Source organism: Abramis brama (assembly GCF_963993115.1).
Source record: "Abramis brama genome assembly, chromosome: 20".
Classification (NCBI taxonomy): Eukaryota; Metazoa; Chordata; class Actinopteri; order Cypriniformes; family Leuciscidae; genus Abramis; species Abramis brama.
The window spans coordinates 2,245,461-2,317,549 of NC_139982.1; the positions used below are offsets into that span (position 1 = coordinate 2,245,461).

At 37.8% G+C, this 72,089-nt stretch overlaps 1 protein-coding gene and 3 long non-coding RNA genes across 4 annotated transcripts in view; 1 reads left to right on the forward strand and 3 right to left on the reverse strand.

The window, feature by feature from the left end:
- Window positions 1-10,889: 10,889 nt before the first annotated feature.
- On the reverse strand, window positions 10,890-12,914 carry LOC311071109 (uncharacterized protein). Its single transcript, XM_084095342.1, has 5 exons — window positions 12,762-12,914; window positions 12,262-12,379; window positions 11,878-11,970; window positions 11,536-11,746; window positions 10,890-11,218 (listed from the first exon to the last, which is right to left on the reverse strand). The coding sequence occupies exons 1-5, from the start codon at window positions 12,861-12,863 to the stop codon at window positions 11,110-11,112; spliced, it is 633 nt and encodes a 210-aa protein (XP_083951468.1). The 5' UTR covers window positions 12,864-12,914; the 3' UTR covers window positions 10,890-11,109.
- A 2,773-nt stretch (window positions 12,915-15,687) lies between these two features.
- LOC311071201 lies at window positions 15,688-17,406 on the reverse strand. The gene is made up of 4 exons (XR_014603787.1): window positions 17,148-17,406; window positions 16,904-17,007; window positions 16,512-16,590; window positions 15,688-16,022 (listed from the first exon to the last, which is right to left on the reverse strand). It is a non-coding gene; the product is annotated as an uncharacterized lncRNA (long non-coding RNA).
- A 39,937-nt stretch (window positions 17,407-57,343) lies between these two features.
- On the forward strand, window positions 57,344-58,233 carry LOC311071449. Its single transcript, XR_014603846.1, has 2 exons — window positions 57,344-57,437; window positions 57,556-58,233. It is a non-coding gene; the product is annotated as an uncharacterized lncRNA (long non-coding RNA).
- Window positions 58,234-70,794: 12,561 nt separating this feature from the next.
- LOC311070520 overlaps window positions 70,795-72,089 on the reverse strand; it is a 1,326-nt gene continuing 31 nt past the window's right edge. Inside the window, exons 1-2 of the long non-coding RNA XR_014603680.1 lie at window positions 71,718-72,089; window positions 70,795-71,598 (exon numbers count right to left, since the gene is read on the reverse strand). The exon at window positions 71,718-72,089 is cut by the window's right edge and continues 31 nt beyond it. This is a non-coding gene — a long non-coding RNA (uncharacterized lncRNA). The remainder of the gene's footprint in view (window positions 71,599-71,717) is intronic.

The window sequence follows — 72,089 nt, forward strand, 5'->3', positions numbered from 1 at the left end:
TCATCTGTTAGTTGAATGATGTTGTCAGACACAAAGTGAACTTGTTGAGAAGCTTTATTGAATGTTGCAGCAAACACAGCAGATTGAAAGATCACACACACACACACACACACACACTCTTTCAGTATTGAGTTGTAAATCACTACAGCTGCAGCACTAGACTCATGTGAATCCTGCCTGACACAGGACACTCAGATACGGCTCATCTTCAGGAGAGAAACATCAGCACTCAGAGCTCTTGTGGAACGAGACCTCATGAGGAGCTCCATCATGTGTTACTCTGCAGACGTACAGCTCTCCCTCTTCCCAGCGTGCTTTGCTGAGGGTCAGGACGCTACTGCGGCTGTAGCGGCCGTCCTGCTGGCTCTCTGCGCTGGTCAGAACCCCCTCGGTGACCTCTGACCCGTCCAGTGTCCAGCTCACCAGCGCCCCCTGTGGAGAGTAAGAGCTGAGCAGGCAGAGCAGTGCGGCTGAGTCTCCAGAGATCTGCAGAGAAGAGGGCGGCAGCAGAGACACTGAGGGCTTCACTGTGGGACCAGCTGCAGGAGACAAACACAACACATTCACACACACACACACACACACACACTGCACTGAAAAACAATACCAGTAACACTTTATTTAAAGCTTTCATACATATTGCATTAAAATGCATGTCTGATCTAATCAATAACAGCAGTTATAACACATATTATCAATTATCTATTCATTGATCCACTTTTATGAAGAACCATTGAGATGAAACAATGAAATAGCAAATATTATAATGCATTTTAGATTTGGTTACAGTTATTTATGATAAGATATAAGGCATTGTAACACATTATGAAACACTTTATAATGCATTAAAGGCTTTAAGTAAAGTTTCACCACAATATGTAATAATAATTATCATTAATAAATGTTGTTCTTGTTTCAACTTGTTTTAAATTGTATGTTTAGGAATATTATAAGAATAAAATAGACAGACTTACTGAGCACTAATTATAACTGCAGTTATAACACATTATAATATTATATATTCATTGTTACACTTTCAAAAAATTATAATACACTAAAACTCATGACAAACAACCAATTTTAGACGTAACAAGGAATTTGTAAATATTATTAAAGATTTTAACTTTGGTTACAGTTATAAGTAAAGTTTGCCACAATATCTAATAATCATTATTATTAATAAATGTTGTTCTTGTTTCAACTGTAAAACACTTTCTGAAATATAAATTGTATTTTTTTTTTGATATGTAATTAAATTTGATCACCAGTTTAGTTCCTCCACCGAAAGTCCACCACAGTGATACAATCTAATGAAACGCTCGTACAAAAACCTCTATTCCACTCGAGTGAACACACACTCCAGCAGAGAGAGAGAAACAACACTTCAACACACTGATATTAGAAGATCCTCAGCTCTTCTCAACACTCACTCATTCAGATTTGACTAAATGCTTTCTGATATAACACTGTTTAAAGAAATATATTTGATGAGCTGTGACCTCTGAGGTGACCTTTGACCTCTTTGATCATGGATGATGTTGTGGAGTTTCTCATAATGATGCTTCTGTTCTTCATATGCAGATCAATCATCATGATTCACAGAAAAACCTGCAGCTTCAGACTTCAATCTTCAGTGAAAATCTCTTCAAATAATGAGTTTATTGAATATTTGAGCCAAAGTCAATAGAAAGTGTCAACAATGAAAATATAAAAGGTATTTTGCATGTTCTACACAGTCAAGCATGTTTTCATATTCAAGGTCTGTTCTAAAAGTATCTGGACTGGTTATGAATCTCCACACAAGATCATGAAACGTGAACAAGCTCTAATATGTCTCCATCTTTAACAGCCTGTTTCTTCTCCATTTGATGATTTCAGACACACATGAGGCTTCATGATAGATGGAGTGACACCATGAACTCTGATTAGAGATTCACAATCAGTCCTGATACTTTCTGAACAGACTCATGATTCATGATCTTACTTTAGTGATGGCGGTTCATCTAGTGGAAGTGTAGCATTGATGATGGTCACATGACTGAATATGGACACAGAGATGGACGTTCATCTGCACATCCTCAGTGTCTCAGGAGTCACAATAAAAATACTAAATAAAGTCATGATTCTGTAACTCTAGTGTATATTAGTTTGTTATCAGCACAAGCTGTTGTAAATCCTGCCCACTTCTTTGCATTGTCAGCACATGCTTCAGTGCTCTGAGAGTGTTTATAGTGCTGTGAGTTTAACACTTCATGACTGAGAGCAGAGCAGAACACACTCTTCATCATCACACAAGACTAAACTACAGCAATGAACACAATCAACATCTTCATCTGGACCATTGCACTGTTTATTCAAGGTTTGTGTAATACAGCTTTTACAATGATTATTAATTATCTTAAAATGTGAAATATATATAATCATTTGTGTTTTCTTTCAGAGTGTAGAGGACAGATCACTGTAACTCAGAGTCCATCAATATCAGCAGTTCAACCAGGAGAAGAAGTCAGAATAAACTGTAAAATCAGCAGTGATGTGAACGCTTTTCACTGGTACTCACAGAAACCTGGAGAAGCTCCTAAACTCCTCATATATCATGCAACAATCCTCCAGTCTGGAACTTCATCTAGATTCAGTGGCAGTGGATCCAGAACTGATTTTACTCTGACCATCAGTGGAGTCCAGACTGAAGATACAGGAGATTATTACTGTCAGAGTTTACACTATATCAACAGTAAAGATGTGTTCACACAGTGATAAAGAGTCGTACAAAAACCTCTGTCAGTCAGACGTCACAGTGACTGCACTGATACAGCTGAGAGAAACTGCAGCTGCTGATGGAGGATCACAAACTACACAATATCAATGTTTAGTTCAAAGTTTCTAAAGACCTTAAAGGTAAATATGATATAAGATTTTCTTTATGCTAAAATAAATTAACCCAGTTTATTGTTCATTGACTAATATTAGTTTGTCACTCATGTGTGTCTCTCCCTCAAATGCAGGGCCGGCTCAGGCTCCGCTGGTTCCCTAGGAGAGATTTTAGATAGATCATTCATATCAATTACAACTTACTATAATATAACATGAATACTGATAAATGTTAACATAAATATTAAATAAATAAAAGTTGAAATAAATAATTTCTAAGAATTAAACTATAAATCAACAAAAGGTGCAAAAACTCTATTATTTGATATAGTCCAGCACACTAGAGTAAAATCATCAAGGAAGATTTCCAAGATTGGTAAGGACTGGTATTCCCTCAGTGATGATTCCTACTGCATCTGGCTCACGGCTAGCCTGGGTTTCCCCATACTGCCTTGCTCGCAGCGCGATTTTATTCACGCTGCTAGGCAGTCTGGACACCATGGACCAGATTTTCCCCTGAAAAAGGGAACCAATCACAGAACGGGGAGGGAGCAGCAAGACGATGACGACACCGAAGCAGTTTGTTTATATCTATGTATCCAACATGGCATCAGACTCGACGTTACCTTCTACTTGCACAAACGGTAATATTCGCTAAACGCCATCGTGTACAAATAAATCTTTGTCCAAATCGTCTTTTTCCTCGTTGAATTTCTGTCACTCTACATACGTCATCTGGTATAATTGAAGCAATTGGCTATGAGCTACGTACAGGCGCATTTAATAGACATAGATAGCGCCCAATAAACGGCTCTGGGCATTCGTAAACCACGCCTCAAATACGAGAAAATGAACACGTGGTTCCCAGTTAGCCAGGCTAGCTCACGGCAGACATAGATGCTCATATTCTTCATTTCCAGGTCCTCATGAACAGTGGTCTCTGCAGCCCCCTTTGAGATAAAAGATAAAGTATTTAAGACAAACAATCTCATTTGTTGATGAAAACCAAAACCACACCAAGATATACTTTGCACATCAACTGCTGAATAGTACAGTTGGTTGGCACAGTAGGTGCAAACGAAAAGGATTGGCCTAAAGGGAGAGACCAGGACTGGTATTGGCTGCTACCAGGGACAATATAATTAGCAATGTAACAGGACAATACTGATTCGCTGTCAAGGTAGGTTACCTGTCCGGGATAAGCGTGAAGTTCACCAACCATGCTCCAAACTCTGGTGTCTACAGTCAAATGCATACACACACACACACACACACCACGCACACACATAGGCACAACTACTACAAGCAAGTGATTCAATCAATATTGTGAGGTGCAGTTTTACCACTACAATACGCGGTGCAGTGCGCGAAGACGGACCCAGGAACCTCTCCTGTGAGCAGCTGCTCTTGTACTCTGGAGAAGGGGGACAAGGACGAGGAGGTCGTTATCACTAGCAGGATGGATAGAGTATACAGCTGGGCAGAATCTTAGCAGGACTATGTAAACTACTGGAGCAGCCAATACCACATCAGTCGGACGGGGCACTAGACGGAGGCCACGGTTACATTTGGTTGCAATGTAACCAAACAAAAGAAAAGAAAATATAAAGAAAGGCAAAACTATCAATACACATAATTTAGGCAAGGCAAAGCAGCAGGAGCAATCTGACTCAATGTGAAATGAGACAGTGGAAAAACAGCCCTTGCGCCAGTCTTCACAATCCTTTTAGATGTTGCGTCTTAATTGCGGTACAGCTACCCGGCGGGTGCCTTGCCCAAGACCTTCGGTAGTACACAGCACGCGTACCCGGAAGCGTCTGGCAATCAGTCTGACACCTTGCTTGCACAGGGGAACCACATATTCAAAAAGTAACAAGACTGTAGACTTATCTGGACACCAGGGAATCTCTCTTAGCCCGACAGTAAAAACTGTTTTATAGAAACTGGACTAGCTGCCAGTGAATTGTTAGCCACTCAGCGGCCAGCTGGGCACCGTGACGTCAGGGGGCTACTGTAGCTGCAGAGGGACAAACTTCACCCAGACAGTGACTACTCTGCCGGTTACATCACTTTATTCCTGTTATTATTGAGCCAATTGGATAAATTATGCAGCAATAATTGTGTGGGTGTGTTGGTATGGATGTCAGAGTGAGGTTTATATGCGTGTAATAAAATGTGTGTGTGTGTGCTTGTAATATTTGAGAGAGAAAAACTCTACTGCAAATCACAAATCCAGGACTGCACCCAAACTAACTCTCACTGAAAGCACATCTTTTGAGATATCAACCTCAAATTTGGAAAACAACTTGTTTAGATTTATGGCTTTGGATTTCTACCAGTTTTAGAGTTCAACATGTTTCATAGAATATATATTTTATATAAATGTTACACTTTTAGGAATGATGCGATGTCACTTCCTGGGGCAACACATTTATTTCTCTGTATAAAACACAAACACGGGGGTCAAACAAGGAACACATATCACCACATATACCACTTTCACCACGCTTCATCTCGTGCTGAATACTACTTCTACGCTCTTATTGTGTGATACCTTAACATATTATCATTAGTGATCGACCGATATATCGGTCGGCCGATAAATCGGGCCGATATTTGCGGGTTTGACGTGTATCGGCATCGGCCGATACGCGGCTGCTGCGTTCGCCGATAGTTTTTTCCCGGCATTATTTACAAACAGGCGTCCGCAGGCAGATCTGTGTTGCTGGAGACGCTGCAGTTCACGTGCAGCCCATGCACTGCCCCTCCCACACTAGCAGAATGCTGGAAGCCTCTTCAAGACAGCGGTTAGTTTTAAACTTTCAAAGCATCTTTTTAACTGTTTGACTTATCTGAAAAAGTGGAAACGCGATATATGTGATACGAAACTCTATATGTGCGTGCAACTATAGCTAAGCAAGTGTGTGGGTCCAAATGGAAAACGCGAATGCCGAATGCCTCATCTATAAAACTGCTTGTCATTGTATTTAGGGAGCTGCAAATAGCTAAGTTTGAGGCTATCCATAAGCACACGGCAGCTGTTACAAACAATGGTCATAGGATTAAATAATGTCGACGTTGTTCGGTGATTCCGTGATATTTGTGGGAGTTTTATTCAGCGACCACCAGAGGTTTGGACGTGTGCTCATAAAAAAAGCGACGCGGTTGCGACACGCATGCAATGCAGCATGCTCGTTTGTCCAGGCGCTCCAGGTTTTTATTTCTCATCTCCATAAATATATGTAGCCGTAAAGGGCTAAAAATAAATTAATCCTTACTTCTCCTCATAAAAGAAGCGACGTGGTTGCGACACGCATGCGATGCAGTGCGCTCGTTTGTCCAGATCCCGAATTCATAATAAACTTAGAATCTATTTGGTTTAAAATAGTTTTTGTTTTGTTTAAAATGGAGATCACGATTACATAAATCAGACAACTACACAGAATAACATGTTCCAGTTAAATCATTTTATTTATTATGCTTAAATATTTATTTTCAGAATTTATTTTCAGAATTTGAATTATGCTTAAATATTTATTTTCAGTATTTTCAGCACTGAACTTTTTTTTTTACTTGTTCTACCTCACGTTTTTAATATTTGTCAAATATATAATTTTTTTTTTAAGTTCAATAAATGTTCCTTTCTTAATTGAGACTTGTAACAGTTGTTATCATTATATATTATATATGTGTCATTTTTATGATGTAAACTGAGTGAGCAAAAGCCGTATCGGCTCCAAATATCGGCCCAAGAAAATCGGCAGCCCGTATCGGTCATCGGCTAAGGCTGATGGAAAAAAATCGGTATCGGCACTAAAAAATCCATATCGGTCGATCCCTAATTATCATAAACAATCACATGTCTGATAGTGCAAATGTCTAAGCAGGTACATAACACTAGACACATTACTCTTTATACCATACTCTATTCTCAAGAAATACATGCTCTAAATACATAAACATAAGAACATAGATCTGAACATGTGCTGTGCCCGCTCTCAAACAGCATAAACGAAAGGTCTGACGAATAACGTCACTAAAGTATCACAAACTCTTTTTTAAAATGAATACAAGTGAGTCATTAAACATAACCATGAAAATAGCATTTGGAATTAGTAAACAGTAGATATTCAGATCTCAGTAACAGTTTAGTCTACATTCACATTACTCTAGCATTGATAACTGCACACATATTTTAATACTCTTTCATATCACTGTTTAAAATGTCTTTAATCCGTCTTTACTCTTTCATGAAATATGCTAATGAACTGACTATATCATGAACTAGGTTTCAGCCATTTAACAGTTACTGTGTTCTCACTATAAACTCACAAAATGATTAATAAAAGTATTTTACCTTTGAATCTGACTGGAGTTCTTATTTAACAGTACTGAATATGTTTTTACATGTAATGGCTGACAAAGTAATGCTAAACGAGGGTAACAGGCCTATGCGTGGACCAATAACAGACACGTGTGCCTTGTTAACTCAGTCTGCCCAGACTCATCACTACACACAACTTAATGTTCGTACACATCTATTTGGTTAATTATCCCTCGTCACGTACTCACATCTCAAGTATATATCTTTTTAGGCCTTTATTCCTCTGTTTTGCTCACATTAAAAGTTACTAATTTTCCTCTTGAGTTGTGCACTCTCGTCCGCCATTTTACGCATGACACTCGTAATCCGTCAAAACTCAACTTTTCTTAACGTCTCAGGCACAAACTACGGCTATACAAGAATACAATACTGTTATGTAGTGATGTGACATTTGAACCGAGGCGTCGGAGCGTGTGTCGAGAAAAAGTGGGCGTGCCAGATGAAGCCGCGATTCAAGGCTTGTGTTGTTTAACGTGAAAATCACGTGACTAATGACAAACGAGGCCTCGGTTTGTGTAAATACGTCATCGGTTCGGTCTGAGTGTCGCTTCCGGATAAAAGGCGGTTCGAAACTCGCGCCTCCTTGTGGGTGTTGTCAGGAGTAGTAGAAGCAGTTGTAGTGTCAGAGAGTCAGAGAGTTAGAAAACTATCATTGTCATTGTCGTTATTGTGTCATATGTGAGGGCTGTATATTATTACATTATCAGGTTAGAATAGTTATAGTACATTATTATTATAGTAGGCCTATCTATATTATAGTCTTGTTATATTAATTAGATAAGATTATTTAGATTGTGCTGGATTTTTGCATCTGGACTGGACTACTTTTTGATTTGGATTGCCCTTTTGGATTTGTTTGCTTTTTGTGACTCTTCCTTTTTCCTGGTAATGGAGCAGCAAGAAAGAGGGAGTCCTCCCCTGTCTGGGCTCAACAGAAGCATCAGTGTCCTCATTTATACAGCTGGCACTGGCATTTATATGTTCCCCTGCATCCTCTGGTCCTTGTGAAAGGAACTTTTCCAAGGCTAGAGAGATTTTGTCCAAGAAGAGGAATCGTCTAAACCCCAACACACTTGAAATAATTCTGTTTCTCAATAAAAAATCTATTGTAATCCTTCCTTCCAGACTATTCTGTTGCAGTTTACTTTAATCTGTTATCTATAATCTGCTAAATGAATAAATGTACTTTATTACACTCCCTCTAACATAAGCACTGCACTCAACACAGTGTCACTGTTGTTGTTCATACTGTCACTATCCAAACAATTTATGAATAATTAATTAACTGTGTGTGACTCTGGTGTGTGACTCAAGTAAATTCAGACAGAGAAAGATACATATTTTATATTATACACAGTAATGGACAAATGTCTGATCATGTCTTTTTATTATTGCAAATGAAAGGTTACAGACATCAACAGTGAGTACAAAATAAATAAATAAATATTTTTTATTTATAAAAATATTTTTATAAAATATACATTTAAATATAAATATACAAATAAATATAAATATTTATTTGTATATTTACATTACAAATAAATATTTTTATTTATAAAAGTATTTTTATATAAAAAAAAAAATAAATTATATAAAAAAATATTTTTTATAAAATGAGGGAGGGAGGCTAGCCTGGTTAAAACCAGACCATTCTCAGTAGTAACTGAGTTAGGGTCTGGCAAAGCTCCATTGACAAATAATTTCCAAAGGGGCGTCACCAACGGACGTCGCTCAAATCAGAGCGATTGTCATCATGTAAAGCCATATGCTGCGTCCCAATTCGCCTAAGTTACACTACGCCATAAAAGTATGTACTCTTTTTGTGAAGAAAAGGTATTTACTTTTGAATGTGTAGCAAAAAAAGTAGGCAAGCTTTAGGACATACTACTTCGTCATCTTTATCGGACAGATCTGTCGCGTGCATCCAGTCATGTAAACTGCCCTGTCAATCATTGTTTAACAGTTAAAATCCTCTATTAATTCTAATTTAATGTCCTACCGTTTCGGAGAGAAATGTAGTAGCACGTTCATCTGCCAGTGGGTCTTTCATGGAGACTGTCCTCATGTGTTTGCAATTTGAATATAATAATGCATTTAAAAGTTGATGCGCTTCACCAACGGACGTCGGAGTGGACGTCGCTCAAATGCCTCTGGGCGCAATTGGATAGGCTAGACCTAAAACCAATCAGAGCGATCGTCATGTGTAAAGCCTGCCTCAACGTTTCTGATTGGTGCCTCGATTTCTCGGCCATGGAAATGGGTTTGAATGAGCTCTTTGCCAGACTTACTTCTCGAGCAAATCTGAATTTGCCGGAAGTTGTCTGGGTTTTCCCAGGCTAGAGGGGGGCGCGACACTGGTTCAGAATGAATTAATTTGTCTGCTATTTCTTTGCACAGTAGCTAGGTGTCACTAGTGAGCAATGCTGAATGAAGCTTCGAGTAATGAACCTTTGGCTGAAGCAATGGGCTGCGAGGTCTCAGTGGTTCAGGAAGCCTCATTTTGCCATCACTACTGTTATGCATTACTATAAAGATTATTGTCGGCTTACCTGTATAAAACAAACACGGGCGTGAAACAAGGAGCACATATCTCTTCACTTTCACCACGCTTCATCTCGTGCTGAATACTACTTCTACGCTCTTATTGTGTGATACCTTAACATATTATCATTAGTGATCGACCGATATATCGGTCGGCCGATAAATCGGGCCGATATTTGCGGGTTTGACGTGTATCGGCATCGGCACAGAAAACACCAGTATATTAATAAATAATTAAATGTCTCCTTGCTTTTTAGACACATTCATAATCATTACTTTTACCGGTTCTTTGTGGCAAGCTTTATGCGTGCGTTCGTGCGCTTGAATGCGGCTATATGTAAACGCTCTATATAGCCTAAGTAATTAAATTAATATAAAGGGGCGATTTGTCCACGAATGGCTTAAATGAACAACTACTAGTCGACTAGAAAAACATTTAGTCGGAAGCAGCCCTTATTCCACATATTTTCGAGCCAGGCAGCAGGCTATTCTTCTGGGTTGAGCGAGCGACCCTGCGGAATGAGCGAGCGGAGCGGAATATTCAGAAATGCGCTCTCCGCTCACGAGCTCTGATCGGAACAAACCCGAACCTCACTGTCTGCTGAACTTGCGCAGAAACATCAAAATGGACATAACCAGATTTTTTAAATTGTTCTTAAAACTAAACATTTAGACTATTTTAGCACAAATTATGAGCTTATTGACGATTTTTTTTTTTTAAGAAAAGTTTTGGGTGGGCCTGTTGATAACCCATAACCGCGCCGCGGACAAAAAAAGACCCTAATTGGCCCATAATAAAAAAAAAAAAAACAAGCAGGTGATTGGGTAGATGTGAATTGGCCATTGAAGGAATGTAAAGGAAACACTGTAGTGTTGGCTCTCTCAATGTGTGTATGCCAGTTCACCGTAGTTGCGTGTGGACCATGTATGGCATTAAATACATTTTTAGGGGGAGCCTCACACAAAGAGCAGCCTAGGGGCCCCTGACCACCTTAATCCGCCCCTGACTGCCGAGGCTCGTGAGCGCGGAGGAGGAGCTGTCAAAGTTTACAGCCAAGTCGAGCGACTTTTTTCAAGAAGACGAGAAGGCAAGGAGTGAAGTCTGAGAGGTTTGAAACATAAGAAATGGCAGGACCAACTGAGCTGGGATTGATTTTTACCTTTCTGCTCTCAGGGAGCCTCTGTGCGACGCCGGAAAAGAAAGGAACTTACACATTGAACAGCAAAATTAAAGCTTTCGTGAGAACGTACCTTGCTCATGGGTGCAATATCCATCCTCCCCTTTAATGATGCATGTGGTCGGAGGAATGGCTTCAAAAAAAACCACGAATCACGCATTCCCTGTTGTGGAGTGGCTGTTTTTTGTGATGCAATACATCACAGTCCCCACAGAACCACTCCTCAGGAAGACACTCCCTGCACCTAAGGAGAAAATAAAACAATATTATAATACTATACATTATTTCAGGTGAATAACTCATATAAAGTACTGTACACTCTATTTAAGCTATTTCACTTTTACTAGGTTCGATTTTATTGTAGGATTGCATAGTGCCTCAGTGTTTAGCACTGTCACCTCACAGCAAGAAGGTCCTAGATTTACTTTTCTCATTAATGTGTTTTTCATCTGGGTATCTAAGTCTTCTCCCATCCCAAAAGACATGTATCTTAGCCTATAAAGCAGGGCACTCAGCAAACCCACCCTGGGTAATTGAAGTTTGGTATTAATGAAAACCAACCTAATAACAGCAGGCTCGTTGCAAAGGTAACACAGGGGATGACCAACAGCCTCTTTTGAAATAAGGCATTTTAGGTGGTATGGTCTCGCTTCTTTCCAGCGCTCTGAGGCTTTCTGCTGCCGAAAAGACCATGATGATGCAGAGCTACTCTGAGGCTGAGCAGCAGAAGGACATGACGCCAAAATATCAGAGAGCCTCTCCATATTTTTTTCTGTAAAGAAAATCCAAAAATAAAGCGGTAAGGGATAATTTAGATAAGGAACAATTAAAAGTCAACTGATCAGTATTAGAATGAACACTTTTTTTATACTGTACATGGATAAATTCATCACTGTGAATTACCAAATTCCTCTTGAGGATTTAGTTTTGTTGAGGTTGCAGTAAGTGGAACCTCCACACTGGATGACAGGGAGCACTCGACCGTGGGGTATGTGGCTGTAAAACAGCACATAGAAGAATAAGAACAAGTTAGGCTATAACACTCTATTCTTGTTCTTCTTTTCAAACTATATACTAAACAATTTATGAAATCAGACATATTTTTGTTAAGTACATGGTAGTGTCTTCTACAATAGTGTCACTGAAAGGTTTATCTACTTTTTAATGTCTTTTTAGATATTTGAATATTTTAAACTCTCAATAAACAATTACAGTGTTCTAATTTGAGTTGGTCCAACATTATCATTGTAAATTCCTCCTACAAATGTCAAATAATTCAGATATAACCTGTAGCGGAGGCATGGCGTCGCCCTCCTCGCCTCCCCCTCGGCTTACCACGTCCTACAGAGTCCCTTTTAGAGGTGTGTGGAGGGTCTCGTACACGTTTCCTCTCATCAGCTGCTCTCTGTGTATTGGAGTGAATATTTCTTATAAGACTGATGTTGATAAAAGTACGGTAACCAAAAGGCAGGTAACTTGTGAAAGGAAAACACAACATAGTGTGTTAGTAAGGTGTTGAACAGCTTAAATGAGCCTTGGAATAGATTCTCCAAGTCTCTGTAACTAAGAGGGATGGAACTGCATATACTATTATTATTATTATTATTATTATTATTATTATTATATTCCCTTATTAACACATGTCACAGAGCATGGCAGGATGCATCATGCAATATACCTGTATTAAATCTTCTGCACTCATCATTCTTACATATTCCTCATCACGTTTTACTTTAATTTGTTATGTTTGTTGTTATAAAATGATTGAGGTGTACAAAAACTCTAACCTTGGCTTCAGCTAGAATGTGTTCATGTTTCAGCTCCAGAGCCATGCGTCTCCCCTCTTGGTAGTGGGGATCCTGTGAATCAAGTTTATGCTTGGTGGCCATTGCAATGCAGTCAGATACAGACAGTCAGACAGACTGACAGTCAGATACAGACAGACAGTCAGATACAGACAGACAGACAGACAGACAGATACAGACAGATACAAACAGACAGACTGACAACGATGGGTAAGACAGACAAGTAGACAAAGACAGACAGGGAGGAAAGAAAGAGCAATAGATAAAGACTGTGAGATAGATAAAGATTGAGGATGAAAGAGAGGATGTAACAGAGAGGATGTAAGATATAGAAAATAATGAAGAGATAGAGGTTGGCTCTTAAAAGTGCCTTTGGGTTTTGAAAATCAGGTTCGGATAGGTTCGACAGGTGATATGTTTGACAGGATCTGCAGGGAGAACAACAGAAAATGTTAATTATGTAGTGTTATGTTGATATAAGATTTAAAAAGTGTACCCAAATATTGAGTGATTCCCATTTTCTTGTAAATGCTTAGGATAAATAAATACAGATTCACGTTGTTCCTATTTCCTGTGCTACTGTTAAAAGTCGCGTAACTTTTTTTTTAATGGCACGTAACATGTGTCTAGGGGTTCGCCATCCCAGATTTAAAGGCAGCGTTATGTGCAGTATAACGTTAGACCAATTGATAATATTGTTATTACTAACACATTACAGTGACGTTGTGTGTGAACCACGATGATCGAGAGAAAATCACATCATCTAAATGTCCCCAATTACTATTCCCCCAAAAAATTCTCAATAAGCAGTTACACGTCCAAAATAAAATTATGAGTATTTCCACATAAAAAAAAAAAAAACATGTGATATATATATCACAACATGTTTTTTTTTTTATGTGGAAATACTCATAATTTTATTTTGTATACATCTAGAACCTATATCTAGGCTTAGAACATGTTTTTTTTTTTATAAACTCGTAATTTTATTCATTTTGGATGTGTAAATAATGCTTATGAATTCATCTTGCTTATTAGACTGTTGTAAGCGACTTACCGTGGTGGAATCGCGCTGGGCAATGGTTTCTCCGATGGTCGCACACAGTGACGTGTTGCACAAAATTGCGCCAAAATATCAATCATAATTAAAAAGTACAGTCTTAATATTTTATATCCGTGCTCAAACTTTTAAAGGGGTCAGCATAAATGTCCAAGTGAAGGAAAAACGAGTATGTAGCCATTACATTTAAACACATATCACTTCCCAGAATGCATCAATCTCTTTGCCAAAGGATATGTCCATATAAAGTAATATAAACATTTCTGCAGTAGGCTATATAATTAATTTATTACAACTTCATAATCAGTATTGAGATGAAAGTTCTATAAAAGTAGGCTAATTCTTTTTTTCTTTTTCTTGGCGCAGAAAAAAAAGAAAAGAAAAGTAGGCTCACTATAAGCCATTGCAAATTGAAATACCATCGACAATTATAAAATATCCCACAATAAATTAAGGCATGTTTTAAGCCTACAGCAAATATGCAGTCCTGCAATTATGTCGTTTTAATGTAGTCCACAATAATATAAAAAAAGAGAGGAAAAATCGTGATATTACCGATTTAGAAAAGAGTTTCAGCAAGCTACCCTCAACGTCAGCTTATGGACGTGAGGGGGAAATTACCACAATGTGTGATCGAAAATTATAAAATATCCCACCTAAATGAAGGAATGTTTTAAGCATATAGAAAATATAAGGCTACCGTCTTGTAATTATGTAATTTTAATGTAGCCCAAAATTATATAAAAAGAGAGGAAAAAGAGTTAGGGTTAGGAAAATAATCAAAGTTCAAAATTCAAAGATGAGGGATTCGCACTCAAATCTATCGGACGACCCTCTCCGTTGTCAAGTGACGAATAGGGGGTACCCTCAACGTCGGCTTTGGACGTAAGGGGGAAATGACCAAACGGCATGTGACGAATAGGGGTGAGACCATGTTGCAACGAAAGACGTGGTGCAGGCACGGAAAATACGTCCCTTTGAAATACATTAGATTGAAAGTCGTGCTGAGTGACACGAAAAAAGAAGGAAATTCGTGCTTATGGACACGAATCAATTCGTGTTGAGTAGCCTACCGAATATAAAGCAATACAACAAGGATTAAAATCTCCTGATTAAATGTTGAGTAATGTAGCCCTTAAAGTTTGCAAAAGGAATAGTAACATTTGAGAAAAAACAATAGTGTGCTCTCGAAAGAAAGATGGGGTGCATACGCCCCATTGAAATACATTAGATTGAAAGTCGTGCTGAGTGACACGAAAAAAAGAAGGAAATTCGTGCCTACCCAGCCGGCATTTCAACGTTGATTCAACGTTGAATCAACGTCAGGGACCAAGGTTGAATCAACGTTGGATTATGATTCGATTTTGCAAAACGATTCAACGTTGAAATCGTGACGTTGTTTCACCGTTGATTTCGTGACGTTGTTTCACCGTTGATTCCGTGACGTTGTTTCACCGTCTTGCAGCAACGTTGAGGTTGAATTGATTTTGCAAAACGAAACAACGTTGAAAAATAATACCTTATATCTTATTTTTCAACATTGAATAAACTATAGATTGAGTTTCCTGTTCACTGTACTCTCTGAAGACATTACATTTGTACAGAAAATCAAAGCAACTGTAATTATGTAACTTGCTATGCATAATTTGCAATACTACCCTAGACACAGTATCTAATGGGAAAATTGTACATTCAATTACAAACTAGTTTGCAGTTGGAACATGAGTCATGACAATGCTGACTGAATTTGTGATTAACTGTCCATACTGTACAATAAAAAATGTTAACTGTTAAATGACTGGCGGCAATGGCTTAATTAAACACATTAAATAATGAGTTAACACATGCTCAAGATTGTAAAAAGTTTTATTCTGAAAAAACAAGTCTAAAAATACAAAAAAGAAAAAAAAGAAAAACATCTCAAACTTTAAATTGCAGCGTTTTCAAAGTAATGTTAAAAACCTGTAGAAGTAAACATCTAAATGGAATATTTAAAGACAGTTTTTGTTCAATTACAGTAACCCTTAAATTAAACATTTAATATTTAAAGTGTAAAAAAAAAAGTTTTTAAATTCTCAATAAAATGTGACAGCCTTGTGCAGTGCTCCGACAGAGTCCCAGCTCGAGGTCCATTCCGATGCCATCACTTCCTCTTCACTTCGTGCCCGCTGTCTGCTACTATCCTATAAATGAAAGCAAAAACACTGAATACAAAATAAATCATGTATAAGATTTTCACTTTACAGTTCAATTTGTCGGGTAGAAAACAAAGTATACAACACTATCCATTCTAAAACACTTATTTTAATGTATTCAGATGTACATTTACACAAGAAATTCTTCAGAGCCCCAAGGTGGAATTGTAAAAAAAATACTATTACTCCATGTGTCAGTTACGGTTACTATAATCATAAGGTCATGATTTCATCCTTAAACCAGATGAAGAAATCAACAAATTGTGGTGTTGAGCTGAGAGGGTTGAGGTCTGCTGTTCTTTATATCTTTCAATGCAGGTTTATATTGTTTCAACAATTATATATTTCTGATAATATTTGTGGAGAACATTACACTGTTTTAATTCAGAATCCTAACCATACATTGTACTAATTAAAAGTAATTTATTAAATCAAGTAAAATAAAAATAAAAACACAAAAGGCCAATGAATCTGTACCAGAAGTGATAGTGCAATGTAGCAGCTAAAGAATAATCCTCCACCAAATTGCCAGTAATCATCTGGATCCTTTGCGAATCTGAAGGGGGGAAAGAAGAAATTATTCAATGAAAAGTCCATAAAAAGCAGGGGTTTTTTTGTTTATGTTTTTTACCATTCCTTTAAACAATCTTAAAAAATGATTTAAATTGTAAAAACGTTTGCCATTATAACATTCACACAACATGAACTGAGTTGTCATCTTTGAGACTGTTAGTATTAGCCTACATAATTAAAAATGTAAACATACACTTAAAGCATGGCAATCCCATCAGAAATGTGTATCATAGCAAGGGAAGCACACACAAAAAAGCCAAATGGTACACCAAAATCAAACCATCAAATAATTTTACCTGCAGCTGCATTTATCCTATTTTTGAGGGTCTTTCCCTTGATGGTTTCCAGTGATTAAAGAAAGGACTGATGAAGGTGACATGAATCCACTTTCAGTAAGCCACTTCAGCAGAAGACAAAAGGACAAAAAGTTACTCAGACTTTCTATCAGTAACGTTAAATGTCTTACTTTAAAGATGAAAATCATACTTAATACTATTAATCCCAGTGTAGGTTTTCGAACAGTGGGTAAAATTGACTTACTGTAGTTGGTGAATGGATCTTTCTGTTGGGTGTTCTCTCCCGATAAATAATTTTATTCCAATGCTGCTTGATCTAAAAAAAAATGTAAACAAATATATTTTCAATATCGTTATCAGTGTTTGAAGAGGTTCTGTAAACTGAATAAATGACGGTTTTACCACTTTACTCATTCCCACACTTTTTTTTACCTCTCATGCGTTTTTAAACTAATGTTAGCTGACAATATTAAACACATAAGTTAACGTTACCAACAGCAAAACACCGCAATGTCAGATGGTACTAAAACTTACATTGAAATACATGCTAATATCGCTACGCTAATGGTGAAGCAGTACAAACACACACACACACACACACACACACACACACACACACACACAGCCATGTTTATGTGATTTGTGAGGACATTCCATAGGCGTAATGGTTTTTATACTGTACAAACTGTATATCCCCCTACACTGCCCCTATCCCTAAACCTACCCATCACAGGAGACATTCTGCATTTTTACATTTTTAAAAAAACACTGCTTAGTATGTTTTTAAAGCCATTTGAAAAGTGAGGACCCCCAAAATGTCCTCATAAGTCACGTATTTTCCAGAGTGTCCTCATTTGCAGGTGTGTTTTCATAAAAATGTCCTCAGTTGTCATGAAAACAAGTACACACACACACACACACACACACACACACACACACACACACACACACACACACACACAGAGATAACTTATTTATTTTATGAGGTTGCAGTAAACCTACGACCGTTAACTTAACCGTGTCCCTAAACGTTAGACTTGTTAAGGACTGAAAAATGTTTTCTTACCTGATATCGCCAGTATTTTTACAGACCACGTTCTTCATTGACATATCAACTCAAATTCGCTCAAAATTTAAGAATTCAACAGGCAGAAAAATAAAATAAAATAAAATAATCCAGGTCTGACCGAGTAATCAACGCAAGCAGCAGCAGCTCACCGTCACCGACCGAGAGTAATAATAACGGACGTATTTTCAAACTTAAAATAGGCGGGCAGAGCCGCGCACATTCTCATTGGACAGTTTCCTGGAAGACAGACAGATTAACCAATCATGCTCAAAGTAAAACGGCGAAACAACCAATAACAATAGTTTGCGCGAGTTAACATAGTGTTGTAGGCTATTGAGTGCAGTCTGTATTAATATTGAATTAATTGGTCAAATGACATGACAGTGTGAATACAAATGTAGTAATTCAATGTAAACTGTTAGGCAAGCAGACAAAATGGTAAATTCACACAAAATCACATAAGGCAAAAGGTTTCTGCTGCACTGCTCTCTTGAGGGTGAAACTATTGTTAATAATGATAATAATTGTATTTTAACATACATTGAAGAGCTGTTATGATAAAAAGTAATTAAATGCTAATTAATTATCATAATAATATGTTAAAAGGCAGATATTTTTGTAGTATGTTGTCGAAAACATTACGTTGTTTCAACATACAGATCTTGTAAAAATTTAAACGTTGATTTATAAGTGTTTTTGTTAACCTTTTTCAACCATTTAGCATTAAACGTTATTTCAACGTTGTTTCAACGTTGAAATAACAACTGACATTATTCAACCATATTTCAACGTTGATTTAGAAGCGTTTTGTTAACCTTTTTCAACCATTTAGCATTAAACGTTATTTCAACGTTGTTTCAACGTTAAAACAACAACTGACATTATTTCAACCATTTTTCAACGTTGAAGGTCGGTCATGTGCCGGCTGGGTATGGACACGAATCAATTCGTGTTGAGTAGCCTACCGAATATAAAGCAATACAACAAGGATTAAAATCTCCTGATTAAATGTTGAGTAATATGTAGGCCTAGCCCTTAAAGTTTGCAAAAGGAATAGCCTAACATTTGAGAAAAAAACAATAGTGTGCTCTCGAAAGAAAGATGTGGTGCAGGCACGAAAAATACGTCCCATTGAAATGCATTGAAAGTCGTGCTGAGTGACATGAAAAAAAGAAGGATATTTGTGCCCTTGGACACGAATAAATAGATTAATGTTGAGTAGTCTACCGAATATAAAGCAATAAAAACGAGGATCAAAATCTCTTGATTAAATATTGAGTAATGTAGCTCTTAAAGTTTGCAAAATGAATAACAATTGAGAAAAAACAATACTGTGCTCTCGAAAGAAAAACGTGGTGCAGGCACGAAAAATACGTCCCATTGAAATACATTAGATTGAAAGTCGTGCTGACTGACACGAAAAAATGGGGAAAATCGTGTCCACGAACACGAATCAATAGATTAAATTTCGTTACTATGTCACGAACTGCCGTGAGACTGGGTTGTTACACACACACTTACTGTACACTTAGGGCTACTACACATGATTTTAAAAACAGTACCATTGCAGTTTTTATGTTATGATTTTAAATTGGTATGTGACCTAAGAACGATCTTACATTAAAGGTACATAAAGGTGCAGAGGTCTGACTTTGTGGTGCTCTGAAATTAAGTTATTTTAATATTTACTATGGCTTTGTATGGCAGTAACGTTAGCCAACTAGTTTACGGATAGACTAGGCTAGCTATCGATAACGTTACACTGACACAACTTAAGTTAATGCTCTGAATTCGCAGCTAATATCAAATGCATCCATAACTTTTTGATCAAGTTAAAATTTCCAGGTCAACCACAAATAATCCCACTACCTTTTAATATCATCCGATAACTAATTCAATGCCGATTTGTTGCTTTGCCCACTTACCACTTCAAGACCATCTGTAAAACATTGCCAGCTCAACGTGCGAGACGAGTGAGTTGCTTGAACATACACAGCAAAGATTCTAGAGCGCTATATAGCGCTCTAGATTTGGAGCTGGTAAGTCCCGCCCCTTCCGTAAAACCCCGCTGGACCTCTAGGTTGAAAAATCGTCAATGCAAGTGAATAGGAGAAAATAATTATTTTTTGGTCCCGTTTGAATTGTGCCATGAATGTGAACATATGTTGTCTGTGAATTTTTTATATATGTCTGTTAACATTTTGAACTTGAGCTGCATGACTGACTCGTTCAGAACTCGAAGATCTAAAATGGGACGCAATCCCCCGTCCTTCTTTGGAACTATGAAGTACCGGCTGTAGTTTTGCACATGTAGCTCCAGTTGTGCTCACTGTCATTTAGCAATGGAAAAAAACTGTAAATACAAACTTAACCAACTGAACATCAGGTGCAAACGATGATTAACCAATGGTAGATAACATAAACATAGGAAACTGAACTGAACTAACAATTCACCCAAAACCAAAACACAGATAAACCCTGAAAATCAGATTATTTTAGCAATATATATTTTCATACAAAGTATTACTCACAAGAGGGTGAGTAAATGATGACAGAATTTAAATTTTGTAAACCCTGATCATCAGAATGATAGATTATCATGTAATGTAATGTCATTTTTAGAAACTTACTTAATATAATTGCCAGGATGTTATTTGTTGAACTGCTTTCATATATGATATGCTGAATGTGTCTTTTTAGAGATATGGTTGGGGGATCTTAGGAATATTGCTGGTGTTCTCCATCCTTCAGTTAATCATCTCCATCTGTATCTCAGTAACCCTGTTTCCCTGTTGGAGGGAGGTACATATTCTATGGCCCCATTCTCTAACAGAGTGTTCACTTCCTGTTCCATAACCAGAACCTGCTCGGGGCCCACCACTGTGGGCAGGACCCCCATAAACCGAGGTGGGCGTTTCTTGAATTGTATCTGATACCCTTTTTCCACGGTCTGCAGGACCCAACGAGAAACATTTGACAGTAGCTTCCACGCTGTCAAAGATTCTACTAGAGGTACCAGCCTCTCGAGCCTGGTTTCTGGATTTTGTTGTTGTTGAGTAGTCAATTCGTCGTCCTGTAACGGCGCACCAGCAGGGAACGACCGAACAGACTGCTCTAGCACCCTCCTCGGAGGGGGCGGGCATCCCGAGGCCACTACGTTTCCGGGTGGTCCTTGAGATATGTGCTCGCCGGAGACCGCTGCACCCTGTAACACCTGAGGCGGCAGGGTTGGCAGAACGGTCCCCTGAGGGTACCGAAGAGAGACGGGCACCGTAAAAAGAGGTGTTAACTGCTCTGCTTCGGGGGGGACTACCCTCATTTGTCCTGAGCCCTCGGACGTCAGGACTTTTTCCCAGCAGCCTTCTTGGCGGTAATAACGGTCCGCAGATCCGTCTTACCCCTCGAAGACTGCTGGGTTTGAGAGCGCCCTCCGTGTCCCCGTGATTTTTGTGGGGGAGCACGGGAGGACACGCTCTGTTTTTGAGTGGCACGATATTCAGCGCTCTTTTTAGAGGAGTGAGGCTGCTCCCGCTCAGCAGCCAGCGGCGGGACCCGAGCCCTGGGGAACGTGATCCTGGTTAAAATGAGCCAGGTGGGATCGGAGCGTACGCAATGGAAGCGCGTCGCAATGCACACAGTCACCACCCTCGAGTGCTGACTGGGCATGCTCCTCACCCAAACAAACAACACAAAGAGTGTGAGTATCACCTCCCGTTAAATAACGCGGGCAGGGATGGACACACACTCTAAACTGCTGCTTGCTCGCCATACTGAATATATAATATAATATAGACAGACAACACCAAATAACAAGGACAGATTCAACACATAGCGCAACTGAAGACTCAGAAAGCTTTCGTTTTCTGTTTTCGGGCAGGCTTTATAGCTTCCTGGTACGTGACGTCACCCGCCTCTGACGTTCCGCCACACCATTGGACTGATTTTACATGTGCTTCAAGACGTCATCACGCAAAGCGTTCCCCATAGCGTCAATCTCGACGCAACGCGAGTTCCCTTGAAAGGGAACTAACAATCCAATACAAAACTCAGTTTTGAAGTCACAATTCTGTACAACAGGGATGCAAAATCTAAACAATAAATATATATTTTTAGTCTATTTAGTCTTTAGTCAAAAATTGCAAATTAGATATCTCCCCCATATTGCACAGCCCTAAGTACATAACATGATTTGTTAATTACTTATCCCCACCTTTTGATTAACAATACACCTGCGTAATCAAATTAATCAGATTGAATGGATCATGACAAATATAGCTGAGCTGAGGTACAGACAAAATGAAAATGATCGGTTAAAAAAAATGGGCCGAAATATACCCATGTTAAGAGGCTCGCTGCGGAGTCAGCAGTAGCGATGTACAAACTGTTGAGGGCAAAGAAAAGAAAAAGAGAAGGTACTTTTCAAACAAGTGGCGCATTGATGACTAAGGGAAAAAGAGGGAATAGTTAGCCTACCTTCGCTTTATTTTTATTTTTAAATAAGTGTGACTTCTCCTAGGGGAAGTGAGGTATGCCGTAAAGCAGTCGAATTTTGTAGTTCTTTTTGTGCTCGGGTTACTACCCGAACCCCGAAGCTCTGTAGTGCCAGTAAAAGCGATACAGACCCCATCAGGCTATGGCAGACGTGTCATTCAACCTATTGTATGTCGATGTACCATCACAAGGGTCTTGGAAATATATTATGATGGTTGAAAAACTCCATGGTGTTGCTTTAAACATTTTAATATGGCCCAGGCAATATGTGCATTTGTACTAAACAACAGATGTTGCAGTAAACAACATTACAGTGATCATCTTCACTGTAATAAAATTAAAAATTAAAAACCTCAACCCAGTCTCTTTTTGTTAAATTTCAGTTTTATGAATATTAGCCATTATAAAGTAGAAGTAAAAGGTACAAGAAGCTGTACAATAAGAAATAAAGCAAACAATTCAGTCAAACATACAAAGTCAGCGCTCTAGTCTAACCTTACAACGGAAAGTTAAATAGCTTAAATATATAAAGTTATGAAACTTCACTCAGCCCTCAGCCAAAACGATTGGCCAGGGAACAAATTATAGATTCACGAGACCAAAAATCGCCCGTTAGATATACACAAGACGAATTATATCTCATGTTTAACCACTACAGAGACGTCAGAGTCAGCGGCAAACGTCAGAACGACTAGCCGAGGAAAGGCTGTTCCAGGCGGGGTACATGAGCGCCGAGCGCCCGGTGATCATCTGGATCTCACAACCTGGATCAAATTTTCATAAATCCTTATAAATAAATCACAGAAACAACTACATTCTCGCCTGAAAAACTCTAAAAACTACATTTCGTGACACAATAACAGTAGTATTATATTTCAACTGTATATTAAAAAATGATGCTTCTTAATGTTGTCCTTCCCCTTGTTGACGATACTCTGTCAACCAATCAACGTCCTGCAGTGAGTCTAGCTCCACCCTTTAGTACCGTACCACTGTGCTAGGAACCCCAACGGAAGGGTACCGGAAAAAAATGGTACGGTTCGGCATTTTGGTATCATTCACAACTTTTGACAGTGGAAACGGAAATAATTGCGTACCGTACCGTACCTGTAATGATGCAGCGGACGAGGAGGGATCCATTTGCAGCTTTATTAGAGTGGTCAGACAGGCAGGGTTAAACAACAGCAGACAGAACAACAGAGAGAACACAGAGCAGATCGGGGTCACAGGCAGAAGTCAGGGCAGGCAGCAAAAGGCAAAGTCCAATTAACAATCCGGGTAAAGGCAGGCAGAGAACAATCAGGAGTCGAGATACACAGTCCAAGGTCAGTAAATGAGAACAGCAAACACAGGAATAAACGCCCGGAATTGAAAGCCAGGGCAATGCAATACTTCGCAGTGAACTGAAGAGTGACAGAGGTTTATATGGGTGTATGTGAATGAGCTGCAGGTGTACGAGATGATGAGTGCTGATGAGTCCAGGCAGTGAGTTATGGGAAATGTAGTTTGTGAGGAAGTGATCATAGTCTATTGTGGAGCGCCCTCTGGTGGCTCTCAAGGGCACTCCAGCTGGTGATCGTTACAGTACCGCTCAGTGGAAATGAGCCATAACTTTAAACAGAACGTCTTTCTTGAAGTGCACATTGTAGATCATAACAGAAATTAGCACAGTCAAAACTGATGAATGATTGAAACCTCTTCCAGCAGCGTTATATAGTCATGAATGATCACGTCTGATTGCTGATCTCTGATTGGCTGAATCAGATCTGCAGTGGGCCGGTGTATTTACACATCATGATGACTGATTTTATGGACTACATGCACACTTGAGTTTTGTTTATTAATCAATTAGTCTATAAAATGTAGGTGTTTGAAAACCGCCAAACCAATTTTTACCAGCACAATCAAACTCAAAACTGCCCAAATCTGGCAGCACTGGCTTCATGTCATCACTGTTTCCAAATGTCACTGGTTCGTCACTAGGGGGCGATGATCTCTGTGAACCCATGAACCACTGTCTATTTCATTTTACCTGATCTCAGATCAGTTTTTTAAATATTAATGTTTATTGACACATTTTTATAATAAAAAGGAGTTGTAGTTAAAAGTGTCTAATTGGTCTGATTACCAAGCTCTCCATAAAACAAACAAAACAAGCCCTTCAATTTAATAAACTAACACATATTATAAAGACATTTCATATTTACTGGTATTAGATGATTTGGTAATTGCATTGAATAGATTAGACTTTAAATAAAAACATTTGCATTTGGTGTGTAAAAGGTGTTTTTATGCTGAGTTTCCGCTGTTCTGACCAGCGTGTGGCGTTTCCAGAGCTTAAATACAGTGAATCATTATGCAAATCAATCGGTTCAATGGTTTCTAAAAGCTTTGTTTCTCCATCACTAGAGCAACATGATTCTGGTTCACTCTTGAGTTGATAACAGCAGGCCAGAGAGCAAACTTTGCCTGGCCCACCTCCACTTCTGGCTGGGTCCCCGGCCCAAAACTGGCCCAACACACTGAACATGGACACACAGAGCTTCCTCTGGCCCAGATGTGGCCCACACCCTGTAAAGCGACTCTTATTGACTGATATGGCCCAGGTCTGGCCCAGGCACTGTAAGACAGATCTGGCTGAGAGTCGGCTGGGCAGAAACTGGCAGTGAAACACAAACTCAACCAAGAGTTTTTATTATAAAATTAACAAATACACTTTAATATAAACATGTATGAACAATGAACAAATACACTATGATATTAACATTTATTAACAACACACTGATTCTTCATTTGTGATCATGTATTAGTTATGATTTTCATAACATTTTCATATATATTTACACCATTGTCTATAAATGTAATGATTATGTAAAAATTAGTGACAGAACGGCTGATTCTTGATTTTTTTTATTTTTTTTTATTTTTCTATGATATTTTTATATATTAATAAATATATAGTTTATAGATTAAACTTTTAATCTCCTATAAATGATCAGTTTGTCTGCGCTGCTTCACTAAAGCAGAAGTGAAAGTGTTCCAGTCCAGATCATGTAACCAATCAGAGAGTGAGACTGAAAAGCCCATTTGCATTGTCAGGGTGGAGTGATTGTGATCCTCTCAGAATAGAGCAGCTCTGTCTCCAGAGACCATGTTCAAACCCCAAGAGCTTTATTTGACATTTACTGCTACATCAACCTTCTGAAAAGCACCTGCATCTTCATCTGTTAGTTGAATGATGTTGTCAGACACAAAGTGAACTTGTTGAGAAGCTTTATTGAATGTTGCAGCAAACACAGCAGATTGAAAGATCACACACACACACACACACACACACTCTTTCAGTATTGAGTTGTAAATCACTACAGCTGCAGCACTAGACTCATGTGAATCCTGCCTGACACAGGACACTCAGATACGGCTCATCTTCAGGAGAGAAACATCAGCACTCAGAGCTCTTGTGGAACGAGACCTCATGAGGAGCTCCATCATGTGTTACTCCCCAGCTAGCAGGGAACATTCTCAGAACTTTCGCTAACATTCCCTACAAGTTTGGTTAATGTTCTAAAGAAAACATTTGAATGTAATGTTTACCGAACATTTTAAGGATGTTTTCTCATTTTAAAAAATGTTCCTATAACGTTATATGAAAACTAAGATTTTAACATTTTAACTGCAACATTCAAAAGATGTTTTGGGAATGTTTCTGAAGTAACAAGTTGTACTATGATCTCAAAATATCATTGTCCCTATGTTTCATTATAACAAAAGAAAAACGTTCTCTCTGTCACGTTAGGAAAATGTTTTGAGGATATCATTGAGAGATGAGATGTTTAATGTTCTTTATAAAACGTTCTTCTAATGTTACGAGTTAACAAAATTATAACATTTTATTTGCAACATTTTGAGAATATTTTGGGAATGTTGTTAAAGTTAAAGTTTGTACAATGATCTCAAAATAACGTTGTCTTAATGTTTCATCATAACAAAAGAAGAACGTTCTTTCTGTCACATTAGGAAAATGTTTTGAGGATATCATTGAGAAATGAGATGTTTATTGTTCTTTATAAAACGTTCTTTTAATGTGACAAGTTAACTAAATTAAAACATTTTACTTGCAACATTTTGAGCATATTTTGGGAATGTTGTTAAAGTTAAAGTTTATACAATGATCTCAAAATAACATTGTCCCAATGTTTCATTATAACAAATGAAGAATGTTCTCTCTGTCACGTTAGGAAAATGTTTTGAGGATATCATTGAGAGATGAGATGTTTATTGTTCTTTATAAAACGTTCTTTTAATGTGACGAGTTAACAAAATTATAACTTTTTATTTGCAACATTTTGAGAATATTTTGGGAATGTTGTTAAAGTTAATGTTTGTACAATGATCTCAAAATAACATTGTCCCAATGTTTCATGATAACAAAAGAAGAACATTCTACTTGCAACATTTTGAGCATATTTTGGGAATGTTGTTAAAGTTAAAGTTTGTACAATGATCTCAATATAACATTGTCCCAATGTTTCATGATAACAAAAGAAGAACATTCTACTTGCAACATTTTGAGCATATTTTGGGAATGTTGCTAAAGTTAAAGTTTGTACAATGATCTCAATATAACATTGTCCCAATGTCTCATGATAACAAAAGAAGAACATTCTTCTTGCAACATTTTGAGCATATTTTGGGAATGTTGCTAAAGTTAAAGTTTGTACAATGATCTCAAAATAACATTGTCCCAATGTTTCGTGAAAACAAAAGAAGAACATTCTACTTGCAACATTTTGAGCATATTTTGGGAATGTTGCTAAAGTTAAAGTTTGTACAATGATCTCAAAATAACATTGTCCCAATGTTTCATGATAACAAAAGAAGAACATTCTTCTTGCAACATTTTGAGCATATTTTGGGAATGTTGCTAAAGTTAAAGTTTGTACAATGATCTCAATATAACATTGTCCCAATGTTTCGTGAAAACAAAAGAAGAACATTCTACTTGCAACATTTTGAGCATATTTTGGGAATGTTGCTAAAGTTAGAGTTTGTACAATGATCTCAAAATAACATTGTCCCAATGTTTCATAAAAACAAAAGAAGAACATTCTACTTGCAACATTTTGAGCATATTTTGGGAATGTTGCTAAAGTTAAAGTTTGTACAATGATCTCAAAATAACATTGTCCCAATGTTTCGTGAAAACAAAAGAAGAACATTCTACTTGCAACATTTTGAGCATATTTTGGGAATGTTGCTAAAGTTAAAGTTTGTACAATGATCTCAATATAACATTGTCCCAATGTTTCATGATAACAAAAGAAGAACATTCTTCTTGCAACATTTTGAGCATATTTTGGGAATGTTGCTAAAGTTAAAGTTTGTACAATGATCTCAAAATAACATTGTCCCAATGTTTCGTGAAAACAAAAGAAGAACATTCTACTTGCAACATTTTGAGCATATTTTGGGAATGTTGCTAAAGTTAAAGTTTGTACAATGATCTCAATATAACATTGTCCCAATGTTTCATGATAACAAAAGAGGAAAATTCTACTTGCAACATTTTGAGCATATTTTGGGAATGTTGCTAAAGTTAAAGTTGTACAATGATCTCAATATAACATTGTCCCAATGTTTCATGATAACAAAAGAAGAACATTCTCTCTGTCACATTAGGAAAATGTTTTGAGGATATCATTGAGAGATGAGATGTTGAATGTTCTTTATAAAACATTCTTGTAATGTTATGTGTTAACACAATTAGAACATTTTACTTGCAACATTTTGAGGATGTTTTGAGGATGTTGTTGAGATAACAGATTATATAATGTTCTCAGTAAAACATTGGCACAATGTTCCATAATAACAGGAGGAACATTATCAAAACAATGTTCGTAAAATGTTTTGAGGATATCACTGAGACCTGAGATGATGAGTGTTTTTAAAAAAACGTTCTTGTAATGTGACATGTTAACAAAACTAGAACATTTTAAATGTAACATTTAGCAATCAAACTACACAATTATTGTTAAATTGAGCTTGCTGGTCTGACAGCAGGCCAACAGGGTTCACGATGGAACATATGGTGCGTTTAAGTCCTCCTGGGAAGTTTGTATTCATGAGGTTTTACAATTTTTTTAATGTTTTAAATTAATGAAGCCACTGTAAACTTTATCATCACATATTATACTGTTACATATTAATGCTATCATATTTTGTGCAGGCATTAGCTTATTTCATTGTCACTGCTGAATACCTAAGTATAGTGGTATCCCACAATGTTTCCCACTGACACGCCCCTAACTCTTCAAGATCGGGGTTAAAGAAAATCCTGAGCTTCCTACTCATATTCTCATCATTGTGTTGGCGTTCAACTTGTAAATACGATCTTTATGACATGACTTGAATGCACCAATAGCTCTAGCTTAATTAGGGACAATCCATACAAACACTCTTTGCTAAAATACATTACAGACTGTCACAGTGAGAAGTTATTCATCCTGTATCAACGCTAAAGGCCTAACCACTGCAGTCAACACCTTGGAGTCTATCCATGCTGTTAAATAAAAGTCTGTAGACAAGGGTTAGGGTTAGAGTTATGGTTAACCTTAACCCTTAATTTCTAACCCAGACCCGGTTTCACAGAGTTTAGATTAAGCCAGGATTAGGCCTTAGTGCATTTAATTAGCTTTTAAAAATGTGCCTTAGAAAAAAGAAAAAAGAAACATTACTGGTGTGCATCTTGAGACAAAACAATGGCACTGACTTATTTTAAGATTTGTCAGTGCAAGTTGCTTTCAGGTAAAACAGCTCAAACGTGCATTTTAGTCTGGGACTACAGGCTTAAACCTTGCCTGTGAAACCCGGGGTATATGTTGCAACTTGTATAGAATTATGCCAATGTTAGCAAAGTGTTGTGTTGGACAGAGGATTAACCCTAAACCAACAGGTTGTGTAACAGTGCCACACAGGGTGAAAAGCAAGTTGACATTATTAGGCATAAGAGTGTTTCTAAAGGAAAGGTCAATATTTTGTTAAAGTGCAAAAGGATCATTATGGGTCACATGAATGTAACTCTAATGTCACCATGACACCAATCCATTAGTTTTTCATGTAGGTAGGTATACAGAATTGTATATGAATAGCCTACATATGCAATGTTTGCTCTGTTTAATATATAATATGTTTGCTCTTTTAAACTGCTGTTTGGCAGAGCAGTGGTAAATATAATTTTGTTATATATGGTATATATTATTTATGTTATTTATTATTATTATTTATATGTTATTGTAAGTTTTTTTTTTTTTTATCATGCACTGCAATGAAGACACCATTTAACCAATTGATTAAATATAACAGCCAGCTTACAAATACAACTAAATAAATATAGCTGCAAGCAGCAATACGGGGCCAAGCCCTGCAAGGCAGAGCAAGCAACAGCCGCTGTAGCGCAATGCGGAGCCAGAAGAGCAAAACATCAGAAATTTAATGTACATCAAGCACAGTAAGCACATCAATTACAGCAGCACAGCTAGCATTTAAGCACCAACAGCAGTGCAGAGCCGGAAGGAATTTAAATTATTATTTTATACACAATTTCAAAGTCGCCCCACACTGGTCTCGAACCCACGACCACAATGGTTCGGGATTCATGACGCATGGTTGAACCACTTGCGCCACCCAGAGGACATGTTTTACAAAGCTGCAGAGGAGAGGCTTCAGTGTGTGAATGAGCACACAAAATCATGTTAACGAGATTAGCATGCTAAGCTAACTTAATGCTAATATAGCTTATGATGTGGTACATCCAATGCTGGCAAAATAGATATCCTCAGATTCGACATGACGCAAGGAATCGATAGACACCAATTTTATGATTTTGTGACAAACTGTTCACAAGTTACAGCCTCTGAACCAATTATGGGTTGACCTCATTAAGTTTGCGACATCATAACTTTTTTTTTCCAGTATAGCAAAAAAATCGGGGACAGTACTTTTATGCGGCTCAGTCCGAAGATCATTTGAGTACATGTTTGGACAAAATTAGACCAATTTTGAAGGAGGAGTAGCGAAAAAACTGTTTTACATTCACTCCAATATGGCGGCCAGTCACATTGTTGATAAATAACATATGAGATATCGTTGAAATCGGCATAAGCCAAGGAATATATTGACATAAAGAAATCAAATTTCAAGCAATGTTAGCAAAAGTTATAAGCGTTTTTTCAAAAAACAATGATATCTCTGGAACACTAGGTGGCGCTGTGATCAAATTTCTCAGGTACCTTCGGGCCATGCTAATGATGATCCATACCAAATTTGGTGAAGAAATTTCAAATAGTTTAAAAGATATTGCAAATTATGACATCATTCAAAATGGCGGACACGTGGTACATCCCATCATGGCAAAATCGATATCCACGGATTTGTCATGACCCAAGGAATCGATAGACACCAAGTTTATAATTTTCTGACAAACTGTTCATAAGTTATTGGCCAAAATATGCATTTTCCATATCTCATGACCCGTAGGTGGCGCTGTTCCCAACTTTGGCATGGAACCTCAGATCATGCTTCCGATGAAGTGTACCAATTTTCGTTTCGATTGATCAAAGTTTGGCCGAGCTATAGCTTCTGAACCAATTTTGGGTCGACCTCGTTAAGTTTGCGACGTCATAACTTTTGATCAGAGAAGAATAAAAAAAATCGGGGACAGTACTTTTATGCGGCTCAGTCCGAAGATCATTTGAGTACATGTTTGGACAAAATTAGACCAATTTTGAAGGAGGAGTAGCAAAAAAACTGCATACTGTACTTTTCAAAATGGCCACTACTGTAATGGGCGGAGTCTTAATGTAAGATATTGGTTCTAATCAGCATGATGAGATGAATCAGGTGTACTAAGTTTCATTTTTCTAGATCAAAGGGTTCAAAAGTTATAACCATTTCAATGTTGAATTTTTGAACTGCTGGTGGCGCTATAGAGTTGGACCTAGAGACTCAAAAATTGCTACAATTACTTTTCATTACCATCACTACAAGTGTGCCAAATTTCATCATTTTCCTATGTATGGTTCATAGGGCTGCCATAGACTTCAAGAGGAGGAAGAAGAATAATAATAATAATAATAATAAGAAAACTAACAGATACAATAGGTGCCATAGCCCCTTCGGGGCTTGGCCCCTAAATAGCACGTGCACATTTTTTTCATATTCTTTCTTTTAAAACATGTCATCTTTTCCTGTAATTGCAATGTTACCACATTATTGGCTGTCTCTTCGAGTTGTTTTGAGCATGATTGGTTATTCAGACTGTCATCCAGGAATCTGGCCAATGGCAGCTATGCGCGCCTTTTACTGGTCAAGTTTGAATATTCGTCTGTTAGAGTGTGTGTGTGTGTGTGTGTGTGTGTGCGCGCGCTGCTGCTGCTCGGGATCTTCAGTACTAGCCTCCTTCGGTTCTGTGGCTTTTACATTGTTTAAAACATGGATTATTTTGCATCCTACTGTTACATTTTTATTTTGAGCGAGTTGCGGGATGTAAATGGACAACGAATTTTAACAACGTACGTGTAACGGACATATTGCAATCTGCGGAAGGTAAATAACTTTATTTTATATAAAAATACATTCTGCTACATCAAAATATAGTGTGTTAAATTGAGAAGCCAATTTTAAATGCGATTAGAGCAATATCGACATTATGTCAATGTTTCAGGCTAAGCATGTGTAAATATTGTCAGCTAACTTAGTTTTTGATAAAAAAAAATTAAAAAAGGAGCTTTACAATGAGTGAACTGAGAACATTGTGTCTTTATACAGAGAGGAACTCGAACCACACTATGAAAACTAGGCTTTTGAATATTGTTGATCGCAGGATATCGGCCTACCGTCAAAATGATGAGTCATCATCATATTATGTTTTTGAGCTGGTGAGTAAAATTTTGCAAGCTTTTGCAAATGTCTCTTTTAGTAAGTAAATACAAATAGCTAATAATATTGCTGTATGTGTGTGTTTCCCATTATCTAGGAATTTTGGGAATAAATATTATCCAGCCACACGATCTTGCGGTGAGTATTGTCATAGTAAAATACACGTGAAATAGAGGCAGAACATGTAAACTCTGCTCAAAGGCACACTGGTCCAAACCCTCCAGACAATATTTTACCTGTCTTCTTGATATGAGTTTACGTGCCTAGCTGACCCAAACATAAATGTCCTTTCAAAATGAAATTATTTTCAAACCTGTATGACTTACTTCTGTGAAACACAAGAATGTTGGGAATAAAACAACATTGGAACCCATTTTATGGAAAAAAAAACAAAACAGTGAAGTCATTTCTCAAGATATCTTAATTAAGGTTATACAAAATAAATTCATACAGTTTTGGAACAACATGGAGTACCGGTAAATAACGAGAGAACTTTTTAGGACATGTTCCCAGGGTCCTTTGCTAAATTAACCATGGTTTTTATTATAGTAAAGTGTAGAAACAATGTTTTTATGGTGGATTGATTACAATAATTTATTACCATTTAGTTAGTGTAGCAAAACCATGGTTAATGTTAGTAAGGGTTCTCCAGATTTATATAGCCTAACACTTAAGGAAAACATAAAAAATGGTCCTATGTCACCCAGATCAATAGTCTGTTAACACACATTAACACACTTTTTACATTTTCTTAAGATCAAGCATTGGACCAATGTTTACGGAGCAGAACAGGCACCAACAGAGAAACAAGTCCATCACTAGTAAGTATCCACTGCATTTTATAAAACCGTAGTCAATTTTAAAGGCACAATGCACTCCAAAATAAAAATGATCTCTTTTTTTCTCCCTCGTGCCTGATTTATATCTGTCCCAGATTTATATCTGACTTTCTTTACACAGAGATTTTTAGAAAAATTATCATTAAAGAGAATCATATAAAGAGAAATGTGGGAGGAGCTTGAATTTATTACCTAGCCCTGTTTGTTTGAACCGCGAGAGCCGTCAAAGCTTATGCTACTCCTACGTCATACATCGACAAGAGGCTTTTATAGTCTACACGTCGGACGCAAGCAACTTGCACTTTTGCCCCCACCAACAACGCATAGTATTGCATACAATGGTGCGTCGCGTATCAAAAACTGGGACGACACATTTTGCTACGCATAGATGCATAATGGCGGCCGAAGTGTAGCGATGCGTAGCCTTGCAGGCGCGTATGCGTATCGATGCGTTGACTCTATAACTCTTTGGGCGTAATTTGACTTGCATATGGCTGTCTGCTGGAAGCTAGTTATTTAAGTCGATAAAGTTATAAATATGGTAGGGCTGGGGGAATTAACACGTTAATCTTAGTTAAAATTAATTTGAGATGCATAACGAGTTAAAAAAAAATAACGCAATTAACGCAGCACTTTTTTTGCCTCGTTTTAATGACTTCCTGTTGCGGAAAAGGCTGCAAAATATGCCGTCCCGCCCCTCCGTGTTCGGCGATCAGGTTTTATTCTCACGCAGCTTTCATGAGCGGGTCTTTTCCGCGCCGCGCTCTCCATTCCGTGTGTGTGTGTCAGCGCACTGACACACACACACAACATTGAGCAAACATTGAGCTCTTTGCTCAATGTTCTGCTCCGTGTTTGCGCTGCGTGTTCTGCTCTGTCGTTAACGGCCCAAACGCTCCAATCATGTACCGATCATGCACTGGAAAGCAAAGTCAAATAACGTGAATTTTCTCAGTAGTAGACTTCTGTGAAATAGCCCTACTGAGCTGGTATAGTCATGCTGGCAACAATGGTAAAATTACCTGCTCTGATCACATGCTCTTGTAATAATAGCTTTGTAGGACTATGTTTTATTTTGATAATTAGTAGAAAAAAAATATATAATAATAAATTGTTAAATTGATTATGTTGATTGATTATTGAAAAATAATAATATATTGATATATTGATGTTTAATATTATTTTAATACAGGGCTATTCTCTGTTCCTTTTTTCCTGTGTTGTTTAATTAGGTTATTCTAAGTTTAAATATTGATGATTACAAGCTTGGGGGAAATGCAATTAATTGCATTTAATTACAGCAAATTGTGTAAATAATCAGTTACTTTTTTTTAATCGATTCCCAGCCCTAAAATATGGATATGTTTCTTACACGAACGCATCACTTCGCTTCACCTTTCGCCTTTATTAACCTGCCAGAGCCGTGTGGAGTACTTTTATCATGGATGGATGCATTTTTATGGACTTGTCAAAAAAATCCCACAGGGAGCTACAGAATAAGAAATCTTTGAAGTCCACTTTTTTACTGTCTGTTTCCATCAGTAAAATTACCGTTTTTTTTGTTTTTTTTTCTCTCAGAATTGTGAGGCAGGAACACACAATTGCAAGAAAATATCAGAATTGTGAGCTGTCTTTTTTACTCCCCTCAGAATTCACCCTTCGAGGGAGTTTGATTGACAGGTATTTATTTTTTACATTTCTATTTTACAAAAATTATTTTTTTTCTACAGAAATTACACAAATTAAACGTTGAGACTTTGTTTCATATCAAAAGTAACCTGCTCTGTCTTGTCTCTGCGTTTAAACGTTTCAGCGTTTTTTCTGTGATCCGCAATGTATTTTTCATTGCGTGACAACATGATGTGTGGCGTGAGAGCGCCATGGCTTGTTGGACATAGCAACAGTAACTAAAGGGGGCGGGTCTTTGCAAATTGCATTAACCATGGCTGCCTGTTAATTATCACTGGACTACTTCGCTCTCGCATCTCCCAAAAGTTTTTTTTTGTTTTGTTTTCTTGATTCCATTTTAATGGTTTAATTAAATTGCTATAACCAATTATTTAAAATGTAATGATTTAAGCAAAACTTTCTTCAAAGGTTAAACCAAACTTTTATTTGACGGATTGCCGTGTAGACCTTTGAGTCTCTCTGTGTTTTACGATGATAGTTTTTCTCAAATGAAGCTAAAATGCTGCTGAAGAGCGGCTGTATTGATGAAGTGCATTAATGTCCTCATATAGAAAAGACAGCAAAAACAAAATAAGCCAGAATTGCTTTTTTTTCTCAGGTTTTACTAATTTATCCTGTGATTCTGACTTTCAAACAGCCAATTGCGAGTTTATATATCGCACTTCTGAGAAAAAAAAGTTTGAATTGTGAGTCGCAATTACCTTTTTTAAAAATTGTATTCCATGGCGGAAACAAGCTTTCATATGCACAGACAGTAGCTCACATTTAACATGCAGATTGTGCGCACACAGAAACCTACTGGAGCACAGAAAGTTAGTGTCAACACTAGGCCTGTCACGATTCTGAAATTTGGCTGACGATTAATTGTCTAAAAAATAATTGCGGTTATGCCGATTAATTGTCAGTTTTAGGGCTTTGACGATTAATTGTCTGTGTTAGGGCTTTGGCGATTATGCCGATTAATTGTCTGTTTTAGGGCTTTGTGCTTCATTCATTAAATAATTGTGATGAATTTAATCCTTTGTAAGTTATCATTTTGCAGTGTAAGATTACAGTTAACACCTTTAAATATTAAATAAATATATTCAATAGCTATGACAATTTGTTTATTAAACTTAGTGAGTGTATAAATCAGCAGCAAAAAGTAATTTTTGAAAACATCTGCACAGTAATTTAATAAAATCTAAACATGTTAATAAAAACAAATGTGCACAAACCATGATAATATGATACGCTTCAAAACAGAGCGGAACAAAGCGTGTATGCGCATCGCGGGTGCAGAATGATGTGCTTAATGCAACATGGAGTCACAGTGCGCTGCACAAGTGCGCATTTAAAAGTTCACGGCACAAAGCGAAGAAATGTCGAGGGCACAAATCCTAGTGTATATCAGTCCAACAGTTTATTGATCATTTGTTTCTTCACAGTTTTAAACTCCAGTTATTGTGCGTCTGATGCCAATTCATAGTCCTTGTGCTGTGTAGGCACACGGTAGCGAGTCATTTAGAAACAGCAAAAAACTCCAGCAAAATAAAGTCATTTTATGCAAATCCACAGCCCTTTATCTACAGATCAAGCATTATAACGTCAATGTCACATTGGAGAAAGTTTTACCGTGTATCCTGTCGTAACCGGACGACGCGCGCTGTTTGAATGCTGAATGGAATGATTGACAGCTGCAGACGAGTTTGTGAACTTTAATTTAACAATGTAAATATACTACTGTCCCTCACATTAAGCTATGGAATGGCTTCAGATGACTTTGAATATATTGCTGGAAAACGTAATTAGTGCTTGTCTATTTATTTTGGTCCATGACTCCCCTTGTGCCGTAGGCCTATAAAAGAGTGCAATAATCGCGGTTGTCTGAAACAATCGCGGTTAGATCAAATAATCGCGATCAGACGGTTATTTAATTATCGCGACAGGCCTAGTCAACACTGTCCTGTGATTTCTCAATAAGAAACTGCGTAGAAACAGAAGTTATAGCATATTTCTTTCTGCTTTTGAAGTAACTAAAACTTACAGCTTAGCTAATAGCAAAGAGACGATACACAGGTATGATTAAATCACACTAGAAATTGTTCCATCGCCAATGCATTCAAATGCAGTTCTACTTTATCTGTATCTGATTTAAAACAAGCAGAAATCTGTAAGAAATGTAACAATCCATAGACAATATAACTGATGAAAATGAGCTGTTCGTGAGCAGAGCAGTGCAAAAGCATCGTGGGCAGTGCTGTGACATGCTGCAGCTGTGCTCAAGGTGACCTGAGTTCAAGGTTAACACTTCTCAAGCCAAGTTTGTAGTTTGTTAAAATAATTTAGCCTCTAGTTGTGTTATTAACATGTATATAATGGATTAAGTATATGTTTTAAATTACAGAAACAAAATAGATACTCATAAGGTATCATATTTATACTTTTAAATAAACTAATCTAATTAATTTCTGATTAATAATTAGGCTGGCTAATTTTGAAAGTTTTCAAAGTCAATATTGCTTGTGATCTTAATATGTAATATGTATTTGTATTATTTTTGTTTACACTGTTGCATGATCTTCTTTTATAGGCTACGAGGAAAAACTCTACCATGCACACAGAGAATGGAGCTCAATTCTGCTAACTGGGATAGCAGCTGAAAAACAAGAAGAGAAGAACAGTAGAACACCTATTAATGCAGATGACTTTATTCTTTTTCTGCAAGAACCAAGACAACCAAAGACTGATGATGAGCGCTCTGAGCAAACAGCAGTCAAGACGTGTGATTGCACATTGGACTTTACTGAGTTCTTCATGTAATGTTGGGCATCTACTGTACGCAGAACTTCTAATAATTTATGTGGATGCCATTCATAATCCTGTTAGATTTTTGTTTTATTTTAGAGATTAATAAAATTGTATGTTTTAACAATGTTATAGCTAAGCATTTTTTATGTTTAAGAGAACATTTTGGGAACAAAAATAAAAACACCCCCTGAAAACTTTCTAAGAACGTTAGAGAATAATGTTGTAAGAATGGTACACCTAAACATTTTAATAATGTTTTTAAATAATGTTATCCGAACATTTAAAAGAACATTCTGGGAACAAAAATAAAACTATCCGCTTACAACATTATAAGAACGTTAGAGAATAATGTTATAAGAATGTTATTACTAAACATTTTAATAATGTTTTAAAAAAAATGTTCTCTAAACATTTAAAAAAACATTCTGGGAACAAAAATAAAACTACCCGCTGAAAACATTATAAGAACGTTAGAGAATAATGTTATAAAAATGTTACTACTAAACATTTTAATAATGTTTTTAGAAAATGTTCTCCAAACATTTAAAGAAAAAATTCTGGGAACAAAAATAAAACTACCCGCTGAAAACGTTCTAAGAACGTTAGAGAATAATGTTAAAAGAATGTTACTACTAAACATTTTAATAATGTTTTTAAAGAATGTTCTCCAAACTTTTAAAAGAACATTCTGGGAACAAAAATAAAACTAGCCGCTGAAAACTTTCTAAGAACGTTAGAGAATAATGTTATAAGAATGTTATCGCTAAACATTTTAAAAATGTTTTTAAAGAATGTTCTCCAAACTTTTAAAAGAACATTCTAAGAACAAAAATAAAACTAGCCGCTGAAAACTTTCTAATAACGTTAGAGAATAATGTTAAAAGAATGTTACTACTAAACATTTTAATAATGTTTTTAAAGAATGTTCTCCAAACTTTTAAAAGAACATTCTGGGAACAAAAATAAAACTAGCCGCTGAAAACATTTATAGAACAATACATGCTAATGTTCTTAGAACATTTTTAGAACAAAAAATTTCTAGCTGGGTCTGCAGACGTACAGCTCTCCCTCTTCCCAGCGTGCTTTGCTGAGGGTCAGGACGCTACTGCGGCTGTAGCGGCCGTCCTGCTGGCTCTCTGCGCTGGTCAGAACCCCCTCGGTGACCTCTGACCCGTCCAGTGTCCAGCTCACCAGTGGAGAGTAAGAGCTGAGCAGGCAGAGCAGTGCGGCTGAGTCTCCAGAGATCTGCAGAGAAGAGGGCGGCAGCAGAGACACTGAGGGCTTCACTGTGGGACCAGCTGCAGGAGACAAACACAACACATTCACACACACACACACACACACACACACACACACACACACACACACACACAACACACTGCACTGCACATTCACAGCATAGGAATAATGCTGCTCTAGTTTTAGACTAAATCATTATAAAACAATATCAGTAACACTTTATTTAAAGCTTTCATACATATTGCATTATAAAATTATGTTTAATGCATTAATTATGCACTGCTATATACATTAAAATGCATGTATGATCTAATCAATAAGTGTAACAGCAGTTATAACACATATTATCTATTATCAGGCCGATCTGACTGCTTTAATTCCAGCAATTATTCACTCTGAACATAAATATCTTACATTTTGAGATATTCACCTGAACTGAAAATGTAACTCAATTTCAAACAGAGTTAAAACACAATTGAATCATACAGAATGAACAAAACACTGAATTATAAGCACAACATGAGCAAAAGAGATTCAGTATCATTGACTGAACTACAGAAAGTAGCAACATTTACATTCTGATGTCAAATCTCTTTTTTCCATGTATGATTTCTACAATAAAAGATGAACTAAATATGAACTCAGTGTAGAAATAAATGAAGGAAAAACAAACCTGTAATAAACTGAATAAACTCATAGTGAGACACAGTGTGGAAATATGTTTAGAGTTTTATTTCATTTTTCATATATTTTTGTTGAAAGGAATAATGCTATTCTTATAATAATATCATTGTTTTAAATTAAATAATTATACAAAAATATCAGTAACACTTTAATTAAAGCCTTTATACATATTGCATTATAAAAAGTATTTTTAATGCATTAATTATATATTGTTTTACACATTATGATGCATGTATGATCTCATCAATAATTGTAACCACAGTTTTAACACATTATAATATTATCTATTCATTGTTACACCTCCAAAAAATTATAATACACCAAAACTCATGACAAACAACCAATTCTAGACGTAACAAGGAATTTGCAAATATTATAAAACATTTTAACTTTGGTTACAGTTATTTATGAAAACATATATGACATTATAACATACGCTATTGATAGCTTTATAATGCATTATACATAAAGACTTTAAGTAAAGTGTCACCACAATATTTAATAATCATTATTATTAATAAATGTTGTTCTTGTTTCCACTGTAAAACACTTTCTGAAATCTAAATTGTATTTTTTTATTAGGTGATTAAATAGACAGACTTACCGATCACCAGTTTAGTTCCTCCACCGAATGTGTACACTGAAAAAAATGATTTATTGACTTAGTAGAATTTACTAAAAAAAATTATGTTAATTGGTTCCACATAATTGATTTTAGCTACATTTAAACAAATGCATTACGTTGAACTAAGTTCAGCTTAATGCATTTGTTTAAATGTAGCTAAAATCAATTGCGTGGAACCACTTACGATAAAAACATTTAGAAAATTCAATGAATTTACTGAAATCATTGAATTTACTAAAAAAAATTCATGATAGATGGAGTGACACCATGAACTCTGATTAGAGATTCACAATCAGTCCTGATACTTTCTGAACAGACTCATGATTCATGATCTTACTTTAGTGATGGCGGTTCATCTAGTGGAAGTGTAGCAGTGATGATGGTCACATGACTGAATATGGACACAGAGATGGACGTTCATCTGCACATCCTCAGTGTCTCAGGAGTCACAATAAAAATACTAAATAAAGTCATGATTCTGTAACTCTAATGTATATTAGTTTGTTATCAGCACAAGCTGTTGTAAATCCTGCCCACTTCTTTGCATTGTCAGCACATGCTTCAGTGCTCTGAGAGTGTTTATAGTGCTGTGAGTTTAACACTTCATGACTGAGAGCAGAACAGAACACAATCTTCATCATCACACAAGACTAAACTACAGCAATGAACACAATCAACATCTTCATCTGGACCATTGCACTGTATATTCAAGGTAAGATGTAAAAACTGACTCTGGTTTTGGTGTTTTTGTAAAAGTATATGATGATAATAGTTTTAAACACTAATAGTTTTTATTTTCTCTTCTTCAGAATCCAGAGGAGTGACTCTGACTCAACCTGAAGCTAAAACTGTCCAACAGTCAAACAGCAACAATAGAGTGTAATATAGATGCAGGAATAGACAGAATCTACTTATACTGGTATCAGCAGAAACCTGGAGAAGCTCCTAAACTCCTGATTTACTTGATAAACAACCCGTTATACTGGAACTCCCTCTAGATTCAGTGGCAGTGGAACAGCAAATACTGGACGAGATTTTACTCTGACCATCAGTGGAGTCCAGACTGAAGATACAGGAGATTATTACTGTAAGAGTGAACACTGGATCAACAGTAAATATGTGTTCACACAGTGATAAAGAGTCGTACAAAAACCTCTGTCAGTCAGACGTCACAGTGACTGCACTGATACAGCTGAGAGAAACTGCAGCTGCTGATGGAGGATCACAAACTACACAATATCAATGTTTAGTTCAAAGTTTCTAAAGACTTTAAAAATATACATTTATCGATAGTAATTTATTTGATTTGAAATAAGAGTTAGTGCTGATATTCAACCCATTCTCACTCCCAAGGCGTGAAAAACTGAAGCATGGCGTCACTCAATGGACGAATCCGGAATCGTATGGTAAATTAACTTAATTATAACCTTCTTAATTTATATGTTTCAAGAACAATAGTAATTGGACATAGAGTAAGTCGAGACTTTATTGTTTTACAGCAGAGAAGGAAGACCAGTCATTATATCAACGCAAGTAATATGTAGTACATAATTTGATGTTGACAATTTTACATTGTACAGGTTATGACTTGGTTTTTGACCATGTGAAGCTCTTGAAACAAGTGACAGAAGAGTATGTTGTCTGGAAAGAAATCAAGCATCACTGACAAAGGCTCAAAAGAGACCATTTCTTTCTTAAAGATCTTTTAAAATAGGCTGCTGTTGATATGGGTAAAACACTTTTTGTTCAGTACTTAGCTTATATTATGTACTGCAATATTATATAGATAATACTTCAATGTGTATATTATATAATATACTGACTGCTGCTTTGTAAATTTAAATCAGGAACGGGCAACACTGGCCCTTTGTGTTCTCCTTTTTGAGGCGGAGAGTTAACCTCCAACCCTAATCGAGCACATCTGGAGATTTAACCAAAGTCTTCAGGTTTACTTCTAGACCAGTGGTCACCAACCTTAAGATCACATCCAAAGTCAAAATGTAAACCAAGATCTACCACTACCACTCTACCACAAAAATTATGAAAAAAAAACAAGGCCACAATGACATTCTTTGTTGCCTGTGAGTCACTAGCAAAATATTTATTTAACTATACAAATATAACTATATAAACTGTCAACTATAATTCAACATTTTCAACAGTAATATAACATTAAGTATTTCCACAGGCTTATTACTCATAAACACAATAATCAGCCAATTACAGGCCTAAGCCAATAATGTACTGTTTCACTTTCCCTTTTAAAACATATTTCAAACACTTCAAAATGGAAATGCTCAGGTTAGTGCAACTAGCATACAAAATATTATGACAACAGTCATCCTTCAAAAATATTTTCACACAAATTACAATTAAAATTCATTACCTCAATAATCAATTACAGGCCTAAAACAATGTACAGCACTGATTCTCTTTCCCTTTTTCAACAACATTAAAACACATAAAACACTTTTAACAATATAGCCAACAGATTTCAAACTAGCAATACTCCCTCACTCTGAGGGCTCAGATGAGATTCTCTCTCCACACATATATTCAATGTGATGGCTGTGATTGCACACTATCAGCAAGTGCTCTGTAGTCTGGCTCATAGTTTGACACAGCAAGTCTTACACAGTCTGTGAGATGTCTATTAGTTAGACAAGATCTGTTCTTTGACTTGATGATTTTCATTTGTGAAAAGGCCATCTCACAGAGATATGTTGATCCAAAGTAGGCCTTCACCTTAAGTGCACAGGATGAGAGAAGGGGAAACTTTTCAGTGTTTACAAGACCCCAAAAATCACTGTCTCTTGACCTTGCTTTCAACTCGATGTCGTTTTGCAGTTCAATTATTTCCATGTCAACTCCAATTGGTAAAGCAAATACTTGCTGGAATTTGGTGGATACCTCCTCAATCTCAATGGGGAGGAACAGGTTTGAGATAAATACAACAACCTCCCGTATGTCATTTAACTCCTGAAAACGCCTGTTAAATTCAGATGCCAGTTTCTCCAGTTGGGAACAGAATTGTTGCGGGAGAAAAGCATCTTTGTTTCTCATGTTTTGCAAATTTTTTTGGAGATTTAGGAAGTGCATGAGGCTTCCATTCTTCAGCTGAGAAGAATTATTAATAAATGTTGTTCCTGTTTCAACTGTAAAACACTTTCTCAAATCTAAATTGTATTTTTTTATTAGGTGATTAAATAGACAGACTTACCGATCACCAGTTTAGTTCCTCCACCGAAAGTCCACCACAGTGATACAATCTAATGAAACGCTCGTACAAAAACCTCTATTCCACTCGAGTGAACACACACTCCAGCAGAGAGAGAGAAACAACACTTCAACACACTGATATTAGAAGATCCTCAGCTCTTCTCAACACTCACTCATTCAGATTTGACTAAATGCTTTCTGATATAACACTGTTTAAAGAAATATATTTGATGAGCTGTGACCTCTGAGGTGACCTTTGACCTCTTTGATCATGGATGATGTTGTGGAGTTTCTCATAATGATGCTTCTGTTCTTCATATGCAGATCAATCATCATGATTCACAGAAAAACCTGCAGCTTCAAATAAATGAATCAATAATTCTGAACATTTTAGATGCACATTGTTTAATATATAATGACCTGATTATGAGTCCTGATGAACTTCATGCATGTGGAAAATGTGGGAAAAAAATATCATGAAAATATTTCCCAGAGAGCAACATGTCAACACTGATTCCAAAGACCATAATGGACTTTTTTTTAAACTTTTTTTTTCTGGTTTACTCTAAATATAGTAAAACTGATTTGTTTAGTTCTCATTGTTAACATGCTTTTAAAGGTGTAGCACAGAACTGTACTCATAAATAAATAATTATGGCGTTTGACAGATATGTTTAAAATTATCTACACTCATGATTCTCCAGTGGCCTAGAAATATCTTCGTTGATCCCTCTTTATGGTGTCCATCATGTTGAGATCACATGACTGAATTCTGCTCACTTTATCTTGGTAGCAAATTATCAGAAACATTCACTTGATGTAAATGAAACTGCAAGACAGTGAATAGATTATTTCTACAGTGGCTCTGAAAACTGAAAATGTTTCATCCACACTGAAAGACGTCAATATAAAGAACCCTAGTGCCTTATCAGCCACATATAAAATATTTCACAATTAATCACTAAATGGTTCAATAACATTATTCTGAAAGTAAAATCTTCTATGTAGAGTTTATGAGTTTGTTATCAGCACAAGCTGTTGTAAATCCTGCCCACTTCTTTGCATTGTCAGCACATGCTTCAGTGCTCTGAGAGTGTTTATAGTGCTGTGAGTTTAACACTTCATGACTGAGAGCAGAACAGAACACACTCTTCATCATCACACAAGACTAAACTACAGCAATGAACACAATCAACATCTTCATCTGGACCATTGCACTGTTTATTCAAGGTTTGTGTAATACAGTTTTTACAATAATTATTAGTTCTCTTAACATGTGAAATGTATATATTTATAATATACTGTATATCATCATATATATCATTTACATTTTTGTTTGTGTTTTCCTCCAGAGTGTAGAGGACAGATCACTGTAACTCAGAGTCCATCAATAACAGCAGTTCAACCAGGAGAAGAAGTCAGAATAAACTGTAAAACCAGCAGTAATGTGGTTGTATATAGTGGTAATCAATATTACTTACACTGGTACTCACAGAAACCTGGAGAAGCTCCTAAACTCCTCATATATGTGACATCAACCCGTTATACTGGAACTCCATCTAGATTCAGTGGAACAGCAAATACTGGACGAGATTTTACTCTGACCATCAGTGGAGTCCAGACTGAAGATACAGGAGATTATTACTGTCAGAGTTTACACTATATCAACAGTAAAGATGTGTTCACACAGTGATAAAGAGTCGTACAAAAACCTCTGTCAGTCAGACGTCACAGTGACTGCACTGATACAGCTGAGAGAAACTGCAGCTGCTGATGGAGGATCACAAACTACACAATATCAATGTTTAGTTCAAAGTTTCTAAAGACTAATGAATTCATTGAGTAAATATACATTTATCTGTAGTAATATATTTGATATGAAATAAGAGTTAGAGCTGATATTGATTATGGCACTGGGATGTTTTATTGTCAGTGTTTCAGATCACAGTATGAGAGCGATGCGGAGTGAAGCAGAAACACCAGCTGTTTTTAATGTGTTTTCTCACTCCAGGATTGATCTCAGTGGATTCTTTCATCAGTGGTCGTGGAAATAATATACATACTAACTAATCAGATTTGGTCTGAAAGGAAAGTTAGAAAGTTATTGCTTATAGAACTGTTATATAAAGTAATATGACATTCACAGTCGTGCTGCTCTTCATGTCTATGGTAGAATCACAGGCGTGCTGATATTCAGTATAACTGCACTCTTGATCATGTGACACTGCTTAAATGTGGCAGGAGGAAAGATAAAACAGCACAACACCTTCACACACTTAAAGAAAACTTCAGCAAGGACATTTAACCCTAATATAAATATGGTAGTGTTTATTTGATCACAGTTTTTTTTTTCAATTGCTAACAAGCATTGTTTAATACTGAAGCCTCATTTTCAAAACTCTTCATTCAGTCTGCATTACCAACATGAATCTTGGCCAAAGATTGAGACAACCTCATCTAACCTCCTCCCAGTAAGACTGAGATAGGGCAACCCGTACCCATCACTCTCACGCCTTGGTGGACTCAGGAGCAGAAGGTAATTTTATGGACCAACACTTTGCTCACAAATTCCACGTTCCCATCACGCCACACTAAGTAGTGTAATATATGAATAAAATAGTAGATAATGAATAATAATTGTCTAAAGTGACATTTTGAAAAATCGTTTTTTAGTACAAGTTTTGTCTGTGACTCTACCCTCACCAAATGTTAGAGGGACTGAGATAAAATAGGACTAAAATAACTTCCTACTACATATCAAGCTTTATGGGATGTGTGCAAATGAAAAAGTAGCATTACAACAGGTCTTTCTTTCAAGCAAAACGTTTACTTTGTGAAAAAAGCTCACTACTAACAATATTCACAAAATGTTAAAATTTTCATGTTTTCTTGTCAACTTTTCAACATTTTTTTTTTCAAACCAAAGCTGAACTATATATTAGATATTAGAAATAGTGCTGGTTGATGCTGGGGGGGGTACGGGACCTCTTGGCTGGCCGGGTTGGTGATGATGGTTGCTGTGTAAGGGCTGGTGGTGACCTGGTGACTGGTGGCAGGCACAGGTGAGGCTGCCTGTGTTACACTGGGCCCTGCTGTGAATCCTCTCTGAAAAAACACAAAAACAAATAAGTTAGGACTTGCATTATCAATTTGGCCAAAACATATTGATTCATCACTACAAGAGATAATGTTATTCAAATTGTGAATTGAGGTGAAGAAATATTGGTAACACTTTATATTACGACCCGCAAACAACTGCGTAAGTAAACCGAAACTACGGTGTACGTTTCTGTAATTATAGTGTACTTCCGTGTAGGTATAAGGGAACAATATGTTAAGTTTTGGGTAATAAAGGTGTACAACCAGATATACAAGCAAATTATTTATAATGTAATTATTTTAAAACTAACAGGTACCTATTCTGTTAATATATTCCAGGCAAAAATTGTACGTCTGTTGTATAAACGTTTTTATCACATTTCTGGAAAAATATGTTCTTGTGCAATGTAGTTACAGGGTAATTTTGACATCTGTGGGTTGTAAATTAAATATATATATATATATATATATATATATATATATGGCTGTATGTAAGCACAGTATGATAAAAAATTTATCTGAAACAATTTTATAAACAGCTGATTTCGAAAAACATTGGCAATGCTATTTATTGGCTTTTCTTACTAAACTACTTAACGTTAAGCCAAAAAAAATAGTTTCTGCTATGATTTTAATTTAGAACGTACCATGTAGTACTTAGTACTTACCTTATCACATTGTATTGCAATGACACTTAAATGTCAGGGCAAATATACTGTGTAATTAAAAGGTTTTTTTAAATTTTTTTATAAGAGTAGCCTACCTTTCTCTGTAATTACTGTGCAAATAGTGTTGTTTCGTATTGTTACATAGTAAGTAGTGTTTGTTACCCGTTTCAACTGTGAATTTACAGGGTAAGTGTAACTCCTGCGGGCTGTAAATTAAAGTGGTGCTTGTTACCCCCTTGTTCTGTGTATTTACAGGGTAAGTGTAACTCCTGCGGGCTGTAAATTAAAGTGGTGCTTGTTACCCCCTTGTTCTGTGTAGTTACAGGGTAAGTGTAACTCCTGCGGGCTGTAAATTAAAGTGGCGCTTGTTACCCCCTTGTTCTGTGTAGTTACAGGGTAAGTGTAACTCCTGCGGGCTGTAAATTAAAGTGGCGCATGTTACCCCCTTGTTCTGTGTAGTTACAGGGTAAGTGTTACTCCTGCGGGCTGTAAATTAAAGTGGCGCATGTTACCCCCTTGTTCTGTGTATTTACAGGGTAAGTGTAACTCCTGCGGGCTGTAAATTAAAGTGGCGCATGTTACCCCCTTGTTCTGTGTAGTTACAGGGTAAGTGTTACTCCTGCGGGCTGTAAATTAAAGTGGCGCATGTTACCCCCTTGTTCTGTGTAGTTACAGGGTAAGTGTTACTCCTGCGGGCTGTAAATTAAAGTGGCGCATGTTACCCCCTTGTTCTGTGTATTTACAGGGTAAGTGTAACTCCTGCGGGCTGTAAATTAAAGTGGCGCTTGTTACCCCCTTGTTCTGTGTAGTTACAGGGTAAGTGTAACTCCTGCGGGCTGTAAATTAAAGTGGCGCATGTTACCCCCTTGTTCTGTGTAGTTACAGGGTAAGTGTAACTCCTGCGGGCTGTAAATTAAAGTGGCGCTTGTTACCCCCTTGTTCTGTGTAGTTACAGGGTAAGTGTAACTCCTGCGGGCTGTAAATTAAAGTGGCGCTTGTTACCCCCTTGTTCTGTGTAGTTACAGGGTAAGTGTAACTCCTGCGGGCTGTAAATTAAAGTGGCGCTTGTTACCCCCTTGTTCTGTGTAGTTACAGGGTAAGTGCAGTAAATATACAATAAAGGATCCGATTTAATTTCTGACTTTTATTTTACAAAAACATTTCAAAACACTTTTTCATCTTAATAAAACATTGTCTTTTCTACAGTATACTCAAACAACAAAGTAACACATTATACCCCCCCCTCCCCTTTATTTGCGTCCCTTGCTTTTCTTCTTCTTTCTTTTCTTGCTCTTCTTTTTCTTAACTTCCACTGGGGACTCTGAAGTTGAGGAGTTGATGGAGTCCCATTGGTCTTGCTGCACTGCAAAAATATGAATATATATACATGCTCTTAGCAAGCTACACCTTCAATTTTAAGTTGTCGAACAATCCTCCACTCTAAAACATTTTGTGCCACCTGATATTACTGTAGTAACTGTAATTTTGAAGAAAACACATTTTGGTGAAGTTTGAGGCAGATCATGGGGGGGTTGTGATATTTTATAGTGATAATGACTGTAGTGCAGCAGAAAATGTCTTTAAAAAAGGCATAGTTGTTCTGACAGCAACAAAAAAACAAAAAAGCATGAAACATAAACATGAGGGCTGTGGCACTATAGTAACAGCATATCTCTGTGCCATTGCAGATGGGACAGCAGACTTCATCTTTTCAGTTTCCTTTTTCAAAAAATCACACTCATCTTTGAGCAAGGTGATCTCTGCTTTAAGAGTGATAATCTTATCTTTGAAAGAAAGAAAGAAAGAAAGGTTTGACGTTTAAATTTTACTCCTGCCCTACTCCAGGGCTTATACTTGTGACCACTTTCCTATTTTTTAAAACATCAAATTGAAGAACTAAACATCACTGGTACTGTACATTATAAATGCACTTGTTAAAGGATTAGTTCACCCCAAAATGAAAATTTACAACGGACTTCATTGGTCACCATCGTTAAGTCCAAATCAATGCAGTTTCAGAAGTCTTTTAAGTGTTTAAACGGGCTGTACGCGATCACAGCTGAAGAAGAGGTTGTTATCTAGCGAAACGATAGGTCATTTAAAAAAAAGAAATATATAATTTATAGACTTTTTACCTTCAATAGTTCGGATTGAGCTGATCAACAAACGGACAGGGAACTACGTCATCACGTTGAAAGGTCACGCCTGCGCCGGCAATACTATTTGAACTACTATTCATATTCATCAGAATGTTATTCATATACTATTCATATTCATATTCATATTCACTGAATACTATTTCTATATATAATCGCAAACAATACTATTTGAATTATCCTCCTACGTACGGTCGCATTGTAAACAGTGGGGCGGTACTTCGGCCGGCGCAGGCGTGACCTTTCAACGTGATGACGTAGTTCCCTGTCCGTTTGTTGATCAGCTCAATCCGAACTATTGAACTATTGCCACAGCCCTCAGGTTTGTGTTTCATGCTTTTTTTGTTTGTTTTTTGTTGCTGTCAGAACAACTATGCCTTTTTAAAAAACATTTTCTACTGCACTACAGTCATTATCACTATAAAATATCACAACCCCCCCATGATCTGACTCAAACTTCACCAAAATGTGTTTTCTTTAAAATTACAGTTACTACAGTAATATCAGGTGGCACAAAATGTTTAGAGTGGAGGATTGTTCGACAACTTAAAATTGAAGGTGTAGCTTGCTAAGAGCATGTATACTGTATATTCATATTTTTGCAGTGCAGCAAGACCAATGGGACTCCATCAACTCCTCAACTTCAGAGTCCCCAGTGGAAGTTAAGAAAAAGAAGAGCAAGAAAAGAAAGAAGAAGAAAAGCAAGGAACGCAAATAAGGGGGGTGGGGGGGGGGGTGGGGGGGTATAATGTGTTACTTTGTTGTTTGAGTATACTGTAGAAAAGATAATGTTTTATTAAGATGAAAAAGTGTTTTGACATTTTTTTGTAAAATAAAAGTCAGAAATTAAATTGGATCCTTTATTGTATATTTACTGCACTTACCCTGTAACTACACAGAACAAGGGGGTAACAAGCGGCACTTTAATTTACAGCCCGCAGGAGTTACACTTACCCTGTAACTACACAGAACAAGGGGGTAACAAGCGTCACTTTAATTTACAGCCCGCAGGAGTTACACTTACCCTGTAACTACACAGAACAAGGGGGTAACATGCGCCACTTTAAAGGGGTGATGAACTGAGAAATCAAATTTTCCTTGAGCTTTTGACATATAAGAGATCATCATACTATAATAATACCCTGTAAGTTTCAGAACTGAAAACTACCTTGTTAGTCCAATAAAAGCTTTTATAGACATCAGGCTCAGCAAACGACTCGTTTTTCAAAGTGGGGAACTATGACGTCAAAGAGGATAAAACACCGCCTCCACAAAATAAGATCAACGCCTACTTCAACACGGCCTGTTTAGCCCCGCCCACCGATTTGCCCAAACATGCTAAATAACATAGGACGACATGATGATTGCTAAACCGGATAGAGCTACTTCCAAGCAATAAACATGCTGTTTACTAAATATTGTGCGTGCCTGTTTGTGGAAGAAGACAGTCTGCATAAGCTTCCTTCGGATTCCAGCATGGTTAAACTTTATTAAATCAGTCAATCACAATTTCCCGACGGATCTGCCAGCAACATGTAAGTAACCATGTGTATTCTAATGCCTGATCTGCGATCAGTGATTTCTGATGCGTAATTATTCAAGTTCAGATATCTTTCTCTTAAAATCGTTCAATACTGTTTATGCATCAGTGACTAAACGATCAACTTCACATAATTTCTCGTAGTATTATGAAAATAATCTTTTTTAAACTGTTATTAAATTATATACAGAAAGCGATCAAAGAACGATCCCTTTCCATTCACCCCAAGCTGTCAATCAAACAGCACAGCGCGAGCCGCGAGAGCTTATCTGGACACTTACCAAACTCGTGATGAAATAATGACACTGTTACACTACACAACGAAGCTCTTACTGTATATTCACATCGTGTTTTCATTGTGATTTGGTGTAAGCATTTGTGAGAGTGCAAAAATTGCGTTGCAATGATAAGATCTTTATTCACGCGATCAACAGACTGTCTGTCATCTGCTCAGTCAAACCTCGTCATGCTGCAACCTTTCATGTGATGGAATAGATTTAAATATAATGCTTTAAACGATACTTTTCACGATTTGTTAATCTCGATAGCTGTAATAGTAAAAACGTAGTAAAAGTTTTCGAGAGAGTTCATGTAATACTAGCTATTTCATATGCAAGCATGTCAGCCAATCACAGCAGTGGGCGTTTACACTGCAGTCTCACAGCAGACACGCCCCTTAAAACGGAGCGTTCAAATCTTAGGCTGAAATCAGGCTTGGAAAAATGGCTTTTATTTATAAATTATAACAATTTTTGATGTAAAAATCATACTAACATTATAAGGGCACCCCAGGCAACATTATAAAATAATAAAAAAATCCAGTTCATGACCCCTTTAATTTACAGCCCGCAGGAGTTACACTTACCCTGTAACTACACAGAACAAGGGGGTAACAAGCGCCACTTTAATTTACAGCCCGCAGGAGTTACACTTACCCTGTAACTACACAGAACAAGGGGGTAACAAGCTCCACTTTAATTTACAGCCCGCAGGAGTTACACTTACCCTGTAACTACACAGTTGAAATGGGTAACAAACACTACTTACTATGTAACAATACGAAACAACACTATTTGCACAGTAATTACAGAGAAAGGTACTCTTATTAAAAAAACAAAACAAATTTTTTTTTAATTACACAGTATATTTGCCCTGACATTTAAGTGTCATTGCAATACAATGTGATAAGGTAAGTAGTAGTACTAAGTACTACATGGTACGTTTTAAATTAAAAACATAGCAAAAACTATTTTTTTTTTTGGCTTAACGTTAAGTAGTTTAGTAAGAAAAGCCAATAAATAGCATTGCCAAAAAGTTTAATTTACAACCCACAGATGTCAAAATTACCCTGTAACTACATTGCACAAGAACATATTTTTCCAGAAATTTGATAAAAACGTTTATACAACAGACGTACAATTTTTGCCTGGAATATATTAACAGAATAGGTACCTGTTAGTTTTAAAATAATTACATTATAAATAATTTGCTTGTATATCTGGTTGTACACCTTTATTACCCAAAACTTAACATATTGTTCCCTTATACCTACACGGAGGTACACTATAATTACAGAAACATACACCGTAATTTCGGTTTACTTACGAAGTTCTTTGCAGGTTGTATATCTGCTTGTTACCCCTTTATTACCCAAAACTTAACATATTGTTCCCTTATACCTACACGGAAGTACACTATAATTACAGAAACGTACACCGTAGTTTCGGTTTACTTACGCAGTTGTTTGCGGGTCGTAATATAAAGTGTTACCGAAATATTACATTAGTTATCAAAAGTAGACCACCAAAAACAGCCTACATGCCTACAACGTTACTATTTGTAAGTGTACGTTACCTCAGTTTTAATCAAGAAAATAACTTTTACATAAAGTAAACACTTTGCTAAAGGCACAGTCAATTTGTCAAAGTTCAGATACACAAAGCAGTACAGCGCAGCTTATTTTAGCCAAGATGGTCACAGTTGTGCACAAAGTGCACCATGCGAACAAGGTTTTTATAAAATAAATATGCTTACCCGTCTTCAACTGGATCTCTTCTGTGATCATAATCCTCATCATCTAAAGTTACATCAGAAGAAAATCCATCAGGCTCGGAAACTCGTTCATCCTCGTCGCTGCTCTCCAAAACCGCCGCAAGTACGTCTTTCAATACCAATGTCTTCGCCATTATCTCTCATCGTCTTCTTCTTACTTTTCCTCTTCTTTATATATGTTTTTGCCATGTTTTTTTCGCGGTCTTTTTCTTTCGCGGACTTTTCTACTCTTTCTCTCTCCATGTCAGCTTTGTATTTTCATCACTGTGAGGAGATGGGAGGGTACTTAGGGATTTCAACCGCATCTATTGGTTAGTTTCACACAAAATGCAGACAGGCATGCTAGCCCACCAATCACGCAAGGTGAACGGTCAATTTATTTATATTTTTTTGGTGAACGGTCATCTTGTCTTCCCTCTTGCTCCCTGTGTGAGTCACGTACGATTTCGCGAGAATAAGGACGTTGAAGCTGAGAATCTATCGATTACGGCAAAATCAGAACCATTTATGTGTGCTGCACAATCGCGGAGATATTAATAGAAACATTTAGTAAACATCGAGTTGACGCGCCCGCGCGTCACCCGACCTCAGGGGGTTAAGGACCAGATTTCCGTCAACGCACTCAATGGACAAAGACTTCCCAACATTTCTTTCACTACTGGTCCCATCACACTCATCACCTCTGGCAATCACACTGAAATAACTACATCTTTTCTCATGGACTCCCCCTTGCACCCATAGTTCTGGGTCATCCCTGGTTAACCAAACACAACCCCAGAGTGGACTGGGGACAGAACTCCATTTTAGCATGGAGTGATCATTGTCATGAGTCTTGTCTTGTGTCTGCCTGTTCGTCTGTGTCTGGTTCTGTGTTTCAGGAGGAGGCAGTGGATTTGTCTAACGTGCCCGTTGAGTACCTCGACCTGAAGGAGGTGTTTAGTAAGTCCTGTGCTGCTTCTCTTCCTCCGCATCGTCCCTATGACTGTGCTATAGATTTACTGCCAGGTAAGTCTCCGCCTAAGAGCAAACTATACTCGCTTTCTTTCCTGAAAGGGAGGCCATGGAGAAATATATTTCTGATTCTCTAGCGGCTAGCTTCATCCGCTCTTCCTCTTCTCCAGCGGGGGCGGGGTTCTTTTTTGTGGGGAAGAAGGATGGTTCTCTGCGACCGTGTATTGATTACCGAGGGTTATATCCAGCATCATATTTACAAGCTGTAAATTCATATTTCACCTGTTCTCCCATCTTGATTCTAATTTACCTTCTTTATTACAGATTTCAAACCTATCTGCAGCAGTCCAGAGAATAGACGCTGCCAGCAAACCCATAACTGCTTTTGGAGCTGAATGCGAACTCAAAACATGCACCATAGCAGACAACACAGGAAATATTGAAATGTCCTTGTGGGACAAACACATTCATCTAGTTGAAGTAAACCGCTCATACAATTTCACAAACCTTTCAACCCGTATCTTCAACAGTACCCTAAACTTGACAACAACTTCACAAACCACCATAACTCTGTTACAAACCCCGATTGCATCCATTTCTCCACACACCAGTCAACAACCTCCACTACTACAGATCACAGGAGAGATTGAAGGGGCTGTGATAAACCAATCAAACAAATACCCAAAATGCAATACTCCTCAACAGGTAACCTTGAAACAAACTTTCCACCGCTGCAAAGTAGGCATGTGCCGGTATCACATTTTCATGCTGCGATTAATTGAGTGAGCTTTTATCACGGTATACGGTATTATCACGATATTTTAATTGCACATGAGAAACAAATGGATTGGGGGGTGTAAAAAATAAATAAAACTTGCATCACAAGGTGTAATTGTGATTGTCAAAACATTTGGTAACTAAACTGAATTTTATTAAGTTTAGTGACAACATGTTACAATGATTACATGGTACAATGACTGGTAGGCTACTGTTTCTATTGCTTAACACAAATTTAACGATTTCAATTCAATACTTGGGATTTGATTTAAATCTTGATTCAATATTGACTAATTTTGGATAAATATTAGGAAGGCTACAGTAGATAGCCCACATGTTATTTTTTTCTCATGAAAAAAAATATCTCACAAAATGCTATGTAACCATATAGAGCCCTATCAGCTGGTATTATTAAAGGTTACAAATAACTAATTAAATCAAATATAATGTGGTTTTCATTATAACAATTATGTAATGACACAAGTAAAAATATAATACATATGTAAAAAAGTGCAGTGCACATATTCAGCAAAATACTCCTCTTTATCTAGGCTATTTGTTTTAGTCATCTAACATGCTGCTGGTCATTAAATGGTTTAAATGTAACGTTATGTGACACAATTGTTCTGTTTCATATCAAAAGTAACCTGCTCTGTCTTGTTTGTCAGTCTTCGTGTCCTCTTTGCTCCGCGATTTTTCTCTGCGTGAGAAAACGGATGTGTGGCGTGAGCATGTGAAGAGGCTCGCGCTGAATGCGTCGAGTTGGCAGCTCTGCTTTTAGAAGCGGGATGGATCCGGATAGTTCGGCGGCGGCCATAGACTGTAGGCGGCGGCGTTCCTCCTTCCACCATGCTGCTTCTCCATGTGAGGACTGTTTACATTAGACTAGAAGTGCGCACTGGCCGCATGCTTATACACGTGGCGATTGTTTACATCAGAGTGCGCACGTGTTTCGCGCAGCATGCAGTGTTTGTTTAAGCGGTTGATGGAAAATAAGCTATAATGCGCGTTCTAAAAATCTAAATTCGGATTATTATTTTTCGCGGTATTTTGAGTGCCCGCGATAACAATATCGTGCATATTCATTACCGCGATTTATCGCATTACCGAATACCGGCACATGCCTACTGCAAAGTATGCAAAGTAAACCGAAAAGCAACCACCTACATCAGCACATGCAGCGGACTACTGACTTTAACACACCCACTGAAGCAGTAGAGCTAACCATAACCAACTCTGTCCTGAGACAGTTTTTTAAAAACTTAAAGGACATAAATGCAATGGATGCAGTTGACATTGAAGAATATTTACTGACTGCCGGGCCTCTGACAGTTACATATACTGCTGAAAAACATATTACAGACCTCACTGAAACCAAACACGACCTCTCCTCCAAATCAACCCCTACATTGCCACAAAGCCAACCTGCAACAGCCAGTGACCAACCTAACGTAACCCAGTCCACTACAACCAGTGACCAACCTAACGTAACCCAGTCCACTACAACCAGTGACCAAACTAACAAGTCAACAACATCCTGGAACGACCAACCTTCAACCTCTGACCCACCTGCATTTCCTCCTGACCCAAAACCCACAACTCCACAAAAACGTCCTAAAAGTAAAAAAAACCCGACTGAAACCCGAAGAGTCCTTACTATGACCGATGACAACGAACCTGCTCTAGAAGACATCGCACAGATGTTTGTGGAAAATTAAACACTCCACCACAATATACATGACACATATATCACACATATACAAAGATACTTCACAACTAATAAATATGTGCAATAGGTGGTTTGCAGTCACGTGATTGTGATGACGCGCGAAATTCAGATGGAGGGCAGGAAGTGAAGAGCGGAATGGACGAGATGGCGGAAAGTCCGTACTGGACTACTTTTGACGCTATTACAAGAGAAATATACAACAAAAAAATCAAAACATATGTTGGACGTGATCCTTACGTTATGAAGAGGAGCGATTTTTCAACTGAATTGAAAGATTTTGCCTGTAACGTTACGAGTTTGTCTTCAGTTACAGGGGTAACTTACAAACTCAAAGAAAAGAAGAAACAATTACTTTGACTTTACAAAGTTCAGAAACTGGTACGTTACACAAACATAGCCACATAAGTTAATTCACCTTTGACAAAGTGATCACTGCACACACAGGCATTTTCCGACGTAGGTTTGCAAGCCATTTTTTTCCGGCGTTTTTCGGTCAATTTCTTGCCTTTTTCCCCCTTATGAACAACAACTTTTGGTACTCGATAAAAACTCCTCGTGGTTTCATTGATTTGAGCAACCATAAACGATGCAAAACATAGGCATTTTGAGTTTGTTATAGTGGTTCTAAATGTAGCAAATCACTTCCTGCCCTCCATCTGCATTTCGCGCCATGGCAACGCAGTGAGGTGACGTCATATGCAAACAAGCTATTAATCACTAAATGGTTCAATAACATTATTCTGACAGTAAAATCTTCTATGTAGAGTTTATGAGTTTGTTATCAGCACAAGCTGTTGTAAATCCTGCCCACTTCTTTGCATTGTCAGCACATGCTTCAGTGCTCTGAGAGTGTTTATAGTGCTGTGAGTTTAACACTTCATGACTGAGAGCAGAACACACTCTTCATCATCACACAAGACTAAACTACAGCAATGAACACAATCAACATCTTCATCTGGACCATTGCACTGTTTATTCAAGGTTTGTGTAATGCAGTTTTTACAATAATTATTAGTTCTATTAAACTGTGAAATGTATATTTGTACTGTATATCATCATATATATAATTTTGTTTGACAATGTTTGTGTTTTCTTCCAGAGTGTAGAGGACAGATCACTGTAACTCAGAGTCCATCAATACCAGCAGTTCAACCAGGAGAAGAAGTCAGAATAAACTGTAAAACCAGCAGTAATGTGTATAATAATGATTTCTTAGCCTGGTACTCACAGAAACCTGGAGAAGCTCCTAAACTCCTGATATATAGAGCAACAAGCAGTTATACTGGAACTCCATCTAGATTCAGTGGCAGTGGATCTGGCAGTGATTTTACTCTGACCATCAGTGGAGTCCAGACTGAAGATACAGGAGATTATTACTGTCTGAGTTTTCACTATCCAAACAGTAAATGGGTGTTCACACAGTGATAAAGAGTCGTACAAAAACCTCTGTCAGTCAGATGTCACAGTGACTGCACTGATACAGCTGAGAGAAACTGCAGCTGCTGATGGAGGATCACAAACTACACAATATCAAACCTTTCACAGACTTTATTATGATGCAAGTAAACATATAACATATAATCTTATATCCCTTACTAAAATGGACCAACATTTTTTAGAAAATGTGAGTGGTGTTTGTCCCTGTAAAATTTTCCACTTCAATGTAATCTAACTGTAGGAAAGTCAATCACTTTAATTGCATTTATGAGATGTTAAGTAATTATTATGAGAAAATGTCTCATTATTATGACTTAAAGAATCATATTTTTTTACTCAACCATGGCGGAAACGTGCTTCAATACTTCACTGTAGATACAACTTGCTGTATATTTATGACACTTTAACATAGCGATCACATGAATATACAGCTACAAATGATCTCACTAAAAACCCGTCAGTCATGAATGATCACGTCTGTCTGCTGATCTCTGATTGGCTAAAAGTGTGTTCTCGTCAGCGATGTCATCACCAACACCAGTCGATTCTGCAGTGGGCCGGTGTGTTTACACATCATGATGACTGATTTTATTGACTACATGCACATTTGAGTTTTGTTTATTAACCAGTTAATCTATAAAATGTAGGTGTTTGAAAACCGCCAAACCAATTTTTACCAGAACAATCAAACTCAAAACTGCCCAAATCTGGCAGCACTGGCTTCATTACGTCACTAGGGGGCGATGATCTCTGTGAACCCATGAACCACTGTCTATTTCATTTGACCTGATCTCAGATCAGTTTTTTAAATATTAATGTTTATTGACACATTTTTATAATAAAAAAGGAGTTGTAGTTAAAAGTGTCTAATTGGTCTGATTACCAAGCTCTCCATAAAACAAACAAAACAAGCTCTACAATTTAATAAACTAACACATATTATAAAGACATTTCATATTTACTGGTATTACATGATTTGGTATTGCATTGGATAAAAACTGATAAAATAAAAATTTGAACTTTCAATAAAAACTGTTTTCATGCTGAGTTTCCGCTGTTCTGACCAGCGTGTGAGAGCCTCGAAACAGTGAATCATTTTGCAAAGCAATTTGTTTAATGGTTTCTAAAAGCTTTGTTTTAGAAACAGGAAAGTTATCAATGACGCACACAGAGTTCAGTTTGGCTGTAAAGCTGCTCTAAAAAGAAAAGTGTCATTGTTCAGCTGAATTCAGTTCAGTGTTGATTCAGTTCTGTTCAATAACTGTGTTAAGTATATCAATTATAAAAATAGTTCATTTTCATTATTAAGCAGCTCTGCAGAAAACAGTGATGTCATCGTCCAGCTCAGTTCAGTTCTCATATAATGGTGTCAATGCAGGAGATCATGAATATTAAGAAGAAGTGTCCTCAACTAAGCAAGCCAGAGGCGACAGTGGCAAGAACCCAAACTCCACCAGAGACAGAATGAAGAAAGAAAAACAGGCTCCGTCGGGGTCAGTTCTCCTCTGGCCAAACAACGAACATGGTGTGTGTTAGGACTCCAGGCCGCTTCACAAGTCAGACTGTGGACTGATATCATTCAGAGTATTTTATTCAGCTCCTGCTTGAAGATTGGAAAAGATTACATGAAGGTAAAAGAGTAGCAAAACTCGAGAGCATGTAGATGTGAATTTGAGAACTTGTACAATAAATATTTGTTCTTGAAAACCTGTTGAATGTTGAGATTTGCATTCGCAGGCAATAGTCACAAACCTGTATTCTGAATTTGAAACTGCAGACAAAGTCACAAATGTTAAAATACCATTCACAGAAATACAATGATATACACAAACTTGTATTATTTCATTCACATTCGCAGGACAACCTCGATTAGGCATTTGCAACTTCTCAAATCTGCCATTGCAATTTCAAATTGCTCCTGCTTTCTCTCTCACCGCCACTCAGTTTACAAGTGCACAAGTTAGTCACGCATCTCATATATCGCGAAAATAGTTGCAAAGTCAATGCGTGAAGATTTTAAATTGCAAAGGCAGATTTGAGAAGTTGCAAATGCGTAATATTGAGGTTATACTGCAAATGTGAATGAAAGAATACAAGTTTGTGTATGTCATTGTATTCCTGTGGAACAAAATGGAATATAACTCAATATCATTTCATTAGCCCACATTACATTGCACTGGATACAGCTCAGCAGTTTTTATAATGAAAAACAAACAAACATAAAAAACACAATCATCCTAAAAAGAGACCGTATTATAGGCCGTCTCATCAACACTCGTACCTCCGCGACCGAATGGGTATTCTGACGTTACGTAATTATCATCACAATATCTAGATATTAAAAAAGTATTTTTATCTTGACAATTAATCAAAGAACACTAGAACAATAAATTAATTGAATTACTTACACGTTTTTCAACGCATTTTCTGACGCATTTCAGCCGGAGTCAGCCCACCTGTGCTTGCTATCTGCAACATTGTTTAGTGTTTTGGACTGATAAAAGACCGTTCAGTTATCTTAGGCCTGGGACACACAAGACAATTTTCAAATCTTAATTTAAAACGGCAGGAGATCACAGACATAAGGGCAGTTTCAGCCGATTTTGATCATTATAATCATAGGCAGAGCGCGTGTTAGGCTGGGCCATCCCTGGCCACAGCCACTGGTCAAAAAATAACGGGGGATTGGGTCAAAAATGCACCTGCACATTTAAACTAAATCTAGTAGTAAATTGAAAATTAAATAAAGTCTCGATTGTGTGCTTGCGGCATTACATTTAGATCTGCTTATGTTGAATCATACTTTTTACCTGTTTTACAGGTGTAGCGGGACATTGAGAGAGAAAAAGCAACCTCTAAAGATGTAGCTGACTACGCCACCCTGTTAACCAGGGAAATATCAATACTCATGAGTTTAACAAAGGACTCACAGGAGCGTGGTTCTCGAAAGGAGGGCCTGAGACGTGGATACTAAAGATACAAAAGCTTTATTTCAATCAAGCAATAATCTTAAAAACATTAAAAGACTGTAGGACCAGGTTAACATATACAAACATTGAAGACACTAATAAAAAAGGCAGAGGCTTACCAATGGCAGGGAAACTAGTTTAAAAATGATAAATTGATCATTAATAAATTATGAAAATACAATTGTTAAACACATTATAGATATGCTTATAAATCAAGAATAAAGCATTTATAGCCGTATTTATAAACTGCTTATTAACCCATTTGTGCCCAAATTTTTCTGAATGGTTTCATGCATATAATCCTGTTAATAGTGTCCTATGTGAACATGTTCTGCATTTATTTTCCCCAGGTTTTTTTTTTCTTTCTTGAAAATCATATTTGAATGTGCGGCAACTATAGTTGCCGGTGGGCAAATATGTTGTATGCACCCCTTCAATGTAAAATATGAATAGGAGGAGAACATTTGGCATTTATCTCAAAATAACTGCTTTCAACAGATCAATCTTTATTCATAAACAAATTTATTATGTATAAAAGTCGAAGAACATTTGATGCAGACCCAAAAAAAAACTGCATCTAGCTTATAATCTCTTAAATATGAAAACACAACAAACAACAAATCCATTTGCCTTAACCATTGTGCGCTGTTAAGGGTCTTTTTGACCCACATTTCTGACTTTCATTCATGGGGATAACATGGATCATTTGACATGATTAAGTGTTTTTAAAAGATTTTTGCCCATCTTTTGGAAAATGCTGTTCTAAAAGTAACAATTTATCACTTTAACCAGTAGATGGCTGCAGAGCACCACTATTTGCTATTTGCTTTTTGACTAACTGAAAGACATCTTTTCACAAGTTTTTACATATAAGTATCTACATATAATGAAATCACAATTATAATAATAAAAGTAACTTTTTGTCAAAGTTTAGGCACTCTTTGTACTGAAAAAAAATCTGTTTTTCAGTAATGTTATATTATGATTAGAATCAAATGAATTTGATCAATGGACAAAATTCATCCTCAAAATCAGAAACAACACAGAACACACAGACAGAAATGAAGTGGCACACTTTAAATTTGTAGAATTATATGAAAAACAGATGTTTGAAATAAATGATAAACTCTAAAATCTCCAACTTTTCTCTTTGTAACATCCTGATCAGGTTTGATTCTAATCATAATGGAACATTATTGAAAAACTGATTTTTTTTCAGTGCAAAAACTGCTAAACTTTGACAGAAAGTAACTTTTATTGTTATAATTGTGATTTCATTATATGTAGATATGAATCTAACTGGAAAAACTTGTGAAAAGATGTCTTTTAGTTTGAAACTTTTAGTACTTTTAGAGCTCTGCAGCCATCTACTGGTTAAAGTGATTTTTTTTTTTTTACTTTTAAAACTGCATTTTCCAAGATTTGGCCAAAAATCTTACACTAAACCATGTCAAATTATCCATGTTATCCCCATGAATGAAAGTTAGAAATGTGGGTATTTTATAAGGCACATTTTTGGAGAATTTTTCTTTTCTTTTTTTGAACATTTTGTGGAGTAAAAATGTCCAAATGTAGAGTAAAAACATTAATAAACTGAGTAAAATTACATTTGTTTAAAATATATATATTGTTACAAAATAACATTTTGTTGCCTGGGGTCTCTCAGATCCCAAACAGCCTGACTGTAAACCGCAAACGAACAGCGCACAAGGGTTAAAGTTGTGGAACATAGTGCAGAACAAAGTGCAGCCATAACAGGGCATTGTGTATCAAAAAGCTAAATGAAAATAAATAAATACAAATAAATAGAATGAAGAAAAATATCTATATAGAGATGTCATTTAAAGGGTTAAGTTATGTTTATGCACTAAACAAGACCAATAAACTTGATTTATTAACCTATTAACACAGTATACCCCATTTTGCCATGATATATGTACTTACAAGGCATTTGCCCACCGGCAACTATAGTTGCCGCTTGGACTTTTGACTGAGTATACAAAAAACTATAGATCTCTTGTAAGATTTGTTTTGTTTGGCTGATTCTAGAGACCTTCATGATTATGTAGATATATATATGTCAACAAAAAATACTTATTAGTAACATGAAAATGACCTTTCTTTGGGAGGGTTTGCCTTCGCCCTGCTTCCTGGAAATAGGGGTAGGAAGTTGACAGCCTCATGTGACAGGGAGGAAGGGAATACCTTTTTTTTTTTCTTGAAATCCTTTATTTGGTTGTTTGCTTGCATTTCATTGAGAAATAAAACATGGACAACATCTAGAAAAATATTTACAAAAGGAAAATGACAACCATGTACTGCGGCAACTATAGTTGCCGGTGGGCTTAAATGGGTTAATTTCTATAAATTATGAATTAACTGTTTACTAATGCTTAATTAATGATTAATAGCGTACAGTTATTATAAAGTGTTACCGAACTGCATGCGGGAGAGCAGGTGTCACACAAAACACATGAACCTGACGAGCGAGTTTGTCACGGGAGAAACCAGGACTGTTACGTGCCTCCCCAGTCTAGGGGGTCAGGGAGGCAGTAACATGGAAATTACTAAAGAGTTGGCAACCAAGAACTCTCATCTCCTGTCCCACCACTCTACAAAGAAAAATCACACTGATTTTTGTAACACTCAAGAATGACTTTATTCAGTCCAAAGTACAAAAAAGAGGGGAAAGCATCAATAGGCTTCAGGAGGGGGACAAGGCCAAAACAACAAACATAAAGTTCTAACCTTTTTTGTAGGGGGTATACTTTCTTAACCTTTCAAAGCAAGATTCAAAATAAATGACAAAGTTCTTACCTTACTCCCTCTCTAACCAAACACAGGAGAAAACATGGACATGAACAAAAATGGCATCCACCTCCCTACGGCTTCCCAAATTATCTAGATCAATTTTATAAAATTAAAATCAAAAGTCATAAATGTTTTAAACTCAAGGCTCTTTCAGTAGTCAAATGAAGTTAAGGAAACTTAGCTCAACTGCAGTCCAAGTCTGCTTAGGTCAAAAACAAGAAGTAACCAACAAGTAACCAACAAGTTAGAATCAACAATGAGAACTTTAGCACACATGCTAAAACCGTGAGGCAGGAGAAGACAGTCTTGGCAGCCTGGAGTCAAAAAGGAGTTCGGCAAACTGGGTTTTCCTCTCCAGTTTTATCCACAAGCCTTCTCAACCAAGAGCCAATCGGTCACAACCAGGAGATGATTGTAATTGGTGTCAGCTGGTCTTCATTTGCAGTTAGGATAGACAAAGCAGCAGCATCAAATAGTGTTGCCCCGCAGACTTCACTGAACGCACGGTATCCCAGAACACAGACTATTCCTCCTAAAATTTAAACATAAAATTACTTACAACATAACTATAAATGAACGCTGCACAATAGCGGTAGTTCCATGTACCTTCATTTCATAGCCAGTCGCAAATCCAGGTCTCACACACACACACACACACACACACACACAGAAGGGTGTCACCATGTCAACAAAGCACGGGACTGCGGGAGGAACATGTGGAGGGAAAATGGCAGCCGCCAACAACCCACCGCAATAAAGCTATAAACCAAAATAACTGTTACATAAAATCATGCATCTATGTGCTAACTAGTTAGCCAAACAACACATACCTCAAAGCGGAAGGGATGAAAACAAAGAGAATGGGCGGTCCCCGAATCCCCTTTTATACGCTCCCTTACAGTATACGATTGGACACTAAATTACCCAAGGGCATTAGGTTAATTAGAAACGAAACTCTGTACGTCCCACCACACAGGGTTTCACAGCATTGCACACTATAACCAATCACACATGATCTGTTGAGATGCAATGGCCAATCAGAGGCATCAAGATTAGTAATCGCTGAAACACCAGAGTTTTGTTATAAGACAAAAAGACTGTTATATCATTAAAAGACTGTAGGACCAGGTTAACATATACAAACATTGAAGACGCTAATAAAAAAGGCAGAGGCTTACCAATGGCAGGGAAACTAGTTTAATGAGAACAAGACTCCTATATCACAATCTTACCACCCTGTGCACAGGTCTCACCACAACACACACACATCAATAAGGTCAAGCATGAACACACAGCACTCCATGACCAAATCCCACCACCGCACGCGAGGGCCTACCAGCGGCCTGCCCTGAAGCCTCGGCTCCTGCAACGAAAGACCAGATTAACAAAATGATCTCCAAATAAACCAAAGAAATTACAACAAGAACACTTGAAACATAAAAAGTTACAAAAAAACTAATGAAAAACATTTAATTATTGATGTGCGTGTGTTGTGGTGAGACCTGTGCACAGGGTGGTAAGATTGTGATATAGGAGCCTTACTAATCTTGATGCCTCTGATTGGCCATTGCATCTCAACAGATCATATGTGATTGGTTATAGTGTGCAATGCTGTGAAACCCTGTGTGGTGGGACGTACAGAGTTTCGTTTCTAATTAACCTAATGCTCTTGGGTAACACCAGAGTTGTGTTCAGTGCGCGAGCTGAACTCTACATTCTGGCTGAATTCTGCTCTCTCGCTGTTACAATCACGGCTGAAGCAGATGCAGAAGCAGGATCCAAGTGCAGCAGGTTTATTAAACAAACTCAAAAGATAACAAAATAACAGTTACTCAGGACACAAGAACAGCCCACATACAACATTAACAACTCACAAAGACTGAAACAAGACACAGGGCTTAAATACACAGACAGACAAGCTAAACAAGATAACAAGGGGGCGTGGTTAATAGAAAACACCTGGGAAGACTAATCAATATAACGGGGAACTCCAAAACATGGGACAGGACAGAGGAACACAGACATAAATCATAACATAACCCCCCCTCTTATGGGCGGCTCCCGACGCCCATAACAACAAAACCCATAGTTCAGGAGGGTGGTGGAATGGAGGCGGACCGGGGGGCGGGATGGAGGGCCTGGCCCGTGGAACGGCAGAGGGCCTGGAGACTGCGGCAGGACGGGAGGCCAGGGCGGATCAGGCAGTGCAGGCGACCAGGGCGGATCAGGCAGTGCAGGCGACCCTTCGGGCGGCCAGGGCGGAGACAACCCTTCGGGCGGCCAGGGCGGAGACGACCCTTCGGGCGGCCAGGGCGGAGAAGACCCCTCGGGCGGCCACGGCGGAGAAGACCCCTCGGGCGGCCACGGCGGAGAAGACCCCTCGGGCAGCCATGGCGGAGAAGGCTTATTGCCCCCCACCAAAATTTTCTTGGGGAGGTTAACGGACTTAGGCACCGGGTAGAAGGAGTCCAGTGGCGAAGGCATGTCAGGGCTGGATGAGACAGGCGGTGAAGGCAGGTCAGGGCTGGACGAGGTCTGCGACAAGGGCAGGTCAGGACTGGACAGGACCAGCGATGAAGAGGGCTCTGAGCTGGACAGGACCAGCGGCGAAGAGGGCTCTGAGCTGGGCAGGACCAGCGGCGAAGAGGGCTCTGAGCTGGGCAGGACCAGCGGCGAAGAGGGCTCTGAGCTGGTTAGGACCAGCGATGAAGAGGGCTTAGTGCTGGACGAGACCAGCAGTGAAGGCTCTAGCTTGGCGGGCATGTCGCTTGCTGTCTCAGGCGCGGCGGGCATGACGCTCTCAGTCTCAGGGGTGGCAGGCATGACGCATACTGCCTTGGCTTCGGCAGATTTGGCGTGAAGTGCGGGCTTGGCTGGACTGGCGTGAAGTGCGGGCTCGGCTGGGAAGATGACTGGCTCTGGCTCGACTGGGCAGACGACTTCTTTACCATGTAGTAGACTTTGAACTTGACTTGAATCAAACTTGACTAGGCTGGTGGGATGTGGAGCATAACGGCGAGTTCCCCGGACGGATATCAAAGGGGGGTCGATCAACTTGGATGCCAGATCAGCACTGTTGGAAACCAGCTTGCGTGCTCTGGGCCAGACAATCCCCGCATCAGATCCCAGGCGGATACTGAGCTCCTGCTCGGTGGGTTTAACGAGATGAGTGATGTTGGTGGAAAACGCACACTCAGGGAAAAAGCTGTCCCAGCAGACAGATATCGCCTCCCTCCAGTTTAGCCCTGAAAGATCGGGGAGCGGTCGTGGGTCAACGTACTGGGCCCCGATCTGGTAACAGGTGATGATGATTTGATCGCTCAGACCACAGTCAACCGCCAGAGAACAAAATCCAGTTGTGAATTCGAACAGATCGCGGCTGTCCTGAGCCAGCGCCGCGATCAGATCCCAACACATCCTGAGCACTTAAGCTGAATCTTACTACGGGTGTAGCCGGGTATTCTCTTACATAAACCCTGCTGCTGGATTCATGGTCTTGGTGAGTTGTTCTGTTACAATCACGGCTGAAGCAGATGCAGAAGCAGGATCCAAGTGCAGCAGGTTTATTAAACAAACTCAAAAGATAACAAAATAACAGTTACTCAGGACACAAGAACAGCCCACATACAACATTAACAACTCACAAAGACTGAAACAAGACACAGGGCTTAAATACACAGACAGACAAGCTAAACAAGATAACAAGGGGGTGTGGTTAATAGAAAACACCTGGGAAGACTAATCAACATAACGGGGAACTCCAAAACATGGGACAGGACAGAGGAACACAGACATAAATCATAACACTCGCGAATACTTTCATCATAAACCCATAGCCTAAACAGGTTTGGTGATCGTGCTCTTGAGAGCGTCGAAACTAATATAAATAGGTTTTTCTATTTACAACGTATTTTTGCTGCGTTGAGCAATGTAGCCAATCACAAACATATCTGATTTCTTAAACGCAATGGCCAATCAGACGTGTTTAAGTTAGAATAAAAAACGCCAGAGTTTTTGTCCAGTGCTGAGATCTGCACACTCAAATCCTCTCGTTATAGTTTAACTTGTAACAAAAAAGTGTAGACATTATGTAGGCTAAAAAAGATATTCATTGTACAGTCAGCTTAATCGATTAGCAGAACTTTGTGAGATCGCGATGAATTAAGATGAGTGACAGCTTAGTGCTTATAAGGGAGCGCTTTTATGTAAGCAATAAGGTACAAGCGAGACCACACACACCTGTTCAACATTTTCACAGTGAGACAAGGGGCCCTATCTTGCACCCAGCGCAATTGACTTTGTACACCGACGCATGTTTCATTACTATTTTGCACCTGCGCAAAGCGCACTTTTCCCTCCACAGAAGCACGTCGCTAAACTAGGGAATGAACTTGCGCTCCCTGGGCGGTTCAGCGCAAAAAAGGAGGCGTGTTCCGGCGCAAACAATCGCTGGTGCTATTTTACTGTTCCATAAAACAATTGCGCCACTGGCCAGAAAAAACCTAGTCTAAAGTCAGTGGCGCGTTGCGCATGTTATTCATATGCTATTTTAAGGGCGCATTGGCCATAATCAGTGTAGCATGTGCACAACGCACATACTTTGATTCTCTCATCTACACAGAAGCAGCAGTTTTCATTTTTGCAAATAATACATTATTACAAACGATTGATAGATATATATAACTTTTATTGCAGACACAGGTCCATATAACAACATACAGCATAAAAAAGGAGATACAAAAATACATAAAAATTCCATAATAGCCTATAGAATATACAGGCTATTACACCAATGTCGTCTAAGCCTCGAAGAATATCTATAACAGCTTTTCAGAGGATTGACTAGGGCTTCAATTATATGGTTCACTGAATTGTCCAGTCGACACATAAAACCAAACATCAGTTGCCTTAAGAGTGCCTCACAGGTTGGCACTCTATTAGCCACAAACAAATGACTGGCACTATGCCACCTAGGGACACGGAGCAGCAACCTCATTGCATCATTGTATGCTACCTTTAGCCGCTGCATACTCTTTTTCTTATAGTTAGACCACAATTGAGCAGTATATAGCGGTGTGATATAGGTTCTAAACAGAGAGCACTTCACAGAGTCAGAACACATATAAAACTTCCTTATGAGCATATTTGCTTGAGCATAAATTTTACAGCGCTGACGATATAGGTCTTTGTCATCTGTCCAGTCATTAGATATAACATGACCTAAATATTTGACTACCTCACACACAGCAAGAGGGCTGTCTGACAAATAAAAAGTCGGAAAAATTGATTTATTGTCCTCATTGCTTCTAACTACCATTATGTGGCTTTTCTTAGTATTATATTTAATATCATAATCTAAGCCATATTGCGAGCAGACTTTCAGCATCTGCTGCAGCCCAACGCTGTATGGACAGAGCAGGACAAGATCGTCTGCATGCATTAGATGATTAACAACAATGTTGCCCACAAGACAGCCAGTTTTTAACCTATTTAACTGGTCTGACAGTTCATCCATATAAACATTAAATAAAATAGGAGACATAATTCCTCCTTGTCTCACTCCATTACTGACATGAAACGGAGCAGATACAACATTATCCCATTTAACCTGAAATGTTTGATGGGCATACCAAAACACTAAAATTCTCACAAAAAATGTAGGAGCACCTCTATCAAGCAATTTTACAAACAGTCGTTCATGATTGATTCTATCAAATGCCTTTGACGCATCAATAAAACATAAAAACATGGACGAATTCAGGCTGTTATACCTGGACACAATCTCTTTAAGAGCATAGATACACAAATCGGTTCCATGCTTTCTTTTAAACCCAAACTGATTGTCAGTAGTAAGAACATACATTTCTAACTTTGTTAGCAGTATTCTCTCCAGTACTTTAGACAAGATACTGGCTAATGCAATTGGTCTATAATTGTCAATACTGTTGAGCTTACCAGCCTTGTCTTTAAGCACAGGTAGTAACAAAACAGACATAATAGCATTGGGCAGGACACCATGAACCAAACAACCATTAAAACACATGGAAAGCAAAGGACAGAGCTTATGGCTGGCATATTTTAGATGTTCAGCATTAATGTAGTCCATACCGCAGGCTTTATTGTTCTCCAACATATTAATGGCATCATAGATATCTGCTACCCTAACCATCATATCTGCTGAGAAATCAGTATGTTCATGATTGATTCTAACTGAGTTACTTTTGACACAATTAAATAGGTCACAGTAATGCTCTCGCCAGAGCTCAGCTATTTTTTCTGGGCTACTAATACCTTCAATAACAGCCGGTAAGGAAATTTTATTGTTATTCATAATTTTGACCTCTTGCCAAAAATCAGTAGGGTTGTTTTTCTGTAACTTTCTGGCTAGTGAGTCTGCTCTCATTGTATTTTCATTTTTCTTAATAAAACGTAGTGCATACTTAACTCTAGCATTTGTCATTTTTTTTCTATCTAACAATTCCCCATGTCTAGACCAGAGTCTAAAGGCCTCTCTTGCCTCAGCATACTGCTCAGCCACAAACTCATTCCACCCAGGTCTAATGTTAAGCACCTTACATTTTCTTTTACAGAATGGTTCACTGGAAACATTAAGACATTTCACAATACCATCATACATGGCACAGAGTTTTTCAACATGTAGCACATCCTTACAATTAATATCTGAGCACATTAGGGCATCATAAGGCAGAGGAATATTATTTAGAAAACTTTCAGTTCGCAATGAGTATTCAGCCACCTCCTCTTTACTCAGCTTTGACCAGTCCAGTTTACTTGAAGCTGCATTATTATTCCTGGACAACAGGGGAAGTTTTTCAACATCTAACAAAGCAGCAATAGGTATATGATCTGAGGTGGCAAGTTCATAGCAGATCTCCACATTTATCAGTGAGGCATGAGCATCAGCAGTGGTCACAATATGGTCTAACCAAGATGTTGTGTTCCACGTGTAGCGGCACGAGGATGGGATGAAATGATTTCAAGCATAAAATGATCTCTGCTAACGACTACGCCACCCTGGAATCTTGCCAGGGACAATAAAATATAGTTTGTTATTTAAGGACACACAGGTTCGTCCACAGTAAGGCGGCAGGAGACGTGGGTACAAAAATATAAATTTGTTTTATTAAAGATAAATAATCAATATAAAATGCACAAACATCAACAGCACTCAATGTAGACAATTTTGTGGTTCCACGAGCACACATGGAGCGACCTGAGTCAGCAGGACAGGAGCCGAGGCAGAGCAGTGGATAAGGGCACATAAGGCCTCCACGACAAGTCACCTTTTCCGTACGCCTGTGCATATACACTCACACCAGTACACACGCTCACACCACTCAGCACACCACACTCGTGAGGGAGACCACCACCAACAATCCGCCCCTGCTTTGTGCACTCAGCTCCTGGAACAGAAATGTCACTGTTGAAACACACTCAGAATTGTCACTGTTGAAACACACTCAGAATTGTCACTGTTGAAACACACTCAGAATTGTCACTGTTGAAACACACTCAGAATTGTCACTGTTGAAACACACTCAGAATTGTCACTCCAAGAGACAGAAATTGGAGTAGAGATGATCAGTTTCACATTAAACATATTACAAAATTCTGAGTCAAAATACAAAATAAAAACTAATACAAATGAAAAGAAAACTTTCCTGGTGTCACAAGACACAGAGACAACCCCGAAATAAAGGGCTCACATGGAGGCACACACACTAAAATAAACACAGAGGACAGTGTTTTCAGTCCTTTGTCCACAGCGGATCAAAGCAACAGCAAAAGCAGCAAAGCAACAGCAAAAGCAGCAAAGCAACAGCGCCTCCAGAAGTAGTCCCACGCAGTCAACCGCACGGAAACTAATCGGTGGTGCAGATGCGACCCATTGGTCCGTACTACATCTACGAATTTACAAATAAACAATCAGACAAACTCTGTGATTTAACTGCTAACCATTAATAAAAGCTGTTTCTCTCAACAGATTGCCATTTAACCTAGGCGCAAATTTAAAACTACATACCTTTTAGGTGCGATCTCTGGGGACCAACTCAGTCAGACAGACAACATGCATGTGGGCTCATCCCATCTATCAGATGGACAGCGTGCGCGTCGGCAATAACTAAGCATTCCGGGCATGAAGTATAAACAACCATACTTTGACCATCAAGGGTACAACCTCAGCCGAATGCCAGCCGCGAAAGCTTGCATGTCGCCCTGAAAATAAGCTAATGTTAGCTACAGTATGCCATTGATCGGCCAGCTCACAACACCCAACATACCTGAATGACGACACGGGAAGGGGCGGTGCCTCATGACACCATACACTCTAACCAGCTTGTTTATATGCGCTATTACAGCTCACTGATAGGACGAGCTCAAATGAATTAATCAG

Excerpts from the sequence above, each read along its gene's own strand:
- LOC311071109 (XM_084095342.1), bottom strand. The coding sequence starts at position 12,863 with ATGGCCACCAAGCATAAACTTGATTCACAGGATCCCCACTACCAAGAG. Across the intron at positions 11,747-11,877 it reads AAATCCTCAAGAGGAATTTG|AAAAAAATATGGAGAGGCTC; the intron begins GTAATTCACAGT and ends TTTTCTTTACAG. Across the intron at positions 11,219-11,535 it reads AACGAGCCTGCTGTTATTAG|GTGCAGGGAGTGTCTTCCTG; the intron begins GTTGGTTTTCAT and ends TTTTCTCCTTAG.